Source organism: Eleginops maclovinus, chromosome 13 (genome assembly GCF_036324505.1).
Source record: "Eleginops maclovinus isolate JMC-PN-2008 ecotype Puerto Natales chromosome 13, JC_Emac_rtc_rv5, whole genome shotgun sequence".
NCBI lineage: Eukaryota > Metazoa > Chordata > Actinopteri > Perciformes > Eleginopidae > Eleginops > Eleginops maclovinus.
The window spans coordinates 23,255,318-23,327,406 of NC_086361.1; the positions used below are offsets into that span (position 1 = coordinate 23,255,318).

General features: G+C 42.7%; 1 long non-coding RNA gene across 3 annotated transcripts; it reads left to right on the forward strand.

Annotated features, from left to right (window-relative positions):
* The first annotated feature begins 1,383 nt into the window (after positions 1-1,383).
* Positions 1,384-30,258, forward strand: LOC134875098 (uncharacterized). Of its 3 annotated transcripts, none has more exons than XR_010167165.1 (5): positions 1,384-1,475; positions 3,292-3,353; positions 4,851-5,155; positions 5,286-5,405; positions 30,101-30,258. It is a non-coding gene; the product is annotated as an uncharacterized LOC134875098 (long non-coding RNA). The 3 variants fall into 3 exon arrangements; XR_010167163.1 differs by having other exon boundaries at positions 4,851-4,938; XR_010167164.1 differs by lacking the exon at positions 30,101-30,258 and adding an exon at positions 16,210-16,483 and having other exon boundaries at positions 4,851-4,938.
* The last annotated feature ends 41,831 nt before the right edge of the window (positions 30,259-72,089 follow it).

The following is a 72,089-nucleotide window of genomic DNA, read 5'->3' on the forward strand; positions in this document are numbered from 1 at the left end:
GGTTGCTTTCCAAGTCAAATTTAAGTTCAGATTTGAGTTTGGTATTATCTACGCCTTGGCTAATAAAAAACTCAACTGAAACGCGTGGAGCTTCATGGTTGTTTGCACTTATTGTTAGTGGTAGTGTTAGTATTAGAAAACATATTACAGCAGACTGGGCTCTGGTGTCAGACAGAGGGTGAATACTAATGCTTTCAGTAGTGGGTATAATGGAGAATAACCTTCCCAGGTTGAGTTTGTATTTGTCTTATTTCAACATTGTTATTTAGAACAAAATACATATTTTAAGAAGTGGGAGCTAAGCCATCCTGTTTCCTATAAAGTAAAGCTTTAATGTCATAAAAAAAAGACCATATTTAAGCAGAAATGTGCTCATGATGACTTAATAAGCAGCATTAATAGTGCATTATCTTCTTAAAGTCACAGCTGCTGAAGGGGGGTACTTTTGACCCTTGATTGATTAATTAAATGAATTTATGTCTCATCAGCAAGATACGCAGTACACACTGGCAAGTTCTTATCAATGACCAACACACTGTTTACACCCTTTATAACACATATTGAGTAAATGACTTTGAGGCGTTTCTGTTGAAGTTAATGCTGCTTTTAAGGAGGCAAAACGCAGCCTGAGAGTAAACGGCTGAGACCGGATGAAGATAACTTCAGAGATAAAGCATTTGGCACACTGCATGGATGCCGAAAGGACTTTCCCTCTCCCTGTTTACCTTATCTTAACACATCCCTTTTGGTTAGCAATTGTTCCAGACAGTCCTGCAGCATGCTGAGGCTGCAGGAAACAGTCAGCCTTTCACAGGAGCGCCGCACAGTTTAATGAATATTTAATGTGCTTTATGATGAAACCAATACAAGCGTTAGATGAGGAATAGTGCTGGCGATAAACAACATAAGGTATTGTAGCTGGGCGTAGTGACACACTTCCAGGAGATGCAATGTTTTCAAATTAGGACGACATGACTTCCTGTGCAGCTGTAGAAACAGGTCTGTCGACTGAAAGGGACACAAACCTGGGGACCAAGATGCATTATTGAACCTTTAAAACAAGCATTTCTGATGACTTACTGGTCCAAATTCACAGTACATCAATAAGGAGTAATCACGAGTTCTTCAAAGTGTGATTTTCATATTTGCTACTTGACGTATTTACAAAAAAAATCACATTTTCTAATATTTTATCAACACATTTGACACTAAAATGTCTCTGTTTATTTATCTGTTTTATTTAGAAATGTATTCCCTCTCTGTGTCTTGTCTAGCTTCACTTCCTTTAGTTCCCCACTGATTGTCTGATAGGTTCCACCTGTTGTGTTTCGGCCTTCCCCCTGCAGCTGTGTCTCGTCTTGTGATTGGTCTTGTGTGTTTATAGTCTTCTCTTCCGTTGGGCTTCTTGTTGGGTCGTAGTTTTCCCATGCATGTTCCTGCTGGTTCTCCCTGGGTTCCTGTGCCTCGTGTTCCTGGTTTGTGCATGTTCAGTTTTTCCTTGTTTTCTTGGTTCTCTGCTTTTTGTTCATCTACCTGACCTCTTGTTTTGTGCTGTGTTTGGCTCCTGCCTTCCTAGTAAACCTGACACCTGCTTTAAACGGGGAATCTACAGCCGCAGTTTCTCCAGCTTTAGCTCAAAATTCATATAATAATAAGCTTATTCTGAATGTTCTTTAAGTTAACATTGTGCATGTTCCTAAATACATCAGTTTTGATTCTAATTGGTATTTTTGTGGCACGTTTCAGTGGGGGGCCCTTCCTTCAGTTTGGCCTGAGGGCGAAAATACTCCCATAAATTGATCACCTTAACGTATCCCTTAAATAAATGATGCTATCGACAAACAACACAGAAGTTAAACGACATTCAAGGCATTGTTTTGCGGCATTACTAAGATTTGAACCATCAGTATTAAGATGAATCTAGATATGTTTCTGTGCACATAATGAAACTTTAGCTCCTTTTGATTTTCGCCCTCGGCAGTGGTTTCCATTAGCTGCACAGCTCATTACATATGGTGCCTCTAGAGCCTTATTTCATATTACATGCAGTACTGTATGACGATGTGCATCATGAGTGATTGATGGAGTATAAAACTCTCCTTGTGTCGCTTCAGCTGCAGATTGCTTTTCCTTTAATTAGATTATTGCAGACTTCTGAAGCGTGCATCGGTCACAGCGCTCCTGCTCTCACACAGGATTCACTGTACACACTGCCTGCTTCATACACGCACTTTATATACTACACAGTGCACACTTTGCTTGTTTGTTTTTTAAAGCACTAGCTAATAAATACTTATAGATGTGTTTGGATAAATGCATTGAGGCGAGTGAGTCCGTTCCTAACCCGCAGTTCAACCTGTGTACGCTTCACATGCTCTTTTATAATCTGAAGCCCTATATTTCAGCCTTTGTTTGAAAGGCTGGAATATAGGGCTTCAGATTATATTCCTGAAGCTTAGCAGATTTATTTGTTGATGCATATGGAACTTCTAACACAGTTGAAACTACAGTAAAAAACTCTCAGGTAGAACTATGAAAAAAATGCAGGTACTCTTTTTTTATTTGGGATACTGCACATACGAGATCAAAGGGTCTGTGTTTGGTGCACTTTATTTTTTTCTCTGGATCATTCGTTTCTGTGTGGCTGAAATGTAACCACGTAATATGCGAGGTTATGCAGACGATACTGTTGTATATCACTAAGGCTCTCCTCTCTTCGGTGCACTTCGTAAACAAAAGTGTGTCTTTGATTAAGTAGTACTTATTAATTGCTGATTTAGCCACTCTTGCAGCATCGATATAGAAAAGTCAATGCTGCTGTTTATTTATTTTTCAGTTTTATTTTGAAATGTTTGAGACTGTGTGTGTCTTGTGTAGTTTTAGTTCCTGTCTTTAGTTTCCCTGTGATTGTCTGAATGGTTTCACCTGCTTCCCTTGTGTACCTGTTTGCCCCCTTCAGCTGTGGCTTATGATCAGTCTGGTCTTCCCTTGTGCTCCTTGCTGGGTCGTTGTTGTTTTCCCCTTACCTCTTGTTACTGCTTTGTTCTTGTTCTCCGGTTTGTGCATGTTCACTTTTTCCTTATTTTCTTGCCTATCGGCTTTTTGGTGGATTAAAGCTCGCTTTTTGTTCAACGTCTTGACCACTTGGTCCTGCGCTCCTACCAAACCCTGACAGCTGCATTATCTGCTCGTCCGCCACTTTGGTCCAGACTGAAGTATCTTTGAAATAGTACCACTTAATTCAGCATGTACGTTCGACTGACTATAAACCTCTAACTTCTACTCTTGCAGGTTATTCAAATGGAAATGAATCCCACTGGTGATCCCCTAACTCCCTTCCAGTGCCAACATAAGTGAGGCATGCTTTCATTAAAAGATCTCTATAAAATGTGGATGGCAATATGATATGAATATTCATCTCCTTATGCTGCTAGCATTGCTGTGACCTGGGAGTTTTGTGAACTCAAAAATGGCTTTCAACATTCGCTTATTTACTACTTTCTTTACTACTCAATTGTTTGCATAAAGGAGTTTACATGTCTAAGACTAAGTTTGTTTTCTGCAATGTTGGGATGAATTTCCGACCCTGAGTTCAGACTCTTAATGAAATGTCAGGGGGTAGAAATCACACCGTTAGTTAAGTTAAATAGTAAAGAAGGAGTGATTTTGGGCCCAGCCTCGGTCTGTTATCTTGAAACCAGCAGGACTTTGGCTGCTGCCCTCCAGCACTCCTTGATTACAGTGATCTGTATTGCCTCTGTCGATGCATCAGTGCAGCTCCACATCTTTCTCCCTGCAAAGACTGAACCATTTCATTATGGGCTTTCCAGAAATGTGTGTTTTTTTAAAGTTTTGCTATTTCTCTGTAAAGTTCTTCCACAAAGTTTATCTTGCAATCTCAAACCGCAGGACATATACTCGATCAAACTGCGGAGGGGAGCCTTCGTGTTTGGATTAGGTTGGCAATTATGGTATCATTTATTATGAATATATTCCCCCAACAATCAATAATGTCCGAACCTGCCTGAGGGTCCACAATGATCCCCATCTTATTACAGTTATTTTGCAGGTATGACAGAAGGGGAAGTGGAGCAGAACAAGATGCTTTTTAAACACTCCAGCAGGCTTACGTTCTACATCTGGAGCCTGAAGGATAAAATGCAGCATAAAGTTTGAGGAAGCTGCACCAGATGTTTGCTTTATGTACAATATTATCTCCGAGCCACGTTGCTGTTAAATGCTCAGGGAAACTTTCATTAGGAAACGTTGATCTTCAGTCTCCTGCAACTTCATTTTAAAGAAAATTGGCCCTCACTGTTTCACTGAAGATGAAACCAACTCTTCGAGAGTTTTAATCTTAAAGTCCCCCTGGAAAATGTTAAAGTGATAGGAAACAATCTCTCTGTTGGTCAGAAAGGGTTTAATGAGTCCAGAAATATGAAGATGGGGTCAGATGTCTGGTCAGAGGGCAGAGACAGCTTACGGAGAGTAAATAGGGGATGGATGTCCGGTGGGTCTGCCGGGGGACGAGTGGCAGGCAGCAGGCTGACACTGAGACTGAGATTTCTGATCCTTTCTTTTACTCTCCTTTTTTCTGGAGAGGAAGTAAAGGAACCAGAACTCTGGATCTATTTGTTGTTGGAGGTGCAATATATGACTCAGCAGCTTTAAGACATAAAGACACTTTTATTTTAATGCAGGATTTACACCTGAAAGTGGGCGGGGCTTAGTTTAGACCGGAAGTGATGTTAGCACCTCATGCTGTATTTATCTATGAAAACCCCTGGTGTGCATGGTTCCTTCTTTAATAACATTTTTGTTCTCTTTGCTTCTGTCCTTGTTTAATTTAGTGGGAAATTGACACCACCATCACCATCAACCAGGGTTTCCTCCATCATCAGAAGCTGTGCACAACAGCAAACCCTCCCAGATCTTCAGGTATTTGCTTCACATCTTCACCACCTGGCTTTGTCTCCATCTGGGGAATATTCCTTCACTACTTACTGCATGGGCATCAACTAAAACCAAACTGGGAAGAGGCAAAGTGCAGCTGCTGCAGGGAATTGCCATTATGTGCAGCCAGGATGCTTTTCATGTGTTTCAAGAGGAGATAATTTGCTGTGATGTTGGTTAAACGGTCAGGCGTTAATTACTGGTTAGTTGCCGCACTGTGTTGCAAAAAGTTTAAGCATCCCCGACTTTAATCCGGTAGCACTTACCTGCAGAGTCAATGCACCTGCAGTCCTTTACATAGACTCCTAATCTACCTCAACCTTATTGTGCAGACGACATCTTCCTCCCTGTGCCGGAGCGATCCTCAGCAGCTTCAGACTGAGGGAGATTTCCCAACCAAGCCGAGCTGCCAGCAGACATCCCCCTCTCCAGAAACCACCCGTTAGACAAAGGTTAGTCGATGTTTTCTGACATTATTGGGTGTCATGTGTTATTACAGTTGCTGCACCCTGAGCTTCTCTGACATATCTGCCCTTTATCGAAAAGGATGACAGCAGTGTTGGCATCTTGGCGTTTTTAATCATGAAGATGTTGTAGTATTTCATCTGTTCTTATCGAGAGCTTCTTAAGAGCAGAGACACTTACAGCTGCTGTTTTGGTTTGGTGTCAATGCTCTTATAAGCGCTGTCCCTTAGCATCATGCTGTTTTTAAAATGACAAGGATCTTTCCCACCATGCACCACCAGCCAAGGAACTAGCAGACGATGTGAGCAACTATCTGGTGAACACCTTGGAGCATTTAGAAGTAAATGAAGTGTGGACGGTCAGAGGCTCTCAGTGTCTGACGGACAGACTGTGCAAAGCTTCATCAGTGCTTTCGTAACAGAAATGTTGGTTTTAAAAGCTTCAGTGTAAATGAATCAACCCAATAATAAGTGGACGGATGTTTATATGGATGTTCTGACTGGTAGCAGGAGTGAGTCTGCACATTTGCCATGCTGTGTTGGCACTGTGATCGTCTTTCTTGGACTTGAATTGAACAAATGTGTGTTATTGAATTGCAATTCTGTTTCCACTTACCTGGAAGCAAAGTGGATGATTTCACACCGGGTACGATTTGATTTGTACCTTGCAAGAGTAGGATTGCTCTATTCACTCCACCACCGTTCAGCTTTACATTAGCAACAGGCAGTAGTTATTATACGGTATTATAGATAAAAGCAACACATGAACGCCGGTACTAACTTCCGATTATGCTTGTTTGAGATATTATAGAGGACCTTCCTTCAGCTACTTTATCATTCATTCATTCCTTCTGTGTCTCACGTTAAATAGCAGTCCGTTTATCGTCTTTACAGTTCGTTTGAATGTTCTTATAATGGCATGAAACTCTGCTTGATAGCTCTTCTTCCAGCTCCATTGTTTCCAATTTCGCTGTGAGCCTTTTGGAAGGTTTTTCTACGATCATACCTGTATGTGCAAAAGCCCATTTTCACCACCACAAAAACTAACCTCTCCTGCGGTGGTGTAATCCCTGGTCCAGATTGTCTTAGTGTCTGGGTTGCTGAAGGTCACAAAAACTGGCGGAGGGTCAAACTCCATGTCCGAGACCTCTGCTCGGGTTATCCTGCAGCTCTCAAAAAGCCTCGTTCAGTTCCAGCCTGCAGGACACGCTTCAGTGAATCCATCTGACGGCCGAGTCAGCGTCACGTACTGCCAAGCAGTTTCAAAAAGGCCGAGGCGAGGGAGGGCGTGTGTTGTTGTTTGCAGGGATCCTCTGATGTGGTATTTTCTCAGTGTTTGGCCCGTTGAAGCTGCTCAGAGAGCAAAATGGCTGAGTGATGCCGAGCCCCGGGATTTACTCGACTAGCTGTGTACTATTTGAAGCTTTGCCGGGTTTGTGAGATCGAAAAAGATTATTTCAGTTCGGCACAAAAGAGGAAAACAGGAGAGCAGAGATTTGTTGTGGGGGGAGGGGGGAGGGGGGAGGGTTGTTGTTCAGAATAAACAGTAGAGGGTCGGTGATGCTGCAGACATTGTGTAAGATGCTGTTTACTGATGTATCTTGTTGCTCTTGGGGGATTCCCTTGCCTGTAGTTTGTTATATAGGTTTCTGTGCATGTAAATGGTCTGCAAAGGCTGAATTCCAACAGTTCCCCTTCAGAGTGAATTTCTTTATTTGTTGTGCAAAACCTCAGAGAAGTTGACCTTGTCCAGTGAAAATTGCTTATTGTTGTGCTTTGAAATACCAGAGAATACTCCAATGAACTTCATTTATTCAAAAGGAAACAGTGATTAAAGACCTTCACACCGGGGCAAAACACGTCTCGTTAGTTTGCAGCGTTATGATATCGGACTTTATGAATGAGGAGAAAACTAACAGGAAGGCAGCTTTACGTTCATCACTGTCCCCATGGTGGATTACACTTCTCTTCTCTGTAATAAACAAAGACATAGACAGAGCAGTCTGAGTTGTCACTTTGTTTGGCTCGGGGCGATCACAAGGACATGATTTGTGGTAAACAATCTGTGTTTTGAAACCTCTCTTTGAATCCTAAATACTCTTCCAGGTTGTTGTTCCTTCACTTCCGCCGACAAAAACTCCAAACTACTCCATCAGAACTGAGCTCAGCACCTCAACAGCATTTTAAATGTCAGACCTTTTACTTAAACAGGCAATCAAAGTAAGCAGTTATGCACATTAGCTACATGCTGTTCCTTTAGTGTTTACTTTGTGTCTGTCCTTCTTCTGCTGTTCCCTTTAGTGTTTACTTCCTGTCTGTCCTCTTCTGCTTTTCCCTTTAGTGTTTACTTCTGTCTGTCTTCTTCTGCTGTTCCCTTTAGTGTTTACTTCCTGTCTTTCTTCTTCTGCTGTTCCCTTTAGTGTTTACTTCCTGTATGTCTTCTTCTGCTGTTCCCTTTAGTGTTTACTTCCTGCCCTGTTTCTTCTGTTTTCCCTTTTAGGGGGGTTTATTCTGTCTTTCGGTTCCTTTAGTTTTTTTTTCCGTTTTCCGTGTCCCTTTGGTTTTTTCCGTTGTTTTTTTGGGGGGAGGTTTTTTTCTGCGCCCTGCGGGTTCCTTTGTTTTCCTTCCCTTAGCTTTCCGTTTTACAGGTTTTCCACGGACTTTATGGGATTGTGCCCCCGTCCCCATAGCAGAAAACAAATGCATATTTCCCAGCCACAGTTTTTTTTTCAATTGGATCCCTCCCTTCTGCATTGTCGTGCATACATTTAAACAGTTAGTTAAAAGGGGCCTCCTTTTTAAAAACTGTGAATCTCACAAAATCTCCCAAAAAGACAAAACCCATTAAAAAAACTTTCTCAATTTCTAAAATCTAATATTTTCCCCCCTTTTCCCCCAATTTTCAAATTAAGGCATTTTTTGGGTGTTATTGCCCCGGCCCTAACAAAAAAGTTTTTATTCCTATTCATGGGGTGGTCGTCTTTATTGCCGGCCAATCGGGGAAATTTCCTACCAATCAGATTAGGAGGGAAAAACTGAGTTTATAATGCATCTGTAATTATAAGTCTCGGGGCTTCCTCCCCAACCTAATGCAGTGTGATCACATATCTCCCCCTTTTTTTTTGTTGTAATAATATAGTCTATGTGTCAAAGAGAGGAATTCCTTAAAAAATGTAAAACAGGGGTTAAACCTTTTTAAAAGTCCCCTCCTGCGATGTTTAGGTGTATATCAGTATGTAGATTTCTATTTTAAAGGTTCCCCCCTGCTGGTTCAGGTTTATCAGTATGTGAGTCTCTACTTTAAAGAGTCCTCTCCCGTGTTTCGGTGTTATCATATGTGAGTCTCTACTTTAAAGAGCCCCCTGCTGGTTTTAGGTGGGGATCATTGAGGTCTCTCTTTAAAAAGTCCCTCCCGCGAGTTCAGGGGTTATCATTGTAGGTCTCTCTTTAAAGAGTCCCTTTCCTGCTGGTTAGGGTATATCATATTAAAGGGCTCTACTTTAAAAAAGTCCTTCCGCTGATGTTTAGGGTTTTAACAGTATTAGGTCTCACTTTAAAGGTCCCCCCCCTGTGATGTTCGGGGTATATCTATGTAGGTCTTACTTTTAAAAGGGCCTCCTGCTGATGTTCAGGGGTATATCAGTTGTAGTGCTCATTTAAAGAGCCTTCCTGCTGAGTTCAGGTGTATATTGTTGTAGTGTTTCCTTTAAAAAAGTCCCCTTTCCCGGTGTTCGGGTTATATCAGTATGTAGGTCCTACTTTAAAGGTCCTCTCCCCGCTGTGTTTAGGGTATATCATTGTAGGTCTTATTTAAAAAGTCCTCTCCTGCTGATGTTCGGTTTATCAGTTGTGGTCTCTACTTTTAAAAAGTCCTCCCTGGATGTTTAGGGTTTTTATCAGTATGTAGGTCTCTACTTTAAAGGTCCTCCTGCGATGTTCAGTTTTCAGTTGTAGAGTCTTCTTTAAAGGTTTTCCTGCTGAGTCAGGTGTAATCGTATGTAGGGGCTCTTTCTTTAAGAGTCCCCTCCTGCTGATGTTCGGTGTATTCGTATGTAGAGTCTCTCTTTTAAAAGGTCCCCCGTGTGTTCAGGTGTATATCGTATGTAGGTCTCTACTTTAAAGAGTCCTCTCGCTGGTTAGGTGTTTCAGTATGAGGGTCTCTCTTTAAAAATCCTTCCTGCGATGTAGGTTTTCGTTGTAGAGTCTTACTTAAAGAGCCCCCCTGCTGATGTTCAGGTGTATATCAGTATGTTGGTCCTACTTTAAAGGTCCCCTCCGGTGGGTTAGGTGTATATAGTATGTTGTGTCTCTACTTTAAAAATTTCCCCTTGCGATGTTAGGTGTAATCAGAGTAGGTCTCTCTTAAAGGTCCCCCCTGTGTGGGTTTGGTTTATCAGTTGTAGGTCTTACTTAAAAGTCCTCTCCCGTGAGTTAGGTGTATATCTAGTAGGGGCCCTACTTTTAAAAGGGGGTCCTCTCCTCTGATGGTTTTAGGTGTAAAATAGTATTGAGCCCACTTTAAAGAGTCCCTTCCCCATTTAGGTGTTATTAGTATGATGCTCCTTTAAAGTTCTTTCGTGTTCGTGTAATCAGATGTTATGTTTAAAATTTTTAAAAAGGGGCCTTTCCCGTGGTTCAGGTGATATTAGATTTAGTTTTTTTTTAAAGAGCCTTTTGTGTTCATGATTAATTTGTGTCCTCTTTAAAGGGTCCCCTTTCCCCTTATGTTCAGGTGTATATCAGTATGTAGAGTCTCTACTTTAAAGAGTCCTCTCCTGCTGATGTTCAGGTGTATATCAGTATGTAGTGTCTCTACTTTAAAGAGTCCTCTCCTGCTGCTGATGTTGATGTTGTACTTAAGTAAAAGCATTAAAGTATTGACACCAAAATGTACTTAAAACGTTTGGCCTTCTTGAGTCTCTGAAATAAGTTTCCCTCTTGAGTTGAAGTACTTTCTTTCAGTGTGTAAACTTTGTTAGTTTGCATCTGATGCAAACCCAATGCAACTATGCCTGTGAACTTCCCCTATAAAGAAATGACTCACCGTCACAAACTGCACTGCGTCCGCTTTAATCGACTTCTCTTTAACGAATGGGATTAAACACGGCTTTGTTTGCAAATCGAAGAAATGATAAATGACTCCAGTTGGATAAATATCTTCACAGTGTTTGACTTTGATCAAACACTGTGAAGATATTAAGACAGATATTGCAATTACAGATTTAAATGTCAAAATTTCAGATTCAGGGTGTAATTATTTATGATGACTGACCTGTTTTATTGCTTTAGTGGCATAGATTGAAATTAAAAGTGTTCAAAAACTGTCTTTTTGACGGTCTGTGCTTCCGTTAATCACTGTTTTGCTGTTTCCTTTGTACTCATTTATTAATCTGATTTGTACTTGTCATTTAGGGTTTGCTAGCAGCAGTTAAATATCTGGTAGCTCTGTGTATGTCTGGTTTTATTACAGCTGATTTAAATGTTAGCATTAAGTCTCTCGATGCAAACTTTGACGTATATTTCAATTCAGTTTGTGCTTATTAAACAGTGTCCTCATAAAAATGCATCACACCCCAAACATGTTGACTCGCGCTGATTCAGAGCGGCTTGAATGTAAAATGCAAACAGAGCTCAGTTCTAATGAAGATCTTTGGATCATTCGTAAATTGAAATGAAACCATTTGTCATTTATTGTGGAGGACTTATTGTGCTCGGAGGACATTTCAAAAGCCTTATTTATCATGTTGTATCTCAGGACAGCCAATAATAAAGCTGGTGACCTAAGCATTAAAGAAGGAAGAACGACTATGAACAGAACGCAGAGATTATTTAGCCGGAAAGATTTCTGAGGGCTTTCAGACGCTTTTCACCTGCTCTACACTCAGAAGCTCAGTTATCAATACAAAACAGGTGTTTTATTCTCAGTAATGCAGTGTTTGCAATGTTCACCTCCGTAAGTCTCCTCCACTGAGACCTCTGAACTATAAACAGCACCAGCAGAGAAAGCTTTTGAAACGATGCGCCCCCGAATCTCGGAGGCAGCAACAGTAAATCTGGACCTTTACTCCACGTGTTTATTGGATGTTTGGGCTGCTGGTGACCATGTTCTACTTTCTGCTTTGTGATGATTGTTGCTGAAGGCTTTGGGGGGAAATCAGAGGGAAATATGGCACAACAAACCCCAGAGAGAAACTGTGTCTGAAATCACTTGGAAAAATACTGCAGCACTTTAACTGCTGAATCCTGATCCTGAAGATCAGCAGGAGAGGACTCTTTAAAGTAGAGACTCTACATACTGATATACACCTGAACATCAGCAGGAGAGGACTCTTTAAAGTAGAGACACTACATACTGATATACACCTGAACATCAGCAGAGAGGACTCTTTAAAGTAGAGACTCTACATACTGATATACACCTGAACATCAGCAGGAGAGGACTCTTTAAAGTAGAGACTCTACATACTGATATACACCTGAACATCAGCAGGAGAGGACTCTTTAAAGTAGAGACTCTACATACTGATATACACCTGAACATCAGCAGGAGAGGACTCTTTAAAGTAGAGACTCTACATACTGATATACACCTGAACATCAGCAGGAGAGGACTCTTTAAAGTAGAGACTCTACATACTGATATACACCTGAACATCAGCAGGAGAGGACTCTTTAAAGTAGAGACTCTACATACTGATATACACCTGAACATCAGCAGGAGAGGACTCTTTAAAGTAGAGACTCTACATACTGATATACACCTGAACATCAGCAGGAGAGGACTCTTTAAAGTAGAGATGCTACATACTGATATACACCTGAACATCAGCAGGAGAGGACTCTTTAAAGTAGAGACTCTACATACTGATATACACCTGAACATCAGCAGGAGAGGACTCTTTAAAGTAGAGACGCTACATACTGATATACACCTGAACATCAGCAGGAGAGGACTCTTTAAAGTAGAGACACTACATACTGATATACACCTGAACATCAGCAGGAGAGGACTCTTTAAAGTAGAGACTCTACATACTGATATACACCTGAACATCAGCAGGAGAGGACTCTTTAAAGTAGAGACTCTACAAACTGATATACACCTGAACATCAGCAGGAGAGGACTCTTTAAAGTAGAGACTCTACATACTGATATACACCTGAACTTCAGCAGGAGAGGACTCTTTAAAGTAGAGACACTACATACTGATATACACCTGAACATCAGCAGGAGAGGACTCTTTAAAGTAGAGACACTACATACTGATATACACCTGAACATCAGCAGGAGAGGACTCTTTAAAGTAAAAGTTCAGAGTTTTTTGTCCCAAATTGCTCCCCATTATCTTCTGAGATTTGTTTCTCTTTGGACAAAGTGACTATTTTATCGACCGAAACAAACACTTGAAATGTGAGTGTCTCTGCTGTAGAGTAAAGTGTGCTCTCATCATTCAGGAATAAATAGAGCAGTATTTGAGAATAAAAGCAGGAGTTGGGGAAAAGAGAACAAAGGCTGTGGAGAACAGACGGTAGAAAGGCTGCCTTCAACAACAGAGTGAAACAAAGAGACGGGAGAAAGTCTGCAGCAAAATAGAAAGGAGAAAAAATAGGAGTATATGGAATAAATGGCCTTACACCTTTTCCTCAGAAATGCTGAGAGAAGAAAGTAATTTAAAGAAAGGGAGATTTATGGTGGCACGTAAAAACATCTTCAGGTGTATTCTCAGTATTAAGAATCAATCCTGAGGACAGACAGTGTGAGCGCTCATCCACACCAAGTCCTCCCAGCCTGTCTTCTTTCTGGGGACTTATTATACTTTAATGGAAAAGTTACATAACGTTTCAGGAACTAGAACTGACCGGAAAAAGAGATTGAACTTTTACACTTTGGATCTAAAAGTTGTTGTTTTTTTAAGGCCCAATAATGGACAGTCGGAGTATAGGGCAGTTGGAAATATCCTATTAGGGCCTTATCCTGATTGTGGTTTAACGTACAAGTCTGAAATTTGGTCGGTATATGACACATGGTGAGATGCTGTAGTTCCTTTATAGCCCAACATTAGCCTCCTTTAGCTTAGCGGTGGAGACGTAAAGTCATGTGACCGTGCTGTAGTTCCTCTATAGCCCAACGTTAGCCTCCTTTAGCTTAGCGGTGGAGACGTGAAGTCATGTGACCGTGCTGTAGTTCCTTTATAGCCCAACGTTAGCCTCCTTTAGCTTAGCGGTGGAGACGTGAAGTCATGTGACCGTGCTGTAGTTCCTTTATAGCCCAACGTTAGCCTCCTTTAGCTTAGCGGTGGAGACGTGAAGTCATGTGACCGTGCTGGAGTTCCTTTATAGCCCAACATTAGCCGCCTTTAGCTTAGCGGTGGAGATGTGAAGTCATGTGACCGTGCTGTAATTCCTTTATAGCCCAATGTTAGCCGCCTTTAGCTTAGCAGTGGTGACGTGAAGTCGTGACCGTGCTGTAATTCCTTTATAGCCCAATGTTAGCCGCCTTTAGCTTATCAGTGGAGACGTGAAGTCATGTGACCGTGCTGTAGTTCCTTTAAAGCCCAACGTTAGCCGCCTTTAGCTTAGCGGTGGTGACGTGAAGTCATGTGACCGTGCTGTAGTTCCTTTATAGCCCAATGTTAGCCGCCTTTAGCTTAGCGGTGGAGACGTGAACTCATGTGACCGTGCTGTAGTTCCCCAATGGAGAAATCCCACTGGCTCTTTGTTGAGGGAACCAGAGATATGCTAACTTCCAGGAGAAAATACTTCATATCTGCCATCGCTAGAGGCTGCACACTGGGGTTAAATGCAGACAATACATGTCCCTGTGTTGTACATGTACATTGGTTAAGTTAAATTCCTTCATTTCAGAACTGAGAAGCATCATAAAAGAGGTCGACTTGATTGAACGGTCTACTATACTGTGAAGAAAATATTCAAGTCAATACCAACGCAATTCCCAGTAAACACAATGGAGCATGTGAAGATTTTCCGCCTCCATGCTGTCTCTGCTATCAAATCATAACCCTCCTCCTCCTCCTCCTCCTCCTCCTCCTCCTCCTCCTCCCCCTCCTCCTCCTGCTCCTCCTCCTCCCCCTCCCCCTCCTCCTCCTCCTCCTCCATCAACCCGTTATTCTTTCTGCTCAGCTCCAGCAAACATGCCTGCTGCAGCATGTTCAAATCGATCCCTGCAGACCCTCTAACTCCACAGATTGTCCTGCAGAAAAACACAAATCCTGCTTTATTGACTTCTCTAAATCATCCAGATCCACAACTCAATACTTCAGAGGCGTTGACCGCGTTTATGCAGACCCAAATCTACACCATCATAGTTTGATCATACTTCAATTACCTTTATGGCCACCATCTCATCGATAAATCCACTTCTTAAGAGGGTTGCAAATGTGTTGCTAGATTGCCCTATACCTGTCAAAGGATGCAAAGTGTAAACTGAGTGTGACCTTTAACAGACCCTGCTTTGTATAACTGCTTCTGTTGTGATCAGGATAAATTACTCATCATTTGGGCACAAAGAGTTGGTATTCCTCCTGAATGCATTGGAACAAGCATGGCTTCACTCTGTTTGCATAAATGTGATGCTGCAGTCTCCCAGCACCACATAGGTTTCTACATGTTGTATAAATGTGAGAAACTCATCAGTTTTCTGGCAGAAATAGACATAATTTATTCCAGCTGAATAAAGAGTGTATGCAGAGTTTGGACAGCAGTGCTTCAGTCCTGTAGTGTCACTGCATTTGACTTTTATTCATATTTAAGGAACAAATAAAGAAATTGCGATACCCCGAGGTGGAAGACCTACTCATTTTTTAGAGTTGAAGTTTAGAAAAAAAGTCAGAAATCTGAAAAAAAATCTCAATTTCTAAGAAAAACTTCATTTAGAAAAAATAATCTGAATTTTTTTAAAGTAGCCGTTTAGAAAACAATTTAAACACATTTATAATTCTGAAGAAATAGTCGGAAATTCAAAAAAAGATATCTGAACTTTGAAAAGAAAATCATTTGGGAGACAAAGTGTGAATTTTTTTTTAAGAAAAAGGTTAGTCACATGAAGAAGTTAGAATAGTGGGACATTTTTAAGACGGAATTTAGAAATAAAATCAGAAATTTGAAAAAAAAAAAAGTCAGAATATTTAGGAAAGTGATCATTAAAAGAAATAGTTGGAAATTCCCAAAAGTTTGAAAAAATCAAAAGGAAAATAATTTGGGAGACAAAAAGTGTGATTTTTTAAAACATTTTTTGAAAGAAGATGATCAGGGCCACATGAAGAAGGAAGAGTTAGAATAATGAGAAGATAATCGGACATTTTAAAAGCTCTGATGGAGTCTGTGTCTACAGTGAATGTATTCCTGACAGACACAGTGGATAAGAGTCAAAGGTTCCCGTTGGATTACATATGTTGACCCTCTCATGGAGGCTTGGGGTAATAATACAATGTAAACTTGAATGTGAAAAGCATGATATCATAAACATGCGTTTTGAGGAATAGCTGGAATATGAAATGATAAAAATGTAATACTTGAAGAAAACCGCCTCTCCGGGTCATTTTGGACCCACTTATGCATCTAAGGGTAAAAGGGCTTCTAAAGCGGTCTTTCTGACCTCCTCAGTGAGTGTGTTGCAGGAAGACATTGTTTGGTTTTATTGGGACGAAGAACAATGGGTTTTCTTTTTTGGGATAACTTGCTGTCAAGAAGAGAAGTGTTGGTTAAAAACATGTCATTATTTTTCCTTCTGTGAGCCGTTAAAACATGTCACCTCCCTCTGCTCCGTCTCCAGATGCTGTTTGTGCAACATCAGTGACGGCTGCGTGTTCCAGTCTGATCCCAGCTCCGGTATAAATGCTGCTGCTGGTGTTTAGATATATTTAGATATATTTATTTAACTTGTTGTTTCCAGAAACATCTGCTCCTCTGTCTCACTCGGTTGGTTTCTTACCAATGAAATCATTTAAACCCGTCTATAAATGTCAAGGGGAAGATTCCCATTTCAATCAGGCTGTAGAAGTGTGTGTGTGTGTGTGTGTGTGTGTGTGTGTGTGTGTGTGTGTGTGTGTGTGTGTGTGTGTGTGTGTGTGTGTGTGTGTGTGTGTGTGTGTGTGTGAATACTTTACATGAGAAATGTAATATATAATATCTAGTAGTTTATGTCACTTCTAAATGGTGTGATTCAAATATACTAAGTCTATGTTTCCGCGTTATACACCCCATGTTTTAAGAGTAACTTGTAACTGTGTGCTACTTTTATTGAAGTAAAGGATTGAAATACTTCCTCCAGCTTTGAAATTCACATTTCTAAAGTGTTTTTAAAGAATAAGCAACTTGTGTTTAGGTATTGTAACGGTCAAATGTTCCAAAAAACTGCTTCTTTATTCCATATTTACAGGAAAGAAGCATAAACATGTGGCGTCTACATTAATAATTCATATTGGTTGTGTACCTTTGGCTAAAGGAGCATTGAGATCACATTACACCTCAGTGTCTCAAGTTATTTTGTCTCCCATTATCCTTTAATGGTCCCTGGAACATTATGCATGCTCTTTGTGGAGGGCGCCTCATATTTCCCAACAGACTCTGACCTTTCCTGCAGAAGAGAGGGGCTTTACGTCTCTGCTGTCTTCCTAAATGCTAACACTTGGAACATGCTAATTATTTCTGGCATTTACTGAACTCCTCTCAGCCTTTTCTTCAGTCTCACTTAGAATTCTGTGTGCCGTCTCTCCCCAGGATGAGAGGTCCCGCCCCTTAGCCAGTAATGTACAATGGGTCGGAGCGCCAGCCAATAGAAGCACAAGTGTTATATAATGATGTCACTATGTTCAGGAAGTAGACAATGGAGTCCAATGGAGGCGTTTCAGGAAATTCTGGTGGAGAAACTCCCTCTGCAGACCATTTACATGCACAAAAACCTACAGCAGAAAAAAGATCTCATGTCTTGTGAGGCTCCTGTTTGAGACTCAAGCCCCTGCAGTAAAGCACCATGTCCTGCATCCAATTCTCAAACCCACCGGAGCCATCTGGGTGATCTGACCCTCCTGCTGGATCCCTCTGCTCCTCTGAGGTCGGCCTCAGGGCCTCCATGATTGCTGCGCTCCTCACATCTCCACAGTGTGCGACACGGTCAGACTGAGGATCAGATCTGAGGATCAGATCTGAGGCCTGTGTGTGTGTGTGTGTGTGTGTGTGTGTGTGTGTGTGTGTGTGTGTGTGTGTGTGTGTGTGTGTGTGTGTGTGTGTGTGTGTGTGTGTGTGTGTGTGTGTGTGTGTGTGTGTGTGTGTGTGTGTGTGTGTGTGTGTGTGTGTGTGTGTGTGTGTGTGTGTGTGTGTGTGTGTGTGTGTGTGTGTGTGTGTGTGTGTGTGTGTGTGTGTGTGTGTGTGTGTGTGTGTGTGTGTGTGTGTGTGTGTGTGTGTGTGTGTGTGTGTGTGTGTGTGTGTGTGTGTGTGTGTGTGTGTGTGTGTGTGTGTGTGTGTGTGTGTGTGTGTGTGTGTGTGTGTGTGTGTGTGTGTGTGTGTGTGTGTGTGTGTGTCCTTAGGGAGGAGGGATACTCTGTTGCAGGTGAAGTAGAAGTACTCAGATCTTGTACTTGAGTAAAGTAGAAGTACTCAGGTCTTGTTCTTGAGTAAAGTAGAAGTACTCAGGTCTTGTACTTGAGTAAAGTAGAAGTACTCAGGTCTTGTACTTGAGTAAAGTAGAAGTACTCAGGTCTTGTACTTGAGTAAAGTAGAAGTACTCAGGTCTTGTACTTGAGTAAAGTAGAAGTACTCAGGTCTTGTACTTGAGTAAAGTAGAAGTACTCAGGTCTTGTACTTGAGTAAAGTAGAAGTACTCAGGTCTTGTACTTGAGTAAAAGTAGAAGTACTCAGGTCTTGTACTTGAGTAAAAGTAGAAGTACTCAGGTCTTGAGTAAAGTAGAAGTACTCAGGTCTTGTACTTGAGTAAAGTAGAAGTACTCAGATCTTGTACTTGAGTAAAGTAGAAGTACTCAGGTCTTGTACTTGAGTAAAAGTAGAAGTACTCAGGTCTTGTACTTGAGTAAAAGTAGAAGTACTCAGGTCTTGTACTTGAGTAAAAGTAGAAGTACTCAGGTCTTGTACTTGAGTAAAGTAGAAGTACTCAGGTCTTGTACTTGAGTAAAGTAGAAGTACTCATATCTTGTACTTGAGTAAAGTAGAAGTACTCAGGTCTTGTACTTGAGTAAAGTAGAAGTACTCAGATCTTGTACTTGAGTAAAGTAGAAGTACTCAGGTCTTGTACTTGAGTAAAGTAGAAGTGCCAGAGTGTAGGAATACTCTGTCACAGTGAAAGTATTCTAAATGTTCCTCCAGTGAAAGTAGAAAGTACTCTCCTCTAAATGTACTTAAAGTAGCGACAGTAAAAGTAGTCATTGTCTGATTGGTCCATTTCAGAATAATATCTCTGATATGTTTTATAATGATTGATCATTAAAGTGTTCTCAGAGCTGGTAAAGGTGCAGCTAGTTTGAATGGCTTTGTATACTGCAGGGTAGCTGCTGGATTTACTGCAGGTGAACTACAGTCTGATTTAAGGGAGATTATATTTACCATCATGCATCCAGATCTGCCTAGCAACTGAAGGGATCAAATACATGTAGTGGAGTAAAAGTACACCATTTACCTCTGAACTGTGGTGCAGTATAAGTACACAGTAGCAGGAAGTGGAAATACTCAATTAAAGTACCTCCACATTTTTAAACCTTAAAGCATGTCAAAATGTTCTTGTATGAACCCAAAACTGTTGTCTTTAAAGTATTTCCATATTTTTAAATCGGGATACTGACTATTGTAAAAGGTCTTTTTTGATAAGTTGGACACCTTATGCATTTCACATGATAGAATCCATTGCTCCGTCCATTGAATCTTTATTTTAGCAGCTTTAAAGGCATCTTTGGAGGCAGTGAAACTCGTATATCTATAGCAGACGAGACCTTTTCTGTATTCACGATAAGAACCATAAATCACCACCTGGCCTTTAATGGAACAGCATGTCGGGGTGATGCTGGTTGATGATGTGTCTGCTCATAGTAGAAAAAGCTGCTACTGTAAAACTGAATCAGATCCCATTACAGCATGACACGGCCAGTAATGTTTTATAGTTATCAGTGTGTGTGACTCCCCAGTGGATGCAGAGGGTTCCCATTAAAGTATGTGAGACAAATTGGACGCCAGTGTAAAAAAGTTTTGAGCGCTAACACGGCTCCCTTTTTTATTTCTCCAATTATACCGGTGGCAAAACCGAGCGAGGAACATTACTCTGACTGATCCTCTGCACAAAGGTACAAGGGTTCGGGTTCACTCTGTAATTAACTCGAGGCAAACAACAACAACAACAACAACAACAAAAAAGCCAAAGCGTTGTGTGTTAAATTAGAGAGAAAGACTATTACTGACGGTGGCTTCAACCCAAAGCTAAATCAGTAGCTGGAGGAGAGTAGTGACTTTGGAAACACTTTGATTACTTCCTACATATCGTGTAATCAGTCAGATGCTGCATAACCCTTTTAGGAGGGCAGTGAATCTAAAGTGCATTTTATTTCCCTTTTTCTAATCACAGTTCTCTTGGCTTTGCACGTGGCAGCTCTGGCTGTTCTGCACCGTACACCCTGTGTTCTCTCCTAACTGTTCATCGAATTCTGGCGAATTGATCAGACACCATCTGCAGGCAGAGCAGTACGAAGCCAGCCACCCTTTCTGCTGATTAATATTCCCTTCCAGTAATTATGAATACATTTGTCCTGCTGGAAAACAAGAAAAAACACCCCTAAATTGTCAGCGTAGGAGCTTCATCTGCATGCACCTGCTATTGTGCTTTAACGTTTCCCTGGTACTATATGCTTTAAGACTTCATTTGAATATGATAATGGGAAGACCACAACGCTCTCAGCCCAGAGGTGGTGTTTGCACACTGAGGAAAAAGAAGAGAAGTCCACACGTCTTGCATGACGGCACATTTCAAAACCAACAGTTTTATTGGGTTTTTTTTGGCCGTTTCTCATATTCTTTATATGAATGTTTGGGATCTGACTGCATTGTTCCTATCAGACCGCTCTGCAGAATGTAAAGTAAAACAGAAAGGTGATTAAGCCTGGATAAAACCATCATAGTGCAGCTCTTCTGCAAGAAATCTGATCGGACGTCTTACCTTTTCTTGCCAATAAACCAGTCAGTCCACATACTGCAGAGTCTGTGTATTCTTATTAACACGGGGGGGGAGAGGGGCGTTGAGGTTAGCACAACAGTTGCACAATGCTTTAGGATTTTAGCCCTTGCAGACCCTTTACATAAAGATGATGAAGATTCAACTTTATTGTCATTAGGACAACGAAATGCGGTCTCTGCATTTGACCCATCCTAGTGATAGGAGCAGTGGGCTGCCATTATGTACGGCGCCCGGGGAGCAGTGTAGGTAACCAGTGTCTTGCTCAGGGACACCACGGTGGCACTTGGTCTTTCGGGAACTTGAACTGGTGACCTTCCAGTTCCCAGGCCAAGCCCCTATGGACTTTGCCACCACCGCCCTACATGCACTCAAACCTATATAACACACTACAGGGAAGGGAACACAAAGCATTACAGGGCCTCTTTAAATATATTTTCTGGATTGGCTCCAATTTGTGTTCTGTACATTTGATCGACTCCACCTGTGTGCAATGTTCCTGAAAGAACAGTTCCTGTAAATCAGGCGCACAATATACCTTTGCATCCATCATCTTTACCGCTTGTCTTTTCCACGGGTCATTGGGGGAGCATTTTCCACATGCTCTGCTGAACAGGTCACCAGTCCATTACAGGGTTTACAAAGAAATACATTCACCCTAAAGGGCAACTTACAGAAGCCTGGCGGGAGGATGTGCAGAACATGTAAAGCTGCAGAGCTGTAAATACACAAATGATCCCCTCTGTAGATGTTCAGAAGGACTGAGGTTTCATGCATTAGTAAAAACTTTGTATAATTAGTCTTGCTGTCTTATTGCAGCCGCCGTGTGACTGGCTGACCTTTTCCCATAGCCCTCTAATGGTTCACACCAACAGGAAATGTCAGAGCTTCCTTCCTTTCCACTTTCTCCTCTCTGAATACTGCGAGGTGTTGCTGCTCAGAATCTATTTCCTCATTACTGCCTCCAATTAGTTAGAGTGGAACTGTGTGACTTTAAGAGGTACAAAAGTTAAAAGTAATTAAGCTGAGGCATCGTTTGTGGTAACTTACAGCGACTACACTTTAGGTTCGGCCAATCACATCCTCTTACTTTCATTTATCCACCATTATGTATATATTGCTAATCTCTAACAGGGGGATATACTTATACATTAGCAGAATATTGGGTAGGTTTTAAAGATAAATGTTTCAAAAAAGGTAATTAAACACAACAAACCCCGTTAGCGATCATTCAATTTGATCAAGGAGTTCAATCTGATCCGATGAGTCTGGATGGTTTTAGGGATCAAATTGAACTCAAACCAAACTCTTGTTTCAAAGTGCTTTTACATGCTTAGGTCAGCATTCACACAGTCATACAGAGGCTGCCATGCAAGGCGCTACCTGCTCAGGAGATTCTCACACAGTCAGCCATCGGGAGCAATTATTGGTGAATAATCTTTCCCAACAACAGCTCGACACGTGGACTGAAGTGTCCAGGGATGGATCCGCCAATGTCATTGGTAGACAACTACTCTACCTCACATCCATGTATTTGATCCACAAACAAAACACATACCTGCCCCTGTAGCACAATGGAGGGTGTGGTTAACTTCTCCAAATGTTTTTTTATGAAATGCAAGGGACTAAAGCACCCTGAGAAACCATAAGGAAATGATCCCCTATACTACGAGCCATCAGACTGTGTTTTCAGTGGTGTGTGAAGATGAGAGGACAATGTGCGTCACATGTTGCTTTACTCATTAGTCTCCAAGGCTTTGGGTTGTTATCCTTGGTGAGGAGACCCTTACCTGTTGCTATATATATCTATTCCACTCAGTCAGTGCAGGTTTTGTTAGTGTTGCTAACTGTTAGCAACACATTAGCACACCACTGCAGTGGGTTCAGATGTTTACAGTCCAGATATGCATGGAAAGGGATATACGATATATTGTGTGGCCTTCCAGTCAAGAAACTCCATATTAAGTGTCCAGCTATTATAGCTACAGGGCTTAAGCGCCTATACACCTCTATAGCACATGTACACCATCCATACTGCGATATTCTGTTACATATATGTAGGGTTAACTGGGATTAAAAACCAATATGTAATGCAACAGTAATCCATGGATACACAATAAGTGTTCTGTTCCCCTTCCTGTTGAGAAAGCACAGTCTGCTCGTCAGAGACTCAACTCTGTGTGGCTTTGGTTAAATAAAGACTCCTGTTATCTTTCTGAATCAGACCTCCTGCTCCTCCTCCTCAGAGGATTTACTCCCCTGCGATATATGAAATTGTCTTGTCAGCAGATATGTAAAATGACTGCACAGGAAATAGAAATTTAGATATCACTTGGCGCCAGTTTGGTAAACTTTGAAGACCTTTGGGACTTTGCAGAGGTTGTTATAATGCATGCATCCAGACTGATGTCCCTCTGCTGAACAAGCAACCACATCTTTACCATTTATTGATGGGGTTTATTCAGTTTGTGTGCCTGCATTTCAAGGTGAAGCATCCACAGAGGCTCGGGCCATGACCTCCTTCTCTTACAAGGACTAGTTGCAGTCGAAAAAGCACTCAGAGTTGAGTGGAAAAGCAAATAGCGGCAGCCGGCATTTGTCTCGACCGCACGGCCTTGACTTGCAAATGGAAGAGAGATTAGGAGCGTTGAGTCAAAACATCTGAGTCACACGTCTCATTTGTTCAGCTCTTCCTGGTGAATTAAGTCGCTACTCTGTGCTCCTGAGTCACCGCAGCTTTATGCAGTATAAGCAGACATCTATAGCTCGAGTGAGTGGTGTTGAAATATTCAGGTGTCAGCTGCATTAAAGAGGCCCTATTCTATCTTCTGTATCTCACACACAGAACACTGACAATAAAGTCGACTTTACGATTGTGTATTTTGGGATTTTCCCTTTCCTGTGGTAGTTATATAGGTTTTAGTGCATGTAAATGTAATGGAGGACTCTTTAAAGTAGAGACACTACATACTGATATACACCTGAACATCAGCAGGAGAGGACTCTTTAAAGTAGAGACTCTACATACTGATATACACCTGAACATCAGCAGGAGAGGACTCTTTAAAGTAGAGACTCTACATACTGATATACACCTGAACATCAGCAGGAGAGGACTCTTTAAAGTAGAGACACTACATACTGATATACACCTGAACATCAGCAGGAGAGGACTCTTTAAAGTAGAGACACTACATACTGATATACACCTGAACATCAGCAGGAGAGGACTCTTTAAAGTAGAGACACTACATACTGATATACACCTGAACATCAGCAGGAGAGGACTCTTTAAAGTAGAGACACTACATACTGATATACACCTGAACATCAGCAGGAGAGGACTCTTTAAAGTAGAGACTCTACATACTGATATACACCTGAACATCAGCAGGAGAGGACTCTTTAAAGTAGAGACACTACATACTGATATACACCTGAACATCAGCAGGAGAGGACTCTTTAAAGTAGAGACACTACATACTGATATACACCTGAACATCAGCAGGAGAGGACTCTTTAAAGTAGAGACACTACATACTGATATACACCTGAACATCAGCAGGAGAGGACTCTTTAAAGTAGAGACTCTACATACTGATATACAGCTGAACATCAGCAGGAGAGGACTCTTTAAAGTAGAGACACTACATACACCTGAAAATGAACACTACAGGAGAGGACCCTTTTTAACTTCCTCTGTTTATCCAGTACTTTCATGCTCACTCACCACTGCTGTAAGGATAACATGTTCATGCTGAACTCTTTAAAGTTTAAAGTAAACAGCCTGGGGGAGGACAGCGGGGGGGTGCAAGGTTAACGGATTATGTGCATAATTAAATGAGGTTTTGCTTCCTTTAAGGCAAGGTATATACTATTAATGAGATGTCTGCTGAGAACATTTATCTCTGAGATCTCTCCAAACCTCTGGTTCCCGTATAATCACTCCCTCCAGAGAACAAATGAAGGCTGAGGTCAGGGTCGTGAAAGTCAGCAGCAGTTCGCAAAGTGAAAGATGTTCATCTTTTCTGTGGCAAAGATTTATGTGAGAAATCTAGCATCATATTTAATGTACATCGAAAATAAGACATAGGACAAATTAGGATTAGAACTAATATTAAAAACCCACTCAAGGAATTAAAGGAACTACAGCACGGTCACATGACTTCACGTCTCCACCGCTAAGCTAAACGCGGCTAATGTTGGGCTATAAAGGAACTACAGCACGGTAACATGACTTCACGTCGCCACCGCTAAGCTAAACGCGGCTAACGTTGGGCTATAAAGGAACTACAGTACGGTCACATGACTTCACGTCGCCACCGCTAAGCTAAAGGAGGCTAATGTTGGGCTATAAAGGAACTACAGCACGGTCACATGACTTCACGTCACCACCGCTAAGCTAAAGGCGGCTAATGTTGGGCTATAAAGGAACTACAGCACGGTCACATGACTTCACGTCTCCACCGCTAAGCTAAACGGCGGCTAACTGTTGGGCTATAAAGGAACTACAGCACGGTCACATGACTTCACGTCGCCACCGCTAAGCTAAAGGCAGCTAATGTTGGGCTATAAAGGAACTACAGCACGGTCACATGACTTCACGTCGCCACCGCTAAGCTAAAGGCGGCTAATGTTGGGCTATAAAGGATGCTAACAAGCCAGAAATGGCTAAATTGCTGACTCATTTCTTTTCTTATTTCAGCAGCACTGTTATTGATCCAAGAAATGTTATTTTCCCAGCAGGCTACTCGTCACATATTCCACTGTAAGTCATGTTGCTGAAAACATGACGGCCACATCTGCTTTGTGCAACGTTGCAGAAAGAAAACAACATATGCTAAAAAAAAACACGAGGGTCTGTTTGTCTTGTCCTCCTCACATCGCCAGGTTTGATCAAACTAAATCTGCACATTGAAATGCGGCAGGTGGAGCTTCCAGCTGAGAGGTGGGCTCACCGAGGTGTGCTCAAAGTCCACAGCCGTGTTTAATTGGTGTCCTCGGTTTTTCCCAAAAAGCAATCTAGAGCACAGCTGCAGTTTGTGATGTGGGCCTTCACTGTCCGCCCGGCGTCGGCAGTGGAGATGCACACAGTGTGAAGCACATTTTGAAATGCAAAATACAACTCCTACGCAAGAGAGCTGCAGAGTGTGTTATTGGGTATATTGCACTTAAGGCGAGGCTTAAATCTGACTAATAACCAGGACCGGCTGCTGCTGCTGAAACAACTAAAAGATGAAGCTTTTTGGGATCTTGGGATCCTTTTTGTGAATTCCCCCTGTGTTTATCAGCGTTTGGAACAACATATTGTCACGGTTCAAAAGTTTTCACTAACAGTTGAGCATTAGGATTGTTATAAGCTGCCAGTTTATAGTTTACTCCAAACAAGGGAAAAACCTCCCAAAGAGGAAGATAAACAGTAGAGCCGACAGCAGATCACAGGAAACGCAGCAGGGGATCCCTTTAGTTGCTAGGCAGATTAGGATTAATGATGGTAAATATAATCTCCCTTAAATCAGACTGTAGTTCACCTGCAGTAAATCCAGCAGCTACCCTGCAGTATACAAAGCCATTCAAACTAGCTGCACCTTTACCAGCTCTGAGAACACTTTAATGATCAATCATTATAAAACATATCAGAGATATTATTCTGAAATGGACCAATCAGACAATGACTACTTTTACTGTCGCTACTTTAAGTACATTTAGAGGAGAGTACTTTCTACTTTCACTGGAGGAACATTTAGAATACTTTCACTGTGACAGAGTATTCCTACACTCTGGTACTTCTACTTTACTCAAGTACAAGATCTGAGTACTTCTACTTTACTCAAGTACAAGATCTGAGTACTTCTACTTTACTCAAGTACAAGATCTGAGTACTTCTACTTTACTCAAGTACAAGATCTGAGTACTTCTACTTTACTCAAGAACAAGATCTGAGTACTTCTACTTTACTCAAGTACAAGATCTGAGTACTTCTACTTTACTCAAGAACAAGACCTGAGTACTTCTACTTTACTCAAGTACAGGATCTGAGTACTTCTACTTTACTCAAGTATAAGACCTGAGTACTTCTACTTTACTCAAGTACAGGATCTGAGTACTTCTACTTTACTCAAGTACAAGATCTGAGTACTTCTACTTTACTCAAGAACAAGATCTGAGTACTTCTACTTTACTCAAGTACAAGATCTGAGTACTTCTACTTTACTCAAGTATAAGACCTGAGTACTTCTACTTTACTCAAGTACAGGATCTGAGTACTTCTACTTTACTCAAGTATAAGACCTGAGTACTTCTACTTTACTCAAGTACAAGATCTGAGTACTTCTACTTTACTCAAGTACAAGACCTGAGTACTTCTACTTTACTCAAGTACAAGATCTGAGTACTTCTACTTTACTCAAGTACAAGATCTGAGTACTTCTACTTTACTCAAGTACAAGACCTGAGTACTTCTACTTTACTCAAGTACAAGACCTGAGTACTTCTACTTTACTCAAGTACAAGATCTGAGTACTTCTACTTTTACTCAAGTACAAGACCTGAGTACTTCTACTTTACTCAAGTACAAGACCTGAGTACTTCTGCTTTACTCAAGTACAAGACCTGAGTACTTCTACTTTACTCAGTACAAGACCTGAGTACTTCTACAAACAGTGACCAAAGTGAGTCTTCCAACTTCCAGTCTCCTTCCTCCTGTTTGGTGCCTCGCTGCAGTGCTTGTGTTCGTGAGCAGTAGCTCTGTGGATGATTACATCCTGTGAAGTCCGACAGCAGCTCTCACTGCGCCGGCACTCTGGTGTTTGTGTGTGAAGATTGAAAACGGTCCACAGTGTTTCCCGTCGCTGGTGGTTTCTTTTCTTTATTTGTTGGTGCTTTACCTCTTGTTCCAGAGGCGTTCAGGCGGTGTATTACTCCTGCAAGGAAAGATGTGTTTTGTTGCTGTGTGTTTCTCTTTGTCAGCAAGATTACAGGCTGTATAGTCAGGTAGCTTGGTGGGAGGGGGTGCAGCACGGGCCAAAGAAGAGTCTCAACAATGCAGCAGATACACACTAATGGAAATTGATTTGGCGGGGGTCTGCTCTGTCTGAGAGCTCTAAAGGTTTATTAGTTTTCTGCATGGTAGCGTTAGTGAAAGGGGAGCTAAAATGTGTGAAGTGATGTCTATTCTGCAAAGAAAGGCAGGCACACCAGGAGTCCGCCAGAGCTCTTCTTCTGCTGTTACCGTTAGTGTTGACTTCCTGACTGTCATCTTTTCATTGTATCTTAGGAAGGGTCCTAAAATGACCCGGAAGTATCTCAGTGGCAGCCATGATAACAGCTGATTCTCTAGATGATAGAGAAGGAGCTTCCTTTATAACCTCCTTTAGGAAACACTGGACCGGAAAATGCTGTCCCACAATGCCTTGCGGCCACAACTTTTACCGTGACACAACATTTTGTCCGTTCACGGAAACAACCGATAGTGACCTCCTCAGCAACGATGTTCTCCTCAGCAACGGTCTGTTCTCCTCAGCAACGGTCTGTTCTCCTCAGCAACGGTCTGTTCTCCTCAGCAACGGTCTGTTCTCCTCAGCAACGGTCTGTTCTCCTCAGCAACGGTCTGTTCTCCTCAGCAACGGTCTGTTCTCCTCAGCAACGGTCTGTTCTCCTCAGCAACGGTCTGTTCTCCTTAGCAACGGTCTGCTAATGAGAATGAACAACCTCTGGAATGTCCCAATTGTCTAATGAATCAATATAACATGAACAACAAAACAAGCACTGCTCTGGCAATTAAAAAGAGCTCTTGGTTATCCAACTATAAAATCTGCCTTTCTGGATCACATCTTAGATTCTAACCGGAACAGCATGGACACACCAATACAGACACTTTTTTAACACACTGGTTATTCATTTAAGTGTCGATATAACCTAAAATCCTTTGGGATGTTGGGCTGGATTTGTTCAGAAAATATGTCAAAGTAAAGGAGGAATTGTGTTGATGTGGAACAGAGTTGTGTAGATTAAACCAGCTGTGGCTTTGTGAAAAACACGCTTAAAGAAAAGTATTTCAGCTTCAATGAACAACAGTCAAATTATGAAGCAAACCTCGCTGCCCTTCTTCAAGGGAGCCTCATTCCACATGCAGCTGATTATAAGTAACCTAAAGTAAAGATAACAACATTTGTATTTCGCTCGATTTAGCAGGTCAGCAACAAGAACCCAGAGAAACATCCAGGGACCCACACACTCCACATGAGACGTCCAATTAAATCCTACAAACCCTTATCTGTAGGAGTCGCTGCTCCACCGGGGGACATGTTCTCTGACCCTGTACCTGCAGGGGAGAGGGTTTTGTAATTGTACATCGGAAATTACTTTTTCCTCCAGACAGGGAGGACTGTGTGCTCGTTAGCTGCACCTTTCATCGTATAGAGAAGATTTATTTTGTATATTTAGTATCTGTGTTTATTGATTTGATGCAAAATCAAAAGAACTGTGCTGGGTTTATTTAGCTCCTGTTCAGGTTTTTGATATTTCAGCAAAACCAACAGGAATCAGGATGCAAGGAAGATTTGACCATATTTGATCCTGTTTGATCGGTAGCAGCATACATCGTATAACATCTCCACATCTTGCTGCCATTTGTGTTTTTTACAGATATGAATGTATGAGGGTTGTCTCTGCAGCTCTTTAAACACGAGCAGCAGTAATCTGTCAACAGCTGAAGAAGAAATAAGCTACAGGAAAATCGTTTTCTATCTGCTATGATTGTAGAGCTGCAATTTCACCCAATTTCAGAAACCATTTGCTCCCGCAGCTTTTCAAATATCAGGCTTTACTGATTGTTTGAATCAGGGATACTATCGTATACAGTATGACAGAATTTCCCATTTCTGCAGACATCATTGCAGAGCAGCAACAGATCCACCGGAGAGGCTTCAAGAGGAAATTCTGCAGACCCTGTTTTGATTAGACAGATTGATCTGTGCATGAACGAACTGATCACTTAAAAATCTGATGCAAATGATCAACAAACTTGTCCTCGTGTGTACTTTTGAACCGTTATTCTGACTGCCGTACACCTTCATTTGACCTCACTGTCTTTAAGTTTCCTAAGAGCCCAGTGAGTGGTTAGCTGGCAGGCTCTGTTGTGATAGGTCAACCAGCTTACAGATGTCCCGCCTCTTAGCCAGTCATGTTCAATGTGTTGGAGCGCGAGTGTTCCACAGTGATGACACTGTGTTCACGAAGTTAACAAAGGTGTGGGAGAGGAGGGAACACAGGGATGAAAGCTGAAAAAGCACAGGTTCAAAGCAGGAGGTGTATTACCGTTATGTTGATCCACCACAGCTCCCTCTGTATTGTGAAATATGGAGTCTTCTTTTCTCCAGGTTGTGCGTGTTAACGTTGAGCCCATCGAACTGCAGAGCTAAACATTAAAGTGTTTAAAAATGATATTGAATGAATTGTTTCCTTAACCTTCTCTTCATGCATGCTTTAAATCCAGCTATTACTTTAGATCAAGCTCTTCTCCTGCTGCGGTCCCCGGCGCTGGGTGTCTATGGAAACAACCAGACCTCAGCCTCTCTGCAGAGACGATCGACTTACACCGAGTGAACCCTGAGAAAAAGTCCTCCTTTGCATTGAAAACCCCTTCCTTCACAATAAAGCCGTATGTATAATGAAACAAACAGTATTAAATGTCAGCCTCAAATGTCACCTAAATGTCCTTTCTCTTTCACTCCAGCATCAGACCTCACAGGAGGAGTCTCTGAGTGTTTAATAAAGACCTTTTAAAGCAGAGAGGCACAGCTTCTCCATCACTTATCAGCAGGAGCCATATCTCCATCAGGGGTCACGCTTACACTCCGGGGGGCGCTGAGGAACAGAGCAGAGAGCTGCCTGTTAAGTCCTCTCCGGAGGCTGTTAGGGATCTGCTTTCAACTCAGGACCGTTTACAGATGAGTCAGAACAGCAGGGTCCGGGCTGGACCGCTGGGTGTCATTCAGGGCCAATGAGAACTTCTGTATGTCTGCTTCAATTAGCAGAAGCAATTGGTTTCAACCCGAAGCCCAACATGTCCCTGGCAGAAGAGGACACCATATGTCTCTATTCAGTTAATAAGTATTCATTAGAACTCTGGCAGCCCTCTCCAAACATCAGACTGGAGGAACAGATAAGATGACCTTTTTTAATCCACGTAGACATCCAGGCTTAAAGCAGCAACAGAAAATATAAGAATATCGATAAGAGCAAGATGAACAAATATATGACTGTAGATATCAGATCAATATATTAAAAAACAAGAGCCTAAAAAAGGCCTCATAACTATTGGTTGAAGGGTCACATTAGGAAATGTCCTTGGCTGCTGCGGCTGATGAAATCTCTGATATCTGGTGTGATTGTGGCTGTACTGGTAGTACTGGAACGGGGCTTTTTTGGAATTCCACAGGAAGCCAGTTATTGTTTGGTCCTCTTCCTTAGTGGAAGGTGGCTCAGGTGAGATCTGCTCTGTACTGAGATGACCAGTGGTGGATTCAATCCCAGTGTTTTGTTTTTTTTACTTGGAGTCATTTTAAATACTCTCTGTAGATGTCCTCCTTTACATTCTCTGCTGCTTCCAATAGAAAGATAACTTCCGTTGTTTAAACCGATGTCTGCTTCAATTACAAAAAGCAATTGGTTTCAAACAAAAGCCCAATGTGTCCCTGGCAGATGGGACCCCCATGTGTCCTCTGGTCTCCAGTCAGATAACGAACACGGGTTAATTTAAAAGTTGGCAGGGCGGCACCATCATGATCTCTAACGGGCTTTTGTTCAGACACAGAGGAACGAGTTCGTATGAAAACATGTTGAATGAGGTTTTATTTTCTCAACCTTTGTTTTGTCCTAGACTACCTGAGCACTTTTTCACTCGTTATAAAAACAATCAAAAGCTTTGTGGTAGGGGGCAGCCGGAGTTAATTAAAACTGTCTCGTAATTACACAGCTACAGAAGCGAGATCCATTGAATTGGTTTTGATTACAAAATAAACATTTAAATGACTCTTGGATTTAGCTTGAAAAGGGTAAATATATTTTGTGTTTTTAGGGCAAAGTCGATAACACTACAAAGGGCTATTTGTACCAGATGGAGCAGTTAACCTCATGGCTAATCCATTCAAAACCCCAAAGTGACATTTATGTTTTATTTTGATGTCTAACTTGCCTTCCAGTGAACATCTCATCAAACCAAATCATCAAATCTCCCAACACAGACCACATTTGGGGACAGTTTGAGTGAGATTTTATCCACAGAAACCACTAGACTCTTGTGTTTTTGCATCATATCTCATGGCCATAAGTTTGACTCACAAGGTCTGTGGTCCCCTCTCACCGTCCAGTGAAAATCTCATTAGGCTGAATCGTCAAATCACGAGACAAAAATAGTTTGGGTCAAATTTGATCCACAGACTCTTGTATTATGTACTGCCAGGAGTCTTGAAGTCTTGCTCCTGATAAACTTTATGATATATTTGAACTACAATTCCACCTAAGCAGAGAGCGACAGCCTGTTTTTGTATTCAGAGAGTATACAGAAATCTGGAACAGTGAACTCTATGAATCCTGGCTGATAAGCTGTTATCGCAGCAGCAGGAAAAGATGCTGAGTTTAAGACCTTTCCAAAATCCCTCTGAGCTCTGCATTGTTGTCTTTTTGTTTCCCAAGAGACCCTAAATCCTCTCTCTGTGTCCTGAAGCTACATCATCCTTTATCCGTTTTCCCCATCCTTGATCCACGATACTGTACCTACTGGCTTTGCACATTGTTTGATATTATTCAAGGTTTTTCAAAATGTATCTTCCCTTTTCCTCAAAAGCAACCAAACGTTCTTTCTCCCGTCCTCTTTGCATAAAAGGATGGAGCTGCCGGTGTTCTGTCTGTGTGTTATTGTCAGCAAATCCCTTGAATAGACTACAGCATTAACACATTAACCCCACTGACAGGTCTGTTTGTTTAGCCACAGCCTGGCGTGTGTCTTAACGCTCCGTTGTTGTCCCAAACTATTAGAAAGACACTTCAGTGGGCAACATGTCCCTACATTATAATGGAAAAGGACACACTGGCATTTTGGGTCAATTCGACAAACCTGCAAATATAATAACAGGAATTTTTCAAATGTTTTAAAGTGATCCCTCTGAATCATCAGTGAAGACCCACTATACGTCCGTAATGATTTCTCCATCTGCAGAGACGCCGCCATTAGCTTTGATTCTCATCAGAGAGGACGGAGAAATGTCAAGGCTAAACCGGAACACTTCTCTTCTCTTCTATAACGTAATTTTCACATGTCTTAGTCTTAGTCTGTGTTATTGCATGCCTTTTCTTATCTGCTATGTCACTTTTTGCTGGAACAAATGTGCATTTCCCCGCTGTGGGACTAATAAGGGATTTCTGATTCAGATTCTGAAGCAGAAACAGTTCCAACAGGAAGTAAAACAGTTTAGATGTGTGCAGGTGAGGTAGGTACATACGTTTTTATTTCTGGGTTAGAATCCTAGTTTTTTTAGAGCCTGATACATTCAAAGTGAATATCCCTTTAAGTTCTTACAATTTTGACCACATCTGACCAACACAGAAAAACTAAATGGGGGGGGGGGGGGGGGGGGGGGGGGGGGGGGGGGGTGGAGTTTTCAATTAGTTATGTTTTTGTGGGATTTGCTCATCAGAAAAAAGTCCCAAAGTTTGAAGATCAATAGATTCCACTGAACGGGAATTGTAAGATTTTTGATGTGAAAATTGAACTCAGATAAATGCAGTGGAGTAAGAAGTACAATATTTTCCTCTTGGATGTAAAAGTATAAGAACACTGACATACTTGTGTAAGTGAAGTAGTAGAAGAAGAAGAAGGAACCCTTAATGGTCCCACAGAGGGGAAATGCACATCCTGCATGTGACCCATCCTGGTGTTAGGAGCATGTAGCTGTTCTTAAGTATAGCACTTTAGTTTTCTGTTGGATGCTCGCTTGTATTGATCTGCAAGAGGTGACTCATTTATAAGAGAGTGCACTGCGACCTGTCCTGGATGAAGTGTTGAAAAACATAAAAGATGTCACAACCAGGAATCTAAGTGCTGAGCTCTGACACTGTGATTACACTAACCATTTGTCAGAGATAAGCTGTTCTTGGTTTAATGTAACAAATCATCCACCCTGACTGATTATTTTAGAAACGCTGCGATGGGCTTTTAAGATTTAAACCAGTACCTCTCCAGTAATCGCTATTGACGTCTCCCCGGTCCCTTAACGAGGCCTATTAAAGGCAGCACACTGCAGAAACTCTGTGTCCTCCACATAATTGCTCTACTCTCTTTATTCCGCTCCATGGAACCTCACATTAAGTCTTTTGTTTGGATAAATCAAGAGTTTAATTACAGGTAGCTCTGTTACGTGAGGATAGTGAACGCACCTTGTTATCCCCGGCTCTTCTGATAGCAGAGTTTAAAGCCTCGCAAACGCCTGCTGCTTCGTCAAGTCAGTAGACACGATCGTTTCCCTCCAGGGGAAATTCATTTGCCCAGCCCTGAGAGAGATCCTCCTTCCGCTACAATTTCCCTGCCACAACTGTGAGTCTGTGACACGATATCAAAGAGTCTTTCCGTCCAGAGACTGGTAACTGAAAGCCTTTTTCGAGACAGTGGAGGACATGAAAAGAAGTCACCAGTAGAAGAAGCATCAAGAACCAAGAAAGAGAAAACCTCGAACAACTTTGCAATGTTTCTTACTTTCCCTTCTCAGTAAAGTTTGTAGTACATTTAATTCCCTCGTTGACTGAGGTTGCTATGCCTTCTTAAACTACTCCTCTCACTTGTATCATTTCCCCCTTACATGTAATATATGCTGATGAAATGTAATTTTGAAAATGCAGAGACTTTGCATGCTGGGAGCTTTAAAACGCCTTCTGTTTCTTTATGTATGTTATGCACAATGTGGGCGATGTCTGTGGACGATGCTTAAACGACTGCATGTGCAATATAGGATTTATCAACAAGCTGCATCTCAGGGGAAGGGTTTTTATTGACTAGTAACAGGAAAGCTAAGGTGGAAGTGCAAATGGGATTTCTTTCAATCATAAGCAAATCACATGCATCATTACTATAGTGTCCGGGGAATCTGTGGTCTAAAGAGTGCTGAAACATTGTGAGTTAACAGAGGTTGGGATGCACCAATGTCTTATTCCTCTAATATAGAATACCACATATAATATATGTAGGCTTGGATATATATATATATATATATTCAGTTAACTGTGAAATATCTACGTGGGTGTTAGACCTCAGAACGGTTTCTGAGGTCTATTTTTGTGTCTCTGTAAAATTGTGTAATTGTTGTATATATTTTTATCTTTTTGTAACTTTGTCTGTGGCTCTTTTTTGCTGTAACAAATGAAAATGTCCCCTCTGTGGGACGAATAAAGGGATTCTAAGCTAAAGGTGGCTAATGTTGGGCTATAAAGGAACTACAGCACGGTCACATGACTTCACATCACCACCGCTAAGCTAAAGGCGGCTAATGTTGGGCTATAAAGGAACTACAGCACGGTCACATGACTTCACGTCACCACCGCTAAGCTAAAGGCGGCTAATGTTGGGCTATAAAGGAACTACAGCACGGTCACATGACTTCACGTCTCCACCGCTAAGCTAAAGGAGGCTAATGTTGGGCTATAAAGGAACTACAGCACGGTCACATGACTTCACGTCACCACCGCTAAGCTAAAGGCGGCTAATGTTGGGCTATAAAGGAACTACACCACGGTCACATGACTTCACGTCACCACCGCTAAGCTAAAGGCGGCTAATGTTGGGCGTGATGACGTTTAGTCGTCTCATTTAGACACTTGTTAGCAACCACTGTTTTTAATTTCAGCTGACGTAGAATCTCATCAGCTTGTGTTAACCACAGACCTGGAAACAGATTCTCTGACTTCCAGATCAGGAGACCCAAAAGTGTTAAAATATAGACCTCACGAGAGGTCAAAGATCCCGTACTCATCTGAATGTATGAACCGAAGCGACCGTAGCCCTCGGCTCAGATCTCCGCTCCCACTCACTTTGCAGTCCAGACGTGCCCTTATCAGGCCTGTCACTTCAGTAATTGAAATGCAGCACCAATTCCATATTGCCCATATCTATAATCTTCTCTCATTAGAGCAAAGTGCTTTTTGATGGAACTGGCAATTTCCCCATGCAAGAAGGAAAAGTAAAAATGGGATGAGATTGTTGTGAAGGTATTGGAAGGGTTTTCATGTGCGTGACCTTTGGATATTTAATAAATAGAGTCCACAGGGAGTAAATATTCCATCCTTACATGTTAGCTTTTTATTTACCTGTTTGGGGAATTTATACAAACTGCAACCGGCTGACAGCTCGACATGTGAAAATATCACCTGTAGTTTGAAGCATGATTTATACATGTGTTTTTATTTACGCTCAAGGACAACTTGTCGATGGACCCAGGTGGTTTTGAGAGCTTTTAGATGAGAGAATATCTTTATTGATCCTCTACGAGGCGGATGAGTTACATGCATGTTAAAGAAGTTATGAAAAATGAATACTTGGCTGTTTACCAATAATCTAGTTATGCTTTTTTAAGTGATGCGTGTTCATGAAAGTTGTTTAATTGATTTAATCCCAATTACATGGTTTTTTTTGCAAGATTTTATACAACTGACCCTTAACTTCAGTGAATAGTAATTATTGTGTAGTTATATGGTCACTACTGAAGTCATGATAACCGACATTAAAACCTCGTTATTGCATTTATTTTTAAAGGTGATTTATGGATGATTGGGTTTTCATCGAAAGAATAGTTTGAGTTTATTTTTATGCCACTTTTTGGATACTTTTTCAGGACTTGTACTTGTAACTGAGTATTTCTACACTGTAGTAGTGCTACTTCTATTTAATTAAGAGGACCTTTCCAAACCACTGCATTGCTGCCTCCCAGTGGCTCCTCATATATTTCTTATGAATCTTTACCATATTGTAAGGCTGCTTGGGGAAAAGACCCTCATCCTTTTATCTTCTCATGCAAATATAAAATGGGACATTACATAAAGAGTAATTGAACATCATAAAGGAAATGTTCTACGCACATCTGGAAAACCAGCATGCAGTGAAACACTTAAACGGAATCGTCTGCAAGCCATCGTTTAAAAAATAACTGGATAGAATAAAAAGGAAATGATACAATAAAAGGGAATTGGTTGAAATAATATAAAGAGCACTTTCCAGCAGCGCCAGCAGGGGACAGTGACGGCCCGTCAGAGAAATACTGCTACCCGGGGAATGAGAGGGGTGGAAACTCATATATGCAGTCAGTCACTTTTCTCCAGGTCTCAGGTAGACCCTATTTATTCTACTACTCTTCAGCAGGGAAAACGATCCAGAGGAATGTGGAATAGAAAACGGGATCAGTCTTATTATCCCTCAGAGGTGAATCCATGGCAGGAGAAGTTCAATCATCCCTTCATGGCCTCAGAGACAGATGGTTCCTATAACCTGCAGCGACAGAAGGATAGGAATTTCTGCTTCGATCTTTCAGGAGTATCTCAGGCAGATGTCTCTTCTGATCTTTGGTTGAAAATGGAATATTGTAGGAAAGAACCAAGAGTGAGTTTTGGTAAAGGCTTTATCTTGAGTCCAAGCCAAATTAACCCGCTTAAGGGTCCAAAAGTAAGAAGGTGTAGCCCGTTAATGATGCTCCCCTCTCACCATTATCCTGTTTCTGTGTATGGACACCTTGGTGGCACAGAGTTGAATAACAACTTGCATTATATGAGAGTAGTGGTATGCATTTAAATAATTACGTTTTGCGGTTTACAGTTTGGGGTTTTCCGGTGTATGTTCCCAAGCAAATGTGCAATTAATCGCAAACCTGGAAGTTCTTGGGGTCCTGATGGTCTAAGGGTCTGGTCCCAACTCAAATACCAGACCCTAACTCGATGCCAAAGTTGAGAGAAGGTGCAGAATGTTTCCCTTGGTACTGAAGGTGCAACAGGTAATGAGGTTACGAACGTCCCGACAATAGCTTACAGAGTTTAGGGTACAGTGGACTCACCATGGCCCTGACTCTCCCTGATCATTCTTGCTCTTGATTTAGTATGTCCGCTGCAGACCGTGCTGCTGTTTGTTCTGTGGGGACGTCAGAGCTCCTGCAGGCCGACAGCTGATGTGTCTGCAGTCACACTGAGAGTGACAGTCCTGATCCAGGGTCAGCAGCAGGCCAGACATCGGGGTCATTGAGAGACTCTGAGGTCGCCCTCTGTCAGCAGTCCATCATGCACCATGCATATCATAACCGTACGTCTCTGAGGTAATCCTCTGCACACACATTAGAGCCCGGTTTGATTCAGACGTTGAACAGGAGGAGCTCTTAATGAGCCGGTGCAGAATGTTGCGGCGTGCCATATTTCGTTTTATTTGGGGCCCCCTGTTGATATATCTAAGAGAGTAATTGTAGGCAATCATAGTAATTCCCTCTGAACAAGGTCCAATCTTCAAATACAATGTCCTATTCAATGTTAACCCCGTGCAGCCACTTCAGCAGCTCTTGGAGGGATTCTAAATGCCCTCTTTTGATCTCAGAATAAAGACATTGTTGGGTTGAATCTTCACAAGAGATATCGTGTCGCATCGCTGAGCACTACTGAATCACATCTTAAATATGATCTCTTTGTCTTTTGATATGCATCAATGAAGGTGCAGCCAACACATGTCCAGACCAACACTTCCTCTTCCTCATAAAAAGCTTACTGTTCAGTCTGACTGGTTTTACAAACAACCAGCTGGTTCAATCAGGGTGATAGCTGTCCTTTCTTTCGGTCTTTCCATCCTTTCTTTCTTGCCTCTCTTTCCGTTTTTGGCAAGCAACCAAAGCACGCTCAAATTTGATTGGTCAATGCAATGCAAACTACGAACTTAAATGCTTCATATCCCACAGGTCCCTAAAGGGAGCAACGTCACATGGTTTATATCCGCTGGCAGCGAAACATAGGAGCACATTCTCCTGTAATGGTAGCTTAAATTTGATTTTGGGAATTTTTCTTCATAGTTAAAAAGATCAGTTAAGTCATCGGTTCTGGCGTTTGCACAAAGAGAGATTTACTTCTAAAAGAGGCGGCCATATGTTCCTTCATCCCCATCGGTCCCACAGAAGCCAGGCGAGGGCACATGGGACGATCCGATCACAGAGCAGAACGGGGCTGATTACAGGGCGATGGCAGGGGGATGACATCAGCCGGCAGACACTGGCTGTGCTGGGTTTCATGGGGGATGGCAGGGAGAAAGGCCGGGCCCGTGGCACAATAACAGACTGTGAAACGACCGTGGTGTACCCGGTAAATTGGGCTCAGAGAAGTTAGCAGGCGTCATTTCATAACAATGCATTTAATGAGAGGAGGAGGAATTGAAATTATAGCAAGAAGAAGAAGCTATGAATCTTGTTTAAACTCCAGCTGCAATTTGACAGCTCTATGGCTCTATATTTCTATACTTCTGAACTTCAAAACTTGAGCTGAACCTGATCATTCTACTCTAATCTATTCCTAAAGACATCAGGAGGAAAGCTAATGAACGTTAGCCGTTAGCAGCTGATTGACCAGAGGTTTTGTAGAGTTTTTTTATGATGTTTCCAATTGAACTGTTATAAAATATACTTATCTGCAAGAAAATTGAATGAATAAAGTTAGGGTTAGAAAGTGTTTGTTGGTAAAATCAGCAGAAGCTAATTAACGTTAGCCGTTAGCATCCGGTCATTTTTAGCACCGTTCATGCAGCAGGTGCAGCTCAACGTGCTTTACAAAAAGGGCACACATCTTAAATTAGAACCATCCATCCATCCATCCATCTTCTCCCGCTTTTCCGTCAGGGTCGCGGAGGTAACAGCTCCAGCAGAGAGCCCCAAACTTTCCTTTCCCTGGCCACATCAACCAGCTCTGACTGGGGGATTCCAATGCGCTCCCAGGCCAGCGAAGAGATATAACCCCTCCACCTGGTCCTAGGTCTACCCCTCGGTCTCTTCCCAGCTGGACGTGCCTGGAACACCTCCCTAGGGAGGCGCCCAGGTGGCATCCTCACTAGGTGCCCGAACCACCTCAACTGGCTCCTTTCAACGCGAAGGAGCAGCAGTTCTACTCGAGTCCCTCCCGGATGACTGAACTTCTCACCTTATCCCTAAGGGAGATGCCAGCCACCCTGCGGAGAAATCCCATTTCGGCCGCTTGTATCCGCGATCTCGTTCTTTCGGTCATGACCCATCCTTCATGACCATAGGTGAGGGTAGGAACGAAGATGGCCCGGTAGACAGAGAGCTTTGCCTTCTGGCTCAGCTCTCTTTTCGTCACAACGGTGCGGTAAAGCGACTGCAGTACCGCTCCCGCTGCTCCGATTCTCCAGCCCATCTCACGCTCCATTGTTCCCTCACTCGAGAACAAGACCCCGAGATACTTGAACTCCTTCACTTGGGGTAAGGCCTCATTCCCTACCTGGAGTGGACAATCCATCGGTTTCCTGCTGAGAACCATGGCCTCAGATTTGGAGGTTCTGATCCTCATCCCAGCCGCTTCACACTCGGCCGCGAACCGATCCAGTGAGTGCTGAAGCTCACAGACCGATGAAGCCATTAGGACCACATCATCTGCAAAAAGCAGTGGTGCAATCCTTAGCCCACCGAACTGCAGACCCCCTCCCCCACGACTACGCCTCGAAATCCTGTCCATGAATATCACAAACAGGATTGGTGACAAAGCGCAGCCCTGGCGGAGGCCAACCCTCACCGGAAATCGGTCCGACGTGCTGCCGAGGACCCGGACACAGCTCTCGCTTTGAGAGTACAGAGATTGGATGGCCCTGAGCAGAGACCCCCTCACCCCATACTCCCGCAGCACCTCCCACAGTATCTCCCTGGGAACCCGGTCATACGCCTTCTCCAAATCCACAAAGCACATGTAGACCGGATGAGCGTACTCCCAGGCCCCCTCCAGGATCCTTGCGAGAGTGAAAAGCTGGTCCGTCGTTCCACGACCAGGACGAAAACTGCATTGTTCCTCTTCAATCTGAGGTTCGACAATCGGCCGGACCCTCCTTTCCAGCACCTTAGAGTAAACTTTCCCGGGGAGGCTGAGTAATGTGATGCCTCTGTAATTGGCACACACCCTCTGATCCCCCTTTTAAATTAGAACCAACAACGAGAAATTCCCCTCAGATCAGATGTTCAGACCTTTTTTGAACACATGAAATAGTGTATTCTACATATTCTAATTCTGTAAACTTAATGATAATTATGATGATTATATATTAGTTTGTTTCGAAGCCGTTATTTACCTGAATATAATTAGTATTTTTATTTTCCATCCTGTGTGAATCTGTACTGTTTTCTGTTGAAGCTTAAACTCCTGAATTTTCCCACGGGGATTAATAAAGGTACGTGTTATCTTACCTTAATTATAATAGAGGTTGAAGGATTGAAAGAATGGTGCTAATAAACAAACTGTTAAATAATATAAGATAAAACCTTTAACATAAATAAAACAATATATAATTCTCTTCTAAAAAGTAAATAGATACTAACATCTCTATTTTAAAAAGGAGGGTGTCGCTAATAAAAAGCTACATTCAAATATAAGTTTGTAAAATGTAGTTATTTGCAAGAAACTTGAACAAAAAGTAGCTTGAGGTCATTTATACCGCAATATATACAGTGAGGAAGGGTTGCACGTTAGTCAATTGTTTTCTATTCATCTGTTATCGTATCATGGACTTTAACTGGCCTTGGTTTCGACTGAATTTAGGGTATTGTGACCTCCCTCCTAGCTCCCCTTCCCTTAAGTGTTTTCATGCACCTATCAAAGTTGAAATGCGACAGTAGGAGAGCCGTTGCTCCCTCACTGTTGTGGTTACAGCTCTATTGTAGCACATTTCTATACTCCTGGACTCTAAATTACATACATCTCGTTCCCCTGGCATGAACTCTTCACCTCAGCTCTGTTTATGGCGTGTGAGGCAGAAATACATCATCTTCATCGCCCTGCTTCTCCTCCACATGCAGCTCCATCCCTCAGCTTCTCCTTCCCCCCTCGCCAAAACCACACGCCTGTACTCGAGCGGCAGACAAAGACACAAACACAAATTGGCAACCTCTGGGTCAAGCGCCGCATGATAGAGACAGTCTCCGCGGCTGGAGGCAGGAATTCAAGAAAACGGACAAATAGAGTTTTATTGCTACCTACCTAAAACAGTTAATTACATATGGTGGCTGATGTGGAATCTTTTCTGTAGGGCTGTCTGTGAACACACTCTGTGGTTCTTTGCTAGCTGCTTATTTGACCTTCTCTGTGCATTTCCCTCACACTGGTGGCGCTACATTGACACGTGCTTTGAGCTGAGGATATTCACAGGCGAAGGGACAAGGACCTTTCAGTCTGAGGCAACAAAAGACTCCTTGATCATATTCACAACCCCCCCCCCCCCCCAGCTCTCAGATATTTAGTGTCAAAAGCTGGTGAAGAACACCACTCTCCCCAACACCATGCATGGCCCTCTTATGCTCCTTCCTCTCTTCCATGTTGGTGCCAAACTGAAGACAGTGTGTGTTTGTAGTTCCACATTACGGGGTGTCCAAACAGAGCGCTGCACATAGGATCCATGTGTTGGCTGTTCGAGGCACAAGGACACTCTACTTTGTGTGAGAGCAGCAATGTATAAACAGACTTAAGAGCACACAGACACGCGTAAACATAAGGAGTATAAAGCTTCCGTGCGAGCAGCTCTTTGAGGCTAAATGCTAACATTCTTAAAAGACGAAGTGATCTCAACCCTCGAGAACCCTCGGGGACACAGAGGTTACAGGCTGTTTGAATGTAAGTTCCTTCAGTTCCATTTTAACTCATGAGGCTCCCCAAGTGACACATGTTGAACATCATGGCAGGTTCATGGGCCAGGTCATGTGATTTTTGTTGCCATGACAACATGCCCAATATGTCCATGTGCCACGCTAACTGAACGAGCTACATTTCAAAAGCTCATTTAGGGCCACATGAAATGGAGTGAGAGTAATGAGAAAATTGTGGGACGCTTTTAAATTTCAACATTTAGAAGTAAATCCAGACATTTGAAAAAAAGTCAGATCTTTTAGGGAAAAAGTGATGATTGTAAGGAAAGAGTCAAAAAAGTTGAAAATTGGAAAAAACCAAAAACATCTGAAGTTTGAAAAGAAAATCGATGAGGAAAATAATTTTGGAAACGAAAAGTGAGTTTTAAGATGATTAGTTCCAGATAAAGAAGGAGATAGAATAATGAGAAAAGTGGGATATTTTATTTTATTTATTTTATTTATTTTATTTTATTTATTTTATTTTATTTATTTTATTTTATTTTATTTTATTTTATTTTATTTATTTTATTTTATTTATTTTATTTATTTTATTTATTTTATTTATTTTATTTTATTTATTTTATTTATTTTATTTATTTTATTTATTTATTTTATTTATTTTATTTATTTTATTTATTTTATTTATTTTATTTATTTTATTTTATTTATTTTATTTATTTTATTTATTTTATTTTATTTATTTTATTTATTTTATTTTATTTTATTTTATTTATTTTATTTTGATATTTTTTGGGGGCTTTTTGCCTTTAATCGGATAGGGCAGTGGAGAGTGACAGGAAAGTGGGAGAGAGAGTCGGGGTGGGATCCGGAAAGGACCACGGGTCGGGAATCGAACCCGGGTCGCTGGCGTACGGTGCAGAAGCCCCAGCCAGTTGCGCCCCGGCCGGGGCAAAAAGTGGGATATTTTTAAGTCGAAATTTAGAAAAAAGTCACAAAATAATTAATTTTTAGGAAAGAAATACTGACATTTTAGGAAAAGTGATTTTAAAAAAGGCAGAAATTTGAAAGAAAAGGCGAGAAAAGATGCTAAAGATGGGTGGCTTAGATACAGTGGCCTCTCTAAACACCCGTCAAGGTTTTAGGGGAATGGCACAGTCCAATTAGCCAGGCACATCGTGTGTGTGTGTGTGTGTGTGTGTGTGTGTGTGTGTGTGTGTGTGTGTGTGTGTGTGTGTGTGTGTGTGTGTGTGTGTGTGTGTGTGTGTGTGTGTGTGTGTGTGTGTGTGTGTGTGTGTGTGTGTGTGTGTGTGTGTGTGTGTGTGTGAGATAATCAAACAGAATAACCTTAATATGTGTGTTTGGTTGTGAGGCTTGTAATCCTTCACATCCGTATTGAAGAGAAGAAACTAGTTTTCAAACCCTTTGAACCCAAACTCTCCTGCCTCAAGACATTTTTGGAGGACAGACCTTCAGGTTTGAGCTCGTTGTTTGTCGTTGGTGAGTAATCTGTAGAACACGAGGTTTGCTCTGCTGGGAATTTGCTTGAGAGGTTTGCTTTTCTAAGAGCAGAGAAACACACATCTTAGGGCAGTTGAAGAGCCTTTAGCTCCATCTGAGGATTATCTGGCAAAAATTAGGCTGACATACATCACACACACACACACACACACACACACACCAACACACCCATTTGTTGCTAAAACAATACTTTTGTTTATCGGGTAACGAGGAGAACATGACACTGACTGTGACAGCTCGCCATGAATCCACAACTATCAGTTCCTTCATCTGGAAGAATCCCAAAGAACCCGCCTGTTCAAAAGCTGTTGCATAATCCACAAACAATGCAGGATGCTCGCACAGAAAAACTCAGGCCAAGATCACATTTCATGTCACCTAAAAAGCATTTCAAACTGATCCCATCCAAGAAGCTCCAGCCAGCGTATGCTGTAAGCCAATAGGAACCGGGCTGCGTAACTGTGCTAAAACCTACTTGTACTCATTCCTCAAGACGACTGGTCTTTCCCAAGGTACAACAGAACCTGGTCCAGGCTGGGAGGAGTTTTGTCTCTCGGATGCTTGTCATTAACTTCTCCCAACACACAATTACATTAGTTATATTGCAGTCCAGGTCTCAATCTGTTACTGATAAGAAGAAATTAGTGCTTGAGAAGGAGTCTTCTCTTCAGCTCTCATGGATTTAAGTCCAATCCAAAAACAGGATCCAAAGTGAACAACCCCGAACAACGTGACGCAGTGACACAGCAGTGGAAACCGATACAGATTAGGGTAAAGATCAGAGTGTCCCTGGAGTGCAGTCCAGGGATAAAGTCTCTCCCTGTGGCTGCTGTATTAATGGGGCATGTAGATTAGAGGAGGGGTAAAGTAACAGGACCCGGGGAATCCCTCAGACATCAGATCCATAGAGAGCTTTGAAGGAAAGGAAGCAGAAAACAGAAGGAATTCTACCATCATAATCAAAAGGCTCTCTTATTCTAATCTATAGCTGTACTATCATTAAGACCAACTTTCTCCCCAGTTTTGGTTTCTTTGATAAATAATAATACATGGTATTTATACAGCGCTGTTCCTGGTGCTTAAAAATGTATCTTCATGTTTTTATAATAATATTAACAAGCCCATGATGTTAAGCAGAGGCTGAACATGCAAAATTGAGTCATGGATCCTGAGTCGTGGCTGTGCCTGTCGTTGTGTTCCTGACTCGTGGGTCCTGGATCCTGAGTCCTGGATGTACCTGTGTCTGTGATCCTGAGTCCTGAGTCCTGGATCCTGAGTTGTGATCCTGAGTCATGGCTCCTGAATCCTGAGTTGTGGCTGGCGCCTGTCGCTGCGGTCCTGAGTCGTGGATCCTGAGTCCTGGTTTCTGAGCCGTGGATCCTGAGTCGTGGATCCTGAGTCCTGGTTTCTGAGCCGTGGATCCTGAGTCGTGGCTGGCTGTACCTGTCGCTGTGATCCTGAGTCCTGGATCCTGAGTCCTGGATCCTGAGTCCTGGTTTCCTGCAGAGAACAGCGCTCAGGTGGTCCTTAAGGAACCAGAGCCGTATTACTAACCCCGCGTCTAAAAGCAGAGAACGCGTACGGCAGCGATTGGCCATCGGTTGGATCCCTGTGATGTAACGTCAATCATGTTTGGAAGCATCGATTAGCGCAGACCCGATCCTAATGATAGCCTCGTGTTGGCGGGCGCGACACGGAGACAGCCAGTGAAAGCAACAGCCCATTTCGTGAGCGGGTCGGGCTGTTTTTGTACCCTGCAATTCCCCTTCTCATATTCACGTAAATACCCAAATCGAAGCTGACACTTTATACTTGGTGCCTATTAACCCAGGAAACCAGCACCAGGAACTTTCCGCCACAACGTAACCCATGTCGCTGTCGTGCGGTGCCAGAGCCGTAAATAAAAACGACCCAGACTGCAAGCGTGTGTTTTGTGGGGAAGTCCATGCTTGTGTGTAACACGAAGCTCAGAGTTGCTTGATCATCCATGTTTCTGCAGTCCTTTGCTCAAAGAAATCCGTCATGCTTCGGCTCGTTCACATCGCAGCTAACGCTCCTCAGTGTGAGGAAAACATCCTCCTCACGGCACGGAGAGGGACACGGGTAAAAGTTGAGATTCCTCGACAAACACCGGAGCAGAAACCATGTGTTCTCTGGGTCAGAGTCAAGGGAAACAAGCACAAGTCTCCTAATAAACCACTTTGAACGTCTCAGATAATGTGGTTTAATTCAAACGTCTGGTTTAATGTGGCAGCAAATTAAAGACAGAGTGATTCTGCTGGAGAGTCATCTCAATTCTTTGAATAAGCTCACTCAAACGATGTTGTCATGGGTCGTTTACGTGTGATTTTTTTGGAAGATCCGATTGGATGGAGACGTTCTTGCTGTGCTTAGAAAAGATAGTGATCCAATAATAAATATAGATAGAGTCGGAGGATGAAACCCTCTTTATTGTCACATACATGCACACAGCAGAGCACACACAGTGAAATTGGTCCTCTGCATTTAACCCATCCTAGTACTAGGAGCAGTGCAGCTACCGTGCAGCGCCCGGGGAGCAACGGGGAGGGGGGATTGGAGGTGTCCGGTGCCTTGCTCAAGGGCACCACAGCAGGGCCTATGAGGTGAACTGGGACCTCTCCAAGTAGCAGTCCACTTTCCATATTTCAAGTCTGTTCGGGGACTTGAACCGGCAACCCTACGATTCCCAGTCCAAGCCCCTACTGACTGAGCCACTGCTGGACCAGATGTAGGATCCAACAGTAAAATGAATAATCAGATATAGAATCTATCATCAAACAGGCTGCTCAAATTAGAATGTATAACTATATTATAAAAGAGTCAAGGTCCCTTCAACACAACTGGAGGAGGTGGAGGCCGAGGAGGAAGCTGGACTGGAGACCCCCTCCCACCCCCTCCATGCAGCACGTTCAGGCTCAGACTCATCCCTCCTCGGCCTCGGACAGTCCTTTGCACCTGTAGCCATCAGGCTGCACGAGGGCTGACCCTGTGACCCGTTAGTGGTTACCTGTGGTCCTGGTTTTCACTGGGACCCTGTTGCTGAAGCTTCCATCTCGTCTGTTTCAGCGTATTGTTTTGGTTTTAATGACAGCGCATTTTTGCTTTGGTTCGACCAAATGCTAACGGAGGTTTTAGGGATGCTGACACGTAATCTCGCGGATCGTTTTGCCTCATTGACTTTAGTGTCGTCAACAACAACAGTTTAATCCTGATTTTGTTTCGCTAAACAAACACTTCTTTATCGTAACGCCTCCCTCTTCTTTTTCTCATTTTCAGTTGTGTTTGCTCTACCCACTTCTGCTTGAAGAATAGTGTGTATGTGCTGCTTAGGGTTAGGGAAAGCGAAGCGCTCCGGAGATAAAGAATGTTAGAAAACACTCAAAGAATTTATAAAGCAGTTCAAAAAAAAAATGCAAACTTAAAACACAAATTAAAATGAATTAGGATTAACTAACAGCCCAGGAAAGGACTAGAACACAGCAGAGGAGGCAGAAGAGTGGGACCTACATATCGCCTTCTCTCGGCGGGCTCTAGAAGCCGGTAAGTACCAGGGAAACGTCCTGTGGGAATAAGTTAAAGGAACTGGGATCAGTGGTCATTTATACTGGATAAGTGACAAAAGGTATTGAGGTATAAAAACAGTCATGCTAAATCAAACCAAGAGCTTATAAAAAGGTAAACCAGTAAGGGATCAGACCTTGATTAAAACAATCCACATCACAAGTAACTAATGAACAATAATAGATACTAAAAAGCCAGTCAACACGGTAAGATGAATTCCTCCCAGGACGGGTCACTTCTATCAAAGGATTAAACAGAGGGTTATAGGAATGTCAGGGAAGGGCCATTGGCTGATCCAGCTTGGTCTCTGATCCTTGAACATGCTGGATGAAATCAGAGTCATTACTCCAACAAAAAACACTCACTCCTAAACAGATTGAGTTTGATCAATGTTTGGATTAATTGTAACATATCATATTTAAGGGCTTAGTAAGGCCTCTTTAAAGCAGCCACACTGCTCTAGATGAGAGGTAGCATTGGCTCTGCTAAACAGCAGCAGCAAGGACAAAACATCTGGGTCAATGCAGATGCACCAAGGAACTTTCCCAGCGTGTCGTCCAGTCAGAAAGTCGACTTAGCATCATAATGCTAATATTAGCTTCCCATGTTACTATTGCATTTCATATTCAAAGATTGATTCACTTCAATTACACAAATAATCATGAATTTGCTCTTCTTTCTTCGAGGGGAAATAGCTAATTGTTTGGATACGGATCAGGAAATATTGAGGAGAATTGGAATTGAATGTTAAAGGATAATTAGTTGGAATGTTATTTGGGAAAACTCAACAGGATTTGATCTTTCCAGGAACTTCCTTGGTTTCCAGATATGATCTACAGACCCCCGATGGTTTCTTTTATTTGAAATGGAGTAAGCAGGAGTGACTTTGCATATTTTGTACAGGTTGTGAATCCATTTCAGGCAATGTTGGGATTGTGGCCACTTTTAAAAAACACATACCTGCCTATTTTAGTTAGAGTCAAAATGATCGCCTGCAGGAACACGGTGAAAGTGAGGTCTGCGGATCGTCCGCTGGCTTTGAGATTCCACGATGTGTAGTATTCTGGGGAGCTGCCAGGTGTGGCTGAAAAAGCAGGCAAAGCGATCTACTGTACATACATTACAGTAGGAGTCAGAGTGGAAAATAAGTGGTTTGGAGATCTAGCTGCACTGCCCCTTTAAAGTCTGTCTTGCAATAGTTAGCAGACTGGCAGCAGGGAGCGATAAACGATAGCGTACGGTGCATAGTTGTGCAACGTGACCAGCGCAGTCATCCTCTGCCAGAGGGAGATATAAATCCTGTCATCAAATCATCTGTACAGCTGCGAGAGAGGGAGACACGTTCAAGAGATTTTCCCTCTTCATGCAGAGCGACTTCAGCCACTGTTTCCACCGCCACGGCACAACGTCGCCGAACATCTGGGGAGCACCTGCTGTACCTTCAGCTCTTTAATTGCTAATAACACCGGCATAGAGAGACACATTAATAGGACGTTATACAGCGCTAAGTGGACGGGAGTGGAGCGAGTGCTTTTCCTCCAGAGTGGACGTTTCCAGCTTTGGCTCTAAAATCCGAGGAATGTTAATGAAAGGGCTGCCAAGTGTAGGGGGAAATGCAAAAAAGTGACGGAAACTGTGAGACGTTAAAGTGAGGTCAAGTGCATTTTTGAGAGGTCACACACCAGCCCTGTGCCATGATCTTTTTTCCCTCTGACTCCAGCCTGATATCGTACAGTAGAGGTCGACGTCTCATCGAGCTGTGACTGACAGCAGCGTTACCCAACAGGTGGACACATTTCTCACCTCCAAACAGCCATGAGCTGCAAGCTCTGAACTGCAAGCTCTGACCTGCCGCGCCGTTACATAAGCTCTGTGCGTATTTCAGCAGTGTGTGTGTGTGTGTGTGTGTGTGTGGGCATATGAGATCAAGATGATGTTATGAAGAAGCCAAACGACACACAGAATATCCAGTCACTGGGTTTGCAGCAAACAAACACCATCAAGACTTTTAGTTGCATCTCATATTTGGATCGTTCTAAAGATTTTAGCCTTTTATATTTGACGTTAGGACTGCCATGCATGTGTAAGATTAGTCCGTGCACCATCGGGTCATTATTTAATTGAATGCAACCAGATAACGAGTAAATATTTCAGGCTTTGTGGGCTTTAGAAAGGGGAAATGGCTGCATTTCATCTTGATTTTGTGTTGGAGTTCCTATTATCAACAAGGAAACCTCAAACTAAGAGTCTTAAAGAGGACATTTAAAGCTCATTTTCAGGTTCATTGCATTTTCTCCTCTTCTCTGACATGTCTAAATGCTTTAAAACAAATCTAATAATATTTTTAAAGCCTCCAAAACCTCAGAAAACGACGGCATGAGTTTCTACGTTTTCAAACAGGGAAGATACACAAACCCTGAAACAGCCACGCCCTTCCCCCAGGGGTATTTTTATTTCTCCTTATCTATACCTGCATTTTTTACATGCATTTTGCAGCTTGAGTTTTCCCCTGGAAGGATTTAATTTATTTAACTCCAGTTTGTTTCCTCCTAACCTGGCTGCAGGAACCGTTTCTATTCCCGCACAAAGGATTCTGTGTTTCTCATTTTCCAAGAGGATATTTATCATCGTTTGTCAAGGCCAGAGGAATTGCTCCATTACACTGCGTTTAGCACCAGAGTGGTTATTTTCACAGTGCGAAGGCTCTGCGTCGCTCTGCACGAATATGAGCAATAGGAATCAATATTTGAATAAGCCCTGGGTCGAATATCGGGCCTGGCTTTGTAGGTGTGGATGGTGAAAAGGACTCTGAAAGAAGCTGCTTTTGTGCACGTTTATTTCAATGCTACAGCCTCTTAGGATAGTAAAGTTTAAAGACTATAAAAGGGCTTAGAAATACACATTACTTGCATCAAAAGATTGAAGTTCTGCCAATAAAACAAGCCCTTCTTTATCGCTGCTGGTCGGGCAGTCGTCCACTTTGGCTCAGACTTCAATATCTCAACCTCTGCAGGATGGATTTGTACTGTATGATTCCCAGATGATTAATCCCCTCACACCTTTCCTCCTGCACCACCAGCAGCTGCAACATGAGGTTCATACTTGTGGCTTCCAGTCAAACATATTCTACGGACTGCTATCAATTGGCGTTGCAGACACTCCGGATGAAACGCTGAGGTATTCCCCCGTGTTTCTTCTGCCGCCGTTACAAGGTTCATCTGTTCAATCCTTCCATCGAATACCTGCACAGCTAATGACGTTCCCTGGAAAACAGCAGGCTGGGGCTCATTGATTGATTGATAGTCTTCAACAGACCAGCTGTGGTTCGAATCCCGGACAAGCCCCCAATTATTACAGCCCAACTCAAAGGCCGCAACAAAGACGGAAGTCAGGAGGAGTTTAAATGTATTGAAAGGCATGTTAATGATGAATTGAGCGTGCATGCACATAAAACCAACGACGTGCGTGCGCGTATCGGTGTGTTGGAATGTGCAACTAAGAGCAGCTGGATTTTAGGAGGGGGTCGTAACACCAACACTGAGGGTCAATATGGACGAAAGAGAAAACCCGTAGTACGTACAGATGTTATTTTCCCATGTCTTTGATTATGGATCAAAGGATGATGTAGTATCCAAAGCCGTATTGCCATGATCCCACAGATATATCCTACAAGTAAAAAGTATCCAAACACTGCATCCATCAAGTGAAGTCAGTGAGAGCTAACACGACCCCGTCTGTTCTTTATTTAATCCAAAAGGCTCGACTTTGTCAGGATGATATTTTGCTTCTCTCCACAGTGATTAGTGTCACCCCCTCAATAACTGTGTGATACTCTAGAGCCATGATTAGAAGTCTTACCGTGTTGACCCATATCATAATCCTAGTGTTATACCTCCACTCTGGGGAAGCTAGACATAATGAGACTCCCCAATCCTCCCACTCCCAAGAAAACTCACAGACAGAGAGGAAATCTAATTTGCAAACCAAACACAAAGAACCCTAAACTTAACTTAGCAAAGAAACAAACAAAAAACCAGCTGCTAATCTGACCTCCTTACATCAAAACAAGAGGAAACTCCCGGCTCAAACAAACCCCTCTTTACTTATCTCAAAGGAGCTCTTTCAGCTCCCGTTTGTTGGCACTAGTGGGTCCAAAAAATCAGCAATTAAAATGAAATCTGCTTCCGTTTAATCATCTAACTTATCTTTGTTTGGATTTCAAGTGAACTCTTCCAATTAGAGATCCATTTGGGCCTCCAACACAGTAATACATGTTTTTTGGAGCAGGTTTTTGTTAAGATAGGTTCATATTTAGATCTATTTTGTCGTATTTCCAACATAAACCAGAGGACAGGGAATTTCAGCACGTAGACACCGTATATGTGTGCTGCTAGAGTACTTTAGGAGGATTTATGGTGTACTTTTTAACCATTAGATGGAAGTGAACGGCCACAACTTAAAGGGGACTCAGTATTTGATGGTTCATTTGTGTCGCAATGACTCTGTCTGTACATCAAAGCTTTGGTTCCCTTCCTCCATTGGAAGTTTGTCCTTGAACCCCTTGGTGAGCTTCAGATTGCCGGAAGCTGTTGCAACAAATGATCCCTATTATCCTGAGCATGCTGAATGTAGATGGTGGGAATGTAACCTGCCAGCTATAAACTTGAAAGCTGCAGGGCAACACTTCTGGATTCCCTGGATGTTCTGTAATCCCTCCACAACTCTCTCCTAGACATAACCTCAGAAACTGTCTGTCTGGCTTCGTCGTCCTGTTTCTAAAATGCATGGTTTCTGTAATGTGCCATGCTTAAGTTTAGCTGCTCTGTGTCACCGTGCAGCAGTGGTCTGGCCAGACATTCCCCAAAAATATCGAATCTCCCAAAACTCATTTCGATTTTCCACTCCTCCCTGCTTTTCTTCTCCAGGCCGGTGACACTGTAACTATATAATCCTGGAGGCTTCCTTCTGTGATTCCTGGAGCGTTTCGTCTGTGTTTCCGAGCATTCCTGCTTCTGATGGCCGCACTGGTGTTTATGAGCTCGGAAAGTTCCCTCCTAATTAGGGGCTGCGATTGGGAAAAGTATTGGGGAAACTTCTACCGTCTGCATCCCAAAAGAGGCCGGTTGCACCGCAGGAGGACAGTACGTTGATCCGTGTCATGGCTGAGCAAACCTGACTGGGGGCTGGACAGTGGACCAGTTTAATAAAGGGGATTTAGAAGATGACCTCAGCTTGGACAGTGCCAGACAATCATCTTCTTGGACCTCTTTGTCTCCTCTAAAAGGTCAAAGAGGAATAAGACTGTGTGCACTCCCTGACGGTTGATTCTGGCCACTTGATGAAAGATCGCTTCTGTGCAAAGACACTTCTCCCCTGAATGGAAATGATTAACTTGGCCGGCTTCAGGTGATGCTCGTCCATGCGTCCACTCAGCGTCCACTCAGAGCTGCAGGATCGGCTCCGCAGAAGCGAGCTGTTGCCGGGAGTCCGCATAGAGCAGAAGAACAAACATCTCAGTGGAGGTGATGAGGAGGTTCACACAGTGAGGCCTGCTGATGAGAACACATTATCCTCAGGGTAGATGGAGGTGAAGAGCACTGTTAAACCAGCTTGTTTTGCACCGAGTTATTGTATATAACCCTATTAGACACGGTTGCTTATTTAAAGGAACAGTTCACCTTGTTTAAATCTTTAAAGCTCTTTCATAAATCATGCCATTAGGTCTGAACACACCGCTATGACATCATGCAGAGTCAATATTTCTCTTATTCCTTTCCTCAGCATGAGAAATGTTTGGTGATTCCTCTCTATAATTTAGTCCTTTAACTTTTATTTTCTTACAACAAACATGTAGGTAAGATTACCAGAAGGTTAATCTCCTGGAAATAAGGTTGTATAAGGTTCTTTGTAGATCAAATATAATGAGACAGACCAGGGGAGGAGGGAAGCTGCAAACATTTCTAATATTTAAGTGGAAGAAAACCTGGAAAACTGGAGCTGACCCCCGCTCTGTTTTTACTGTTTTATATAACTACCATGGCCCCAAAACTAGAATAGATAGATAGAATGGGAGGATGAAACCCTCTTTATTTGTCACACACATGCACACAGCAGAGCACACACAGTGAAATTAGTCCTCTGCATTTAACCCATCCTAGTACTAGGAGCAGTGGGCAGCTATCGTGCAGCGCCCGGGGAGCAATGGGGAGGGGGGATTGGAGGTGTCCGGTGCCTTGCTCAAGGGCACCACAGCAGGGCCTAGGAGGTGAACTGAGACCTCTCCAAGTAGCAGTCCACTTCCATATTTCAAGTCTGTTCGGGGACTTGAACCGGCGACCCTACGATTCCCAGTCCAAGCCCCTACTGACTGAGCCACTGCTGGACTAACAATAAGCAACGTGTGCTTCTCCTATATTTATATTCCTATACAAACAACAAAGTCTATACTTTTATTTCTATCTCTAGTAAGAGAAATGTGTCCAAAAAGGATTTCTGTTTGTAATTTAGTCAATTTATATTTGCTTGAAACAAGAAAGTCACATTACTAGAAAGTAAGGTTATACCAGAGCTAGCGGAGGGGGGGGCTGTGTTCTGAAAAGCCCCTACAAATATTCCTAAAATTTAAACCCTAAATTCATGAAAACAAAACCTGGAACTTTTGATAATTTAAGACTTTTCTCGCCTTTTCTTCAAACATTACCCTTAAAGCGCTTTTAAAAAGTTTGATTTCCTGTCTGAGATGTACCACCCCTTTTGTTACGGCTGTATGCATTCCCTCTTTCTTTCCCCTCTTGTTCCTCTACACAGGTGTAGGGACTGCTGTGTCTCTGCCTCTCAACATTATTTTAAATCCTATGAGTTTGGTGCTTTTAAAGGTGTCTTTTGTGTTGTTTTTGGGTCAGTGGTGGAGTTTTTCTCTCCTGGTGCATTTGCCTGAACCCCGTTGCACCTGTGTAGAGGAACTGGAGGGAAACAGAGACAGGGAATAAGACTATGGATCATTCCAGCATTAAACTCACTGATGAGAAGGACCTTTGCATGTCGACACCATTGTGATCTATAACCATGAACCTGAAATCCTACCGTGACAGTTCTGCCATTTTCAAAGGTGAATATTTCTATGTGCACTGGGGTTGCATTGATACTGGTGTGTAGATGTTTTCCCCATGGAAACCAGCACTGCATCATGGGTAAATGTGAGCTTACATGTGTGGGGAGGTGAGCGCGGGGGTCAGGTGTTAAACTGCTGCGGCCGCCGTGTGATTAATGGATCAGAAAGGCAAACAGAGGCACATCTCGGGGACGCTATTGAACAGGAGGCATGTTGTTCTCTGCACAATCCCCCCGTAGATCACTCCTGCTGCTGGAGGAATTCAACACCGTGGTGATGCTCCGTCTTCTAAGAAAAAATAAATGAGTGAAAATTAGCCTTCCCTTTCCTGCTCGAGGTGGACAAGTCAGCACATCATCTCTGGTTGCCCCCCCCCCCCCCCCCCCCCCCCCCCCCACCCTCACAAGGCTAAAGTCACAAATCACTTCTTTACGCGACAGATGTTTGTTGTGTGCAGAGGTCAAAGCCTTGAGTTGAGGATTTTTTCGGTTCAACGGGGCAAAGGTCGCTCACAGGTACTCTGCGGAAAGCATCAATCAAAGTCTGCAGGAAGTGAAGATCACCAGCAGCTCCTTCCATCAGTCCGTGTGGGTACTGGGGTCTGTTTCACCTGCGTAATGTCTCCGTGAGAGCAGCTTTCTGCCAGGGAGTGGTTCAAGTTTCCATCAGATTTAAAGTGGAGGAGAGGACTCTTTAAAGTAGAGACTCTACATACTGATATACACCTGAACATCAGCAGGAGAGGACTCTTTAAAGTAGAGACGCTACATACTGATATACACCTGAACATCAGCAGGAGAGGACTCTTTAAAGTAGAGACACTACATACTGATATACACCTGAACATCAGCAGGAGAGGACTCTTTAAAGTAGAGACGCTACATACTGATATACACCTGAACATCAGCAGGAGAGGACTCTTTAAAGTAGAGACTCTACATACTGATATACACCTGAACATCAGCAGGAGAGGACTCTTTAAAGTAGAGACACTACATACTGATATACACCTGAACATCAGCAGGAGAGGACTCTTTAAAGTAGAGACGCTGCATACTGATATACACCTGAACATCAGCAGGAGAGGACTCTTTAAAGTAGAGACACTACATACTGATATACACCTGAACATCAGCAGGAGAGGACTCTTTAAAGTAGAGACTCTACATACTGATATACACCTGAACATCAGCAGGAGAGGACTCTTTAAAGTAGAGACACTACATACTGATATACACCTGAACATCAGCAGGAGAGGACTCTTTAAAGTAGAGACTCTACATACTGATATACACCTGAACATCAGCAGGAGAGGACTCTTTAAAGTAGAGACTCTACATACTGATATACACCTGAACATCAGCAGGAGAGGACTCTTTAAAGTAGAGACACTACATACTGATATACACCTGAACATCAGCAGGAGAGGACTCTTTAAAGTAGAGACACTACATACTGATATACACCTGAACATCAGCAGGAGAGGACTCTTTAAAGTAGAGACACTACATACTGATATACACCTGAACATCAGCAGGAGAGGACTCTTTAAAGTAGAGACTCTACATACTGATATACACCTGAACATCAGCAGGAGAGGACTCTTTAAAGTAGAGACGCTACATACTGATATACACCTGAACATCAGCAGGAGAGGACTCTTTAAAGTAGAGACGCTACATACTGATATACACCTGAACATCAGCAGGAGAGGACTCTTTAAAGTAGAGACGCTACAGACTGATAAACAGAACTTATGTTGCTGGAGGAGTTCGGATACTTCTGGTGATTCTGGATGATGACCGATAGCTTCACTGTGGAATCGTTTAGTCTCACACACGATGATCGCCAAAGTTTTGTTTCAAACCAGAAACTTATCATGTGATTTATGATTTTCAATATTGCGTTTGGAGATGTTTCATTTTGGAAAAGGACAACAATAAGACGGCCAAAGCGATAAAAAACTTTGGGAGAAAGAAAAAGACGGAGAAGGAAAGCAGAGATCATCGGGGTTTCATCGCTCCGGTCTGAACTGACTGACTGACGGACACGTGTGAGCTATTACACTCAAGTTTTCTTCACAGGGAAAGTGTCAGACCAACCCCGTGTCAACTGTAGCCGCACACATTGCTTAGAAATCCTCCAAAACACATGGAAGGGGAGGAGGAATTTCCCCTGAGGACACCATCGATGCCTCGGAAATCTCCTAATTGTAATCACAGGAATACTTCCCGATGGAGGGCCTGCAGCTCACACCTGATTCTGTTGCAAATCATCCACCGGTTATAACTCAGGGCGAGTCACCGTGAGCATTTTTAAGTGGCAGTTTTTTTATGAACAGATGTCAATCATGGGGTGGAAAACTCTTCTTTTATTATCCACATAATAGGACTTTGATACTCTGTCATAAGAAGCTCTCTGTGTTGCATTTCTGCTGCATGAGGAAATAACTGTGAGTGTGTTCTGCTGTCAGTGAGGAATAAATTGTGTCTTGGGGTTTAAGATATTAAGATCGCATGGCGTCTCGAGGTTGGAAAGCTGTTCTCCTTCTTGGTAAAGACAGAACATTAGTTTTATGGCTGTCTCTTGGCGGGAAAACCAAAGTTAAGTCATCTTATTAGGACACATTCTGCTCATGTTCAGGTTGTCTCCATTCTCTATTGTTCAGAAAGCTCTTTATGTTTCTCAGACTGCCTGTGCTGCAGCTCCTCTTTTCACCCTCTGTCTGAAACCAGGGCCCAGTCTGCTCTGATTGGTTAGCTGGCCAGCTCTGCTCAGAGATGTCCCGCCCCTTTGAGTGCAAGTGCAATTTGTTCCGGAACTTTTGCATTTTAGCCTTTGTAGACCATTGACATGCACACAAACCTGTATAACACACTACTGGAAAGGGGAAAAAACCCAACAGCGTACGAGGGCCTCTTTAAAATGAATAATGCTGAAAAACAGAAACTGCCACAAACATTTTATGCTAATAAGTTAGCTTTAGAGGAACGGATCGGGGGATTTTGTCAGGTCAAGCTTTGAATTCCGTTCTGATGTTACCTGGCCAATGTTTTAATTTGTATTTCATCTTTTTTGACAACGGACAATATTTTTTGCAGAACTTGGGTTAGGGGAACGAGCAGCTTTTTTAGGGCTTTTGGACACAACCTTTCTGCCAAAGCTATGTTCCCGTTTAAAGAAACTGCATTCTTAAATACCTATCCAACTTATTCTGTCCTGAATTACGGTCACATGGTCACAAATGTGAGTCCAAACCAGATGAAGAGATTGATTTCAGGTAAAAGGACTGTTAGCTTGTGACACCTGTATTTCCCTGCAGGTATGGAGGTTTTTCTTAGCTTGTGCAGTCAACATACACATACAGTGTAAATGAAAAACTGTTGTTCTTGACCTTGTGTTCAAAGGTGAAGCCATATCTTCTCTTCTTTGAAAGCCCAGTCCCTCCCCCCAGTTATGTTAGACCACCTTAAGCTGCAGAATGTGTGTGTGAGGATTTACCCTGACGTCCAACACACACATTTTCTGTCAGAAAAGCTCTTTCCGTGCTACGCTCTATTTATGATCTGAGCACCGGGAGTGTGAGCCCTGTTGTTAGGCTGAGCGCTCAAAGCAGGAACTATTTTCCAGAGTAAACACCAGGCCAGAAGATAAGGGGCAGTCATGATTAAGCGTCCTAAAGCTTTCTGTTTTGGGAACACAAGTGCAGGTCACAGCGTGGGATGTAAAGAAGGCTCGCGCTTAATGAGACCGTTGTAAATCCTTTGTCATGAAACACAGGTTAGGGTGTTATCGGCCATTATCGCTCTCTAGATAAACCTCCTCTCATGGTGTTAATGAACGCTGGAACAAACCGGTTATTGTTTCAAACATTAGCAGCTCTTTAAGTGTGAAACGGGGGGGGGGGGAATATTTCTAATATACACTTCAAAAGCAGGTCGCAGCATGCAGGACATGCTCACTCAACACTTTTTAAATGGAACCTCAGATAAAGCGACCATTAAGCACCATTACTTAAAGAGTGCCGGGTAATTACCACTCTCACTCCCTCCCCCGGGCCTCCCACAACTTTGTCCCGCTCGTGGCCCCTCGCTCTGTAAACACTTTGAAGGGGAAAAAAGAGACGATGTACAGCTGGATCCACAGTTGTGTGTCGTCCCCCCCCCCCCTTTGGTTTTCCACAGTCTCCCTTCCGACCCTCCGTCCCTGACCCCAGGAGGTAGCTTCGAGCACTGCAGGTAGGACGGGGCATGAAGGGGGGTTTAACAGCAAAGAGGTGTTTCATATAAAGTCATCCCACATGGCCATTATAACGTCCCCCCCCCCCCGGTGAGTGCTGGGAACTTTCGGCCTGGCAGGGAGGCTCTAAAAGTGCATGTTGACAAGATTCTCCCCTCCATAATAGCCCCCGATGTTTGCTCTCACTGGAGGCCATATTAGAGGGCTTATATGAACAGCAGGGGGGGGGGGGGGGTGGTTTAAAAGAGGCCTACTGTACTTTATTTAGTAGCTCTGACACGTGCAGGACCAGATGAGCGCCGACGCTTCAAACACTAAAGCTGAAGAAGAGTCTTTGCTTCAAGATCAGTTGGCGTGATCCACGATGACAGCCCCTGATGACAAACACATAAACACCCTTTTTAACAGCAGTGTTTATGTTTACCGTATTTACTGGACCTGCCGAAGAATCTGTATCAATGTAAATCTCTCCGGTCATATCGTCCGGTAAAGATAATCATGAGCGTACGTCCTCAACGAAAAACCTTCAATATCAGAGCGTCCAGTGGAATGAGAGCCTGGTTCTTTCAACCAACATCTATTGACACTTTCCACAATGAAAGCCTCCTGTAATGCTGCTGACAAACACAGAAACTAACTAAACAAATAGACTTTTTAAAATCCTACAAAACCAGGACCAAAAGGACGGTTTTTTCCACCAGCTTTTTCCTGCAGAGGATCAATCATATGTTGCTCCCCTTCAAAATATATTGTCCCTTCTTATGACTAAAGCCTCCTGTAATCCTGCCGAAAAACACACCAACAAACAAACTGAATTTCCCTTCTTTAAAAGCCTACCAACCCCCCCCCAAAAACATGTCCTTCCAGACAATTTTACACAGGTCGATAATACATTGGATCAAAGACTGCTTGGTGTGATTGACTGCAGATAAAACCATAACAAAAGCCATTTTTCTAAAGATCTGTGCAAAACACTGTTCTGTATTTAGAGGACCAGGTACAATGCAGTATTGCACAACATGAGCGCACTTCCTACACGCAAAACCTTTAAAAAACGAGCCAAAAAAAGAACCATATTACTCTGCTTTCCTTCAAAAAAAAATAGAAAACCAAAGAAAAAATGGAATTCCCACCTACTTATACTCGGAAGTTAAGTCAATCATACCATCAAAGAAAGCTGAATGCATGTTGTTCTAGATCTGGACACGTGCGGGACAACATGAGCGCACTTCCTCCACGTGAAAGCTTCGATGACAGCGTCCAGCCAAACGAGAGCCCGGTACTTTCTCACATGATCCATCGACATTTTCCACGATTAAAGCCTCCCTAAGTCTCTGTACTGTAATCACATTACTGACCAAAGGTCTGCACTTGATTGCAGTGAACATTTCCCAAACATTCTCATCAGCTGGGTATTCTCACTCGTCTGCTTTACACAGAAACGATCTGTTGGCATACTGAACGTGCAACAATAGAGACTGTGGAACCCGGGGCTAGGAAAGCAGTGTACTGCGAAGAAAGCAAATAAACAACAAAGCCATACATTCAGAAGAACTTGGTGATGAAACTGGTCATTTGACAGTAAATGAACAAGCACTTTTGTAAGTTTTGGACTACATCTTGACACCACGTGTATTACTCGTGCGGCGGATGACTTCATCTATTTATTTGTTTTTGTGGTTGCGGGTTCAACAAGAAGGAAACATTTGTGATTTAGCCCAGAAGCACCACATCATCATAAACATCCAGGCTTTGAATTGGCAAAAATCAGACCTATTTTGTCCGAAACAACGTACAGATTTGGATGAATTGAAGAACTTCTGTTCATCAGGAACTACAAGGCAAAGGACCAATGAAGCATGAAGAGAAGCCATGTGTTTTTAGTCAACAAGGAGATCTATTTTAGAAGATTTTGGGTTTAATTTTGACTTTAGCTTCCCAGAGAATATTCAAGTTCTTTCTTGTGAATGAAAGACTTCAAATCTTGTACATTTTGATGTTTGTCTTGGGATGTAACCCCCCTCCAAGCTCCTTTATGTGTTTAGCTAACCTACAATGGCTCCAGTATGCTGTCCTGGATGTGCCCACTAAGCTGGATCCTTTAAAGTATTTCCTTCTGGAGTAATTTTACTTTTTATTAACAGTAAAGCTGAAAAACGGTACGGCTGATTTAAAGTTGAGATATTTCCATCAGCCTGAATCCCTGAATGAGTGAAAAGGTATTGCAGGGAAGCTCCATCTCCATTCACACCGGCCAAAGAAGAGTTTGTCCAGTCACTTAACGGTGATGAATCCTCCCTCTCTCAATGCTTCCACACGTGTCTTCTAACCTTCTGTCGGCACCTGTCCGAGCTTCTTTTCCTCCGGATCCAGCCGGCTGTCTCGCCACAGGGAAACACCTCCTTCCCTCTGACGTCCGCTGTTATTCCACATGGACCTGAAAGAGTCTGTGAAATGGAGACGGCCTCGTCACAAAGGCCTCATTGTCTAGGCGGTGTAATTGTCTCTTCAGTATTTGCCACGGTGAATCTCAGACACCGATGGCTCACCTGTTCTTTCCATTCGAGGTTCCTCCTTGGATCTCTCCGGGAGTCGTACAGCAGCAGGTCTGTTGGGTGGGAGCGGTGCATGGAAACAGAAAGCCCGCAAAGGTCACCTTCCAAAATGTTCCTTTTGAAACCCTTCAATGCCGCCTTTAGCGTAAATCCCATGTCTTCTTTAGTGATCCTTTGCAGATTCTACACAGGTATATAAATGTCTGTTAAACATCGCAGAGGCTGCAAAACATTAAAGGAAAATTGGTTAGAGGAAACATTTATCCATTGTCATGAATGCCAAAACCAAAAGAATCCTGCATGTGAAGTTAGGTTTCACTTCTGTGGAAACAAGATGTTGGTCCAAACCAACCATTGGTGGTCCGCTGTCTCTTTGAAAAGACAGGTTCACATTCAGAAACCATCAATCACCTAAAAACAACACCCAAAGTTCACAGAGGAATCTGTATCCAAAAGAAACCTCTGAACAGGTGTGTAATCACTGCCTCCTCGCTGTGTCTCTGCAGAGGGCCGCTTTGCTTTTGATAAACTTGCCATGCATTCACATAGTGAGAGGAATCTGAATCGTCTCTTATTACATTTGACTTTTTCTATCTTTTCCTTTCTGTTCTATCTTGAATATGTTCTATGTATGCTTCTCAGGTCATATTAAGCCGTCTCTTACAAATGCACATTCCTCCTCTGAGGGATGAACCAAGGCCTTCTGATACTGATTAAACCCCTGCAACAACAAACTCCATCTTTACCTTGAGTCTTTGACCTGGGGCTCAATGAACAGTAACATCTGAATTCAACTTCATGGAAATCCCATCCAGAAGTTGATGATCCTTCCTATATACCAAATGGATAGAGGACTGACCAACCGTGCAATAACCACAGCTAGGCTGCTAGCATGACTAAACACACTTCTAAAACTCATCACTAAGCTACAACCTGCAGGGCTGGCATGTTTTACTGAACGTCATTAACATTGGTTACCTAAATCCCACTACTATCTACCACCATGTGTACTAAATAATCCTCCTTAAGGCAACAAATCAGCAATTTACTCTAACGGGAACTTCCTGTCGCTTGTGGCAAACCTGCATATCATAGAGTGAGAACCAATGGACCGTAGGAAGTTTTGTGAAGCTGCCGGTCTTCACTTTGGACTTTTATGAACTATATAATGTCCATATTGTCCAGTAAAGATGCTTTTGGAGGCACATTATTTAGCAGAGTTCTGCAGGGATTGATGTCTGAGGTGCACCTGCACTACAACAACAATAAAAACGGGGCTTCGGATTAAAGAAAAACAGATTCAACTTCAAATTGCTTGGGAAGTTTTGCTGCGTTTAAAGAATGTTGTTCTTAGATTTACAGCTCCGACACCAGAAGCTCTCAAACTGCTGTCTATATCTGTAACCTGTACTCTCAGGCTGCCGAGGAATGTGCCAGTATCAGCACATTTAAATTCCAGCTAAATGGCCCATTCACAAACAAATCCAGCCTGCCCCGGCCTGAAGTGAGCCTCCTCCCTGAGACCCTCCGGACTTAGGTGTGTCTGGTGCACCTTGTTTTGTAACTGAACCTGGTGTTGGGTTTTCGTTGGTGTCCGGTGAGCCACGGGGCTGGTGGCACTCTCACCGCCCGGACAAAGGAGAAGCCTGGGAACTGAAACACGGGAGAAAACCTCTGAGGTGGAAACCCAGGAGCTGTGATCCGCTCCCAAGGCTTGTTGTTCTAGTACCCTGTGGTGTTGATGGTCCAGTAAGGGGTACCGTGTGATCAGGGTGGTCAAACAGGAAGACGTTAACTGTACTGGATGTAAACCTTTTATACATTTACAACGCAGGGGGATAATCTCACCGTCTTCCTGAACAGACCCCACTTTGGTTTGTATGCTGGTGTGCCGGGATGAGTTTTTTGATCATAAAGTAAAATACTAGATTGTTGATTTCCAGATGTGTTTTGCTTTTGTAGACACACAGTGATCGGTAAGGCGTAATCCACATGTGTAAAGGATAAACTGAGGCATCAAATGTTTGAAATTGTACTTACTCATCTTGAAACATGTCCGGTTGTTCATAATGTTGAGTGTATAAAGACAGTTTATTAAAGAACAGTTTCTGAATGCACTTTTTTTGCAGTAAAACAAAAGGAACGGTTTAGAGTTGTTGGTATTTCTAGGTCCTGTCCACTTGAGATCAGCTTTGGCTGTATGTGGCCCCTGAACTTTTTAACCCCCCTGTTTGTGTCTCTGGAGGGTAAAAGCGGGACACCATGTTTTTTTTAGCCACTGGTTAGTTTCGACATGATTGACAAACTGAGGGATATTACCCGCAGCTTGTTGGAGGTGCTATCCAGACTTAAGATATGTACAAGTGTTTATTCCTCTGCCAGAATGAGAATGAAACATCTTCAGAGGAGTTTACAGTCAGTTTATCTTTGTCAGTTCAAAGGCGCTCCGAAGTCGAGTATGCCTGTTTCCATGTGTGTTCACTCACAGAGGGCTCCGTCCGAACAAATCAGCTGATTGTGCAACAATTAGTCCAAACCAGAACACAAAAGACGTGTCATTTTTAAGGATTACCCTGTCTTCCTGGTCCTTTGGTCTTGGTTATATAACATCTGGCCTGCAAAATTAAATGGGCTGAACAAAGAAGGCAATATTTACCAAGCACTGAAATAATTTCACTGTTTTTCATCAGAAACAGATCACAGACTTTTGATGTAACTCAAAATGGGTGATTATCATTTGATAGGGCTGTTCTATACCAACAGATATGAAAAGACATGCAGTATATCGCATGTTGAACTTACCAGAAGTATGTATAAATATAGTTTTACCTCAGTTGTACCAACAATTGGACCCACTGTTATCTGCAAAAGGCTTTTCCTCTCCAAAATAAACAAAACGCTCAATAAAAACCAATGAATACAAGAATAAATCAGGTCCTATGCTTCTCCGCGGACAACGGAGGTCCAAGTTGGATCGAATGTTTTCCTCTGCTTGTTTCTCTGATAACCGAAGAACCAGACGTTTAGGAAGTATTTACCAGGAGCAGAAACTCACAGAGGCAAACAGACAATAAAAAGTCTGAACTATGGCCGTCGTATATCTCAGTGGGTAGAGCAGGTGGCCATATACTGGGGTTTGATCCCCATGCGGTGGACCCAGGTTTGAATCCGGCCTGAGTCCCTTTGCCGCGCGTCTTCCCCTCCTTCTCCCCGTTTCTGAACTGCACTTTATTAAAGGCACTGGTTACCCAAAAAAAACAACTCTGAAATAAAAGTCTGTCTGTCAGATGATGTTTGCTCAAGATCCAGACAGCTGATAACTCGAACCCTTGATCCTGGTAGAATATAAGTGAGATGAAATAGGGGGAAATGAGCGAGAACTGAGAATCCTAAATCTTTAAAATGTCAAAAACATCAGCAGGAGAGGACTCTTTAAAGTAGAGACACTACATACTGATATACACCTGAACATCAGCAGGAGAGGACTCTTTAAAGTAGAGACTCTACATACTGATATACACCTGAACATCAGCAGGAGAGGACTCTTTAAAGTAGAGACTCTACATACTGATATACACCTGAACATCAGCAGGAGAGGACTCTTTAAAGTAGAGACTCTACATACTGATATACACCTGAACATCAGCAGGAGAGGACTCTTTAAAGTAGAGACTCTACATACTGATATACACCTGAACATCAGCAGGAGAGGACTCTTTAAAGTAGAGACACTACATACTGATATACACCTGAACATCAGCAGGAGAGGACTCTTTAAAGTAGAGACACTACATACTGATATACACCTGAACATCAGCAGGAGAGGACTCTTTAAAGTAGGTCTCTCATACCAGGGCCTGTTGTTAGTGTCTGATTCTAGAGAGTCTTGTTTCTTTTTACTGTGTGTGTGTGGTGGGAGGCGTTAGGTAAGTTTGGGGTGCCCTCTACATTTCATCACGTAGTTTAAACCTGTTAGACACTAGGTTAGTGGATTGTTGCCGCCCCTGTGTTTTGCTTTGTTCCATTCTTAGTAGTGCCGAGAGTGAGGGTTTCTGTTTGAGTTTTGGTTTCAAAGGATAGATTTAGAGATAGGTCTTGTTTTGTTATATGTATTTCTTTTGTTTGGCACAATCTCCCTTGTCTCCTCCTCCTCACTTGAAGAACGTCTGGGAAAATATTCTGTTTTAAAAGGAATAAACCTTTTTATTAACTTTCACTCTGACTCTCTCCGTTATTGGTTGTTGTGTGTTACTGTCCCCTAGACCTTGGTGGGGATGTAACAGTGATGTACACCTGAACATCAGCAGGAGAGGACTCTTTAAAGTAGAGACTCTACATACTGATATACACCTGAACATCAGCAGGAGAGGACTCTTTAAAGTAGAGACACTACATACTGATATACACCTGAACATCAGCAGGAGAGGACTCTTTAAAGTAGAGACACTACATACTGATATACACCTGAACATCAGCAGGAGAGGACTCTTTAAAGTAGAGACGCTACATACTGATATACACCTGAACATCAGCAGGAGAGGACTCTTTAAAGTAGAGACACTACATACTGATATACACCTGAACATCAGCAGGAGAGGACTCTTTAAAGTAGAGACTCTACATACTGATATACACCTGAACATCAGCAGGAGAGGACTCTTTAAAGTAGAGACTCTACATACTGATATACACCTGAACATCAGCAGGAGAGGACTCTTTAAAGTAGAGACACTACACACTGATATACACCTGAACATCAGCAGGAGAGGACTCTTTAAAGTAGAGACACTACATACTGATATACACCTGAACATCAGCAGGAGAGGACTCTTTAAAGTAGAGACACTACATACTGATATACACCTGAACATCAGCAGGAGAGGACTCTTTAAAGTAGAGACTCTACATACTGATATACACCTGAACATCAGCAGGAGAGGACTCTTTAAAGTAGAGACACTACATACTGATATACACCTGAACATCAGCAGGAGAGGACTCTTTAAAGTAGAGACGCTACATACTGATATACACCTGAACATCAGCAGGAGAGGACTCTTTAAAGTAGAGACGCTACATACTGATATACACCTGAACATCAGCAGGAGAGGACTCTTTAAAGTAGAGACTCTACATACTGATATACACCTGAACATCAGCAGGAGAGGACTCTTTAAAGTAGAGACTCTACATACTGATATACACCTGAACATCAGCAGGAGAGGACTCTTTAAAGTAGAGACGTTACTTACTGATATACACCTGAACATCAGCAGGAGAGGACTCTTTAAATGCCTGGAGGACAGGGTCTGCATGGTGCTCAGGTCCTGCAGCTGCAGGGAGAGAGGAATCCCGGTATGACTCAGCTCTCGGTCATCTGTCATTGTGCTGATATTGGCATGAGAAAAAACAGCTGCTGGCAGACTCTGCTCCAGCGTAAATCTCCCTGTTTGACATGGCTGGAGATAACAAACATGCACACACAATAAACACAAAGTGGAGCTGGAGGTGGTGGAGGATCTGGGGCTGATGCTGGGGTATTTCCTGAGGCAGTGATGGAAGAGGGGCCTGGCAGCTGAACTCCCATCAGCCCTTCTCTTTTCTCATGACACCTTTCCAACATGAGACCTCTGGGGATCTCTTTGCTGATTCTCAATCTCAGAGTCTGACACGCATTAAAAGATTCAAAGGCTTTATTGGCTTAAGATTTGGCCTGAAACTCAAAAGTCCCAGGCTCCTCCTATGCTTCAGACAATAGTGCAAGAAGACATAGGGGAAAGTGAGGGTTAAGGGACACAATGGTGGAAGTACAATGCAAAATATAAGACTATATACAAGTCAAAAAGAGCAAGATAGGACAGAAACAGAACTAAACTTTTAAAAAAGCGTCTTTCTATCCCTAGCTGTCTTTCCTTTCCCATCACCGCCACCACCACTGTCTCTTATTCTTTCTCCCACTGTCTCCTCCAGCTCTATATTAACTGGTGCCACACTCCCACACAGTAAACGCTGTGAGCCACACACACCCTGTGACCCCGCCCGGCCGCTGAGCTATAAAAAGCCTGTAAGTTTTCATCCAAACCCATGGAGATCAGCAGCCAGCTGCCACCCTGCACTCCACTTCCTGCCAAAGGGACCTGCCATTTGTGCCACTGTGTGCGCTCTGCAGAGGACTTGAGTGTTGTGAAATGTATAAAATCATAATAGATGCAGTGTTGTTTTTAGACGAGGCTGAACCGTACATAGCTGCACAAACAGCCTTCATGGAGTAACTTATTCCCTATTTGAAGGAATGAATCTGGGTTCAAGTTGTGTCCCTTCAAAGCTGCTTTTGGTTGTTTGGCTTGTGGACCTGCAGACGCACAAAGGCAAATGTTGTTGTGTTTCCAGTGGAAGAAGAAGTTCTCATATTTGTTTTAAAGAATACCACGCACTAAAAGTAGAAACTCTCTCATCTAAATCCAGGTTTTTTAATGTGTAATAAATATATTCTAGACAGTGATGTGAGGATAACGCAGTGCAGATGCACCACAACAGGAACATGTTAAAACTGTATACATATCAGTTCTTACAAATTCCCAGATTCAGATGCGTGCAATTTTTGTATGTGAGAAACTGTTTCCGATAAACATCTGCAGGCTGAGATTAAGTTCTTCAAAAGGCTTAAAGTATATGTAACACTGGGACTGATGTTCTGGCATTTTGGCAATCTACATCAAATAGCACACCAAGTAGCTGTGTATATCAAACACCTAAAGTGGACTCCTAACTCTGAGTTTACAGAACCTGAGCTGCCCTACTCTTACCTCTCCAAAACCCTGTCAAATATAGAAAGATAGAGACTCAGTGTCATGCAGACTAACTGAGTGGTGCAGGAATGAGTCCTAATCCTGGAAAAGTTAGCAGTTAAATACTCCACCGGTGATTTTAAAAGGGCGGTTCCTAACAAGTGTCTAAATGAGACGACTAAACGTGATCACGCCCAACATTAGCCGCCTTTAGCTTAGCGGTGGTGACGTGAAGTCATGTGACCGTGCTGTAGTTCCTTTATAGCCCAACATTAGCCGCCTTTAGCTTAGCGGTGGTGACGTGAAGTCACGTGACCGTGCTGTAGTTCCTTTATAGCCCAACATTAGCCGCCTTTAGCTTAGCGGTAGTGAGGTGAAGTCATGTGACCGTGCTGTAATTCCTTTATAGCCCAACATTAGCCGCCTCGCCTTTAGCTTAGCGGTGGTGAGGTGAAGTCATGTGACCGTGCTGTAGTTCCTTTATAGCCCAACATTAGCCGCTTACTCTGAGTCACTCTCACCAGAATAACTTCTAAAGTTTGGCTTTAAATGCTAACATGTAGTTTACTGCAGCTCATTAATTAAAGCTCTCTATCTGGCAGTACATGCTGAACATTAGGAAAGAGCTAGAGATTAAACTCCTGCTCCGTTTCAGTGGGCTGAATAATATGTGATACCGGTAACATGACGTCTCTGTGTGTCATTAATAACATGTGAGTGGAGCCTCTGCACGGCCCTGTGACCTGCTGGATATGAACCAGTGTCTATGCAGCGTTAGCTCACCTGGTCATTGGTGTGTTAACGGGGATTTGGCTGAAGAGCTTTCTAAAAGCCGGCGATTCCACAGAGGACAGAGGCTGCAGATCTTCAACAATCTGCCACAAGTCTCTGAAGGTCTCGGGGTTAAACCAGCAGACCCAGAGAGAGTTACCTTCTGTTGCTTCGGCCTGCAGCTCTGCATGGTGAGCCTGCACCTCTGCATCGTGAGCCTGCAGCTCTGCATCGCGAATCTGCAGCTCTGCATCGCGAGCCTGCAGCTCTGCATCGCGAGCCTGCAGCTCTGCATAGTGAGCCTGCAGCTCTGCATCGCAAATCTGCAGCTCTGCATCGCAAATCTGCAGCTCTGCATCGTGAGCCTGCAGCTCTGCATCGTGAGCCTGCAGCTCTGCATCGCGAATCTGCAGCTCTGCAACGCAAATCTGCAGCTCTGCATCGTGAGCCTGCAGCTCTGCATCGCAAATCTGCAGCTCTGCATCGCAAATCTGCAGCTCTGCATCGCGGAGCCTGCAGCTCTGCATCGTGAGCCTGCAGCTCTGCATCGCGAATCTGCAGCTCTGCATCGCAAATCTGCAGCTCTGCATCGCAAATCTGCAGCTCTGCATCGTGAGCCTGCAGCTCTGCATCGCAAATCTGCAGCTCTGCATCGTGAGCCTGCAGCTCTGCATCGCGAATCTGCAGCTCTGCATCGCAAATCTGCAGCTCTGCATTGTGAGCCTGCAGCTCTGCATCGTGAGCCTGCAGCTCTGCATCGTGAGCCTGCAGCTCTGCATGGTGAGCCTGCAGCTCTGCATGGTGAGCCTGCAGCTCTGCATGGTGAGCCTGCAGCTCTCAATTGCGAATCTGTTTCTGCTGCCCTCTGAACCAATAGGAAACAGGCTTACTGAGTCACTATTCTACCCACACAATTATTTCTCTGGTGTCGGAATGTCTCGCGGTGTTTGTGAATTCTTAGAAACTAAGCTCCACATCATTTTGGGTTTAAATGTGTTGTAACTGTTACTGAGAATTGTAACAGGTATGATATTACCCAAATTTCAGAAGTACTGCGTTATATTACTGCGTTACAGCCAGAAGTAATACATTACTGTAACTCCCTTACTTTTGTAAGTGGACGGCCTCTGACTGGGGGGGGTTTAAACAGCAGACAAATTAAAGTTTGCTCTGAGAAAATAATCGTTGCTCTGTGGGGGGAAAGGAGTTGGGCTGTGATGTGGGCATGAGAAGACGGTCAAGCTTTGAACAGGAGGGAAGATGGATGTCGTGGTGGAGCAGAGGGCGTGTAGGTCGTGAAACGGAGCGGTGAACCAAAGAGTGTTTATCCTCCCGTTCCTGTCATGTGGGACATTGGTTGGCCATAACTAAAGCGTAGGTATACGCTAATTCATATAGAATAATACACAGGCGGCCCAAAATCACTCTTAATCCTAAAATATCTTCTTTCATGTGTCTGGAAAAAGAGAATGAGAATAACTAAAGCATTGTACTTCTACTCCGCTGCAATTCAAAGGACAGTGTGATACGTTTTTACCTTAACACACACATTTTCTAGCATAAATAACACAAGGGTTTATAAAATATGATATTCTGTGATAAATTCAACCAGCCTACGGAACAGCTGAGCCATTAGACGATTGATCAATAAGCAAATTGAGAGAAAATTAAGTTAAATCTTAAAAAATAAGGATTTCTTTATTTAAATGTTATGTTTTATTAGTCAGTTTGATTTTTTCTGCCAAAACTTTATACAAAAAATGTTTTTTTAACCCCAACTTTTTGTTTTCTTGTTCGTTTTAAATGTTTTTGTTTGAGATGTTTTTCTGCTAAAGGTTTATACAGCAACGATCCAAAAGCCAAATGAGAGAAAATGTATTAAATTATATAAAATGTTATACATTTTAAAGTTTGAATTTCTAGTTTTAGTTTTGGTGCACTTTTATATTTACTGTAAATACATTTAGCAGGTTATACTCACGCACGTTTACTTTTTTGATTCAGGACTTTTACTTGAGTAGTTTTTACAGTCTAGTATTAGTACTTTTACCTCAGTAAATATCCCCATTAGTCCCTCCAGTATTGCTGAGAGGGCTTTTTATACATCATGTAACCGTACTGGAGACTCTTCATCCATCAATGCACGCTCTATGCAGGGTTAAACGTGGATCCTTTTCAGCTGATGAGACAATCTGTTCTTTCTTCAAGCCAAACATATGGAGGAATGTTCTCCTCTTTCCTCTGCTGGCATGTGAACGTCTCATCCAACTTTGCTAAGTATCACTTTTGAGTGTAATGACAGCGTTTCTGAGCAAACTGTGTGCGTTTTATATCTCAGTGGAAAGACTGCACACTGGGAGATTCAGAGTTTAGCAACGACTCAAGATGTAGTCTGAAAAAGTGTTGTCACGCTCCCTGCCTTTACTTACTTTCTCGGTCAGTGTGTGGACAGGTTTATTCAGAAAGCTGTACATTTATAGAGGAGTTTGTGCAAAAAAACTCTAGTCAACTGTCACACAGATTTTTTTGACATGTGAAAAATACAGTTGTTTTCTTTAGAAACGGGGTCTTGATTTTTTCTACAGTTTTTACCGGGAACAAAAATACAAGCCTCAGAAAAAAGCTTAAGATATGGAGGGACTTTCCTCTGAAAGTGAAAAGAGTTTGGTAAAAGATGATTTAATGACTATTTATTTAGCAAACACCAGCTGCTGTAGTGACTGTTGGCAACATCTCGTAGTCCCATAACAGGGAAATCTGAAAACCTGCATTGTTCGCTGGAAATGCTGAATGTCGCTCCTCAGAAATAACTCCAACATGTAACTTTAACTTTGTGGTTTAACATATCTTTCTGCTGCATATTTCTACACTCAGGCTGTCTTGATGCATAACCATGCTAAACTATTTCAACCAGACGTATTTTCCATATATGGGGCTTTTTTTACTTTAATGATTGAGCTAAATTTGCACTCTGCATGTCACTATAGAGGGTCCACTTATGTTCCCTTAAAATCATACAATTCATTGTGTTCACCACAGCCCTGTATTGACAAAGAAA